Source organism: Phyllostomus hastatus, unplaced genomic scaffold, assembly GCF_019186645.2.
Source record: "Phyllostomus hastatus isolate PE091 unplaced genomic scaffold, TTU_PhHast_1.1 phas_scaffold_78, whole genome shotgun sequence".
NCBI lineage: Eukaryota > Metazoa > Chordata > Mammalia > Chiroptera > Phyllostomidae > Phyllostomus > Phyllostomus hastatus.
This window is the reverse complement of record NW_025334041.1, coordinates 70,645,298-70,702,677: the sequence shown is the minus strand read 5'-3', so window position 1 is coordinate 70,702,677 and position 57,380 is coordinate 70,645,298. Positions and strand designations below refer to the sequence as shown.

At 49.0% G+C, this 57,380-nt stretch overlaps 1 protein-coding gene across 1 annotated transcript; it reads right to left on the bottom strand.

Annotated features, from left to right (window-relative positions):
• Positions 1–11,428: 11,428 nt before the first annotated feature.
• Positions 11,429–43,968, bottom strand: FBLN7 (fibulin 7). The gene is made up of 9 exons (XM_045828291.1): positions 43,688–43,968; positions 27,535–27,585; positions 26,627–26,786; positions 22,863–23,033; positions 18,669–18,794; positions 16,587–16,724; positions 15,531–15,668; positions 13,982–14,120; positions 11,429–12,719 (listed from the first exon to the last, which is right to left on the bottom strand). Exons 1-9 carry the CDS (start codon positions 43,760–43,762, stop codon positions 12,347–12,349), a joined length of 1,371 nt encoding a protein of 456 aa, XP_045684247.1. The 5' UTR covers positions 43,763–43,968; the 3' UTR covers positions 11,429–12,346.
• Positions 43,969–57,380: the final 13,412 nt, after the last annotated feature.

Below are 57,380 nucleotides of genomic sequence, written 5' to 3'. Positions count from 1 at the left end.
CAGAATTCTGGAAAAAAAAATGGCTTTAGACTGTTTTTGCCAGAGTTCCCCCATGACATTTGTGAAGTGGATTTTCAGAACTCCTCAGTTGCTTTTCCAGAGGTGGAAGCCTTGCCCACTCTTCAGTGTTGTTTGACATCACAACACCTTCCTTCTGCAGCTTCTGTCTGCACTTGAGTAACAGTTGTTCGTGACTGGTAGGAAGACTGATGCGTGCCATCTTCAAGTCCTTTTCTTCCAGAGTGCCCCTTGCCTGCCTGGCTGTCCAGGGACTCATCCTCCTGGCAAGAGGCCCCTCGTTCCAGAGTATTCAGGATGTTCACTCAGCTCCAAAATTTTAAACTACTTTTTTAAGGGGTTCTACAGAAGTGGCCTTATTTATCATTCATGTAATTATTAAGTAAATATGAGTTTTGTATTCCAACTGTACTAAAAAATACTTCAAATTTATTTGCCTGGATATGTTGCTTGGCAGGTATATCTGTTACATAATAATATAAACTGGACTTTAATCTTGGACTTCCTGAACAAATTTGTGATTCAGCCCCACATCTGCTGACAAACCAGCTCTTTTCAGCTTTCCGTGTGCCCACAGACTGCAAGCCAACTTAAACTTCCTCCTGTAGCTGAACTCAGTTAGGTAAACCCGGAATCAACAGAAGTGCCCCTTATTTCAGCCAAATGCACATAAAACAGCCATTTCAGTCCATGAAGAAGGAAAACCCGGTCCCAGTGAATTCCTGATTGTCCCAGGGGCTGAATGCCTGTCCTTGTGCTGCCGTGAAGGGCGCTGTGTTCTCAGGAGCTGGGGAGGTGATGTGGGCCGAGTTCCTCCTGCCCGGGCCCTGCTGCTCCCGCTCCTGGCTGCCAGCAGTTCTTCAGGTTGTGTGTTCTTTGGGACGCACCCTACAGCTAGATTTTTACCAGGAAAAGGCAAGAGGGAAAAAACGACCTTGACTTTTTCAATGGGATGTACAGGATCTTCCATCTGGGGGCCAAAAGGCAAGGCAAGGAAGGGAAATGTGAGGAATGGGGAGACCTTGGAGAGAGTCGGCCAGGAAGACACTGCTGGTGCCCTGTGAAATCTCAGTGAGAACACGGTGGCTGTGAGGGGGATGTGGTGTGGGGCTGCGTGCAGGACCACGAACGGGCCTCCTGGGCCCACCCACGGCTTGCTTAGCAGGGGCTGTGGTCCAGAACCCTGCAGGCCGATCACAGGACTGGGAAATGGGCGTTCAGGGTAGCAGGGACCTGCATCCGTCTCATGTTGGCCTTTCTCTTCCTTGAAGGCTTCACCCCCATGTCCTCTGCTGTCGAGGCAGCTGAACACCGGGCAAGGCACCCTCTCCCTCCCCTCTTCTGGGCTTGGCAGCTCTCACACCCTTGTTTTAAATTGCCTTCCCTGATGGTCTGGAGCAGCACGGGGGCATTCTGTCTTGTTCAAGGCCATGTCCCTGCGAGGATCAGGCACATGAAAAGCCCTCACTGAATTGTCATTAAATCATTAAGGTATTAAACATCGAAAGGGAACTGCTGTTGGCCCCCAACCATAAGAAAAACAGCGGACTTCTAGGTGAAAGAACGAAAAGGATTATTTTAATGTTTAAGGTTCGCAGTGGAAGTGGCAAACCAAGAAACAACACTGATGGGAGTGGTGTGTCCAAGTAATTCAAGAATTCCCCAGACAAGGGCAAAAACAAAGGAGAGGAGATAAGAGAATTGAGAGAGGAGAATGTGAGTAATCAGCAGGTGGATTCCTGATGCTTCCTTCTATGTGACATTCAAATGCATGTGTGAGGTGCCTTCCAGGGCTTAGCACAGTTCCTGCTGAGCAAACCTTCCTCCTTTCTCATTTGCAGACATGGGACTCTTAACCAGCTGGTGGTCACCAGCTGCCTAGTGCGCACCTCACGGTCACACCCTCACGGTCACACCCTCACGGTCATACCCATGGGTCCAGGGACTGTGGTAGAGACCACTGGTTGCTTGAGCTGGGAGTTGAGGCCCATCTCTCAAAGACCGCCTGGACCCCACTTACAGCCAACAAAGTCAGGTTTATCAGTTGCTGCAGCAAGAGAAAGGTGGCATTTCAGGGGACCATGACATCTCAGCAGGAGGGTCTTAGGGAAAGATAATTATGGAGATTTTGCGATCAGAGGAAGTCCTCAGATGGTCTTCCCTGGCAGGGTGGGTCTGGTGTGTCAGGTAGAGAGTTACTGGCAGAGTGAGTGGTCTTGTCTTTCTGAGGAGCCGGTGTCAGGTGTTTATGTTCAGCCAGGGTGATGCGGGTGCTCTGGAGCATATAGTTCACAGGTTGTGTGAGTCCTGAGGCAGCCTCTGAAAAGCCGGACCCAAAGGGTGAGGGGAAGGCAGCTGGGGAGGCAGTGCTGGCCCCTGCAGAGTCTGAGGGAGAGCAACTCTCATTCTGTCCCCAATCCTCTATCCCCAGAGTCAATGAACCTCTTTATGAAACATGCTGACTGATGCTTTGTTTCAGCTTTTATTGCTGAAAAAAAAGTAGAGTTATATCATTACTTGCTATAAAATTAGACAACTTCTCTTTCAAGAAAAAGAAAAACGGACACCATGTTTGAAAAGCAGCCTCCGATATGTTCCGGGTGTGACCTGCACTCATGGCAAGGTGACCTTCTCTGTGATCTGGGATTACCGAGGAGAAGGACGGCCGGGCGGGGCAGCGGGCTTTCCAGGAGAAGTGTGTGCTTGGCAGGTGGTGGTTGTCCGTGTTCCCGGGGACAGAGATGACTGACCCTCAACAGATGTTCTGGAAGGGAGACTGGGGTACAAGGTGTCTGAACTTCCTATGGCTGCTGTAACAGGACCTTAGCCTGGGAGCCTGACAACAACAAATGTGTCCTTTCGCCGTCTGGGGGCCAGAAGTCTGAGGTCAAGGCATAGGCAGGGCCAAGTTCCCTCTGAAGGCTCCAGGGGAGGGTCTCTCCTGCCTCTTCCAGCTTCTGGTGGTTCCTGGCAATCCTTGGCATATCTTGGCTCTGACGGTGTTAACTCCAGTCTCTGCCTTCGCCTTCTGCCTGTATATGTGTCTGTGTCTCTGTTTGGTTTTCTTATAAAGTTACCAGTTGTTGGATTAAGGCCCACCCTAATCTAAGATGATGTCATTTTAACCTAACTAATTATATATGCAAAAACCTCTTTCCAAGCAATGTCCCAGTCACAGATACCAGGCATTAGGACTTGAACATACCTTTTTGGAGGACACAGTTCAGCCAACAACTGAAGGCTTATTCTGCTCCCAAGGTAAGAGGTTAGGACAGAGGCTGGGTTTGCCTTCAGGACCTAAAACTCTTCCACGTCACTGGGAAGTCAGCCTCGACCTTGAGACACACCATTCTAGGCTGGCTTGGCAGTTGCAAGCATTAGTTATATGTGCGGTTTTCTTGTGTGTTTTTCGTAAAGCTGGTATAAGGAACTGAGTTCATTCTACTCCTCAGACCATAGTTTGATATCGCCATCAATGGTGAGGGAGTCTCTGTTTTATTCTCTTTTTGTCCTGTGTCACTCAGGAGAGCTGTGCTGAAATAACAGACAATCCTAAAATCTGATGGCCTGACACAACGAAGGATGGGTTTTTGCACATTCTGCAAAAATGTGCAAAATGACCACAGCGTGGTCAGCAGCTCACGATATCACTGGGGAACCTGAGCTGACAGGGCAGCCTCACCTGAGCAGGGCCAGCTGCCACTTGAGGGGGAGAGGATGCTGGGGGCTCCACTGTCACAGCCGGATAGTGGCACAGCAGATCCTCAGTGTCATTTGATTACGGCATTGATGAGGTGCTATAGGGACTTAACCCCGTTTATATCAGTTAGCCTGTTGTAAAACTGGTTTTGTTATATGTTGTTTCACTTAAAATTGTAGGACACACAGTGATTTGGCCCTGGGAGACTTGCACCCCTTCCTAGTCAGGACCCGGCCCACCAGGCCCAGACATTGGACACAGAAGTGCCAGCCTACAGCAGGCCCAAAGTGGGGACAGTGGGAGGCATTTGGCCAAATGCATTAACATCTGCCACGAAACCATCTGTTTTCTTTTGTAGCTTCTCTGTCTGTGGTTTCTGCGAAGATTTTGCATATGTACGAGGCCCTCACTCCTGTTTTCTTCACACTCATCTTTTTTTTTTTTAATTTTTAAAATACCTGTATTGATTTCAGAGAGAGAGGAAGAGAGAGAGAGAGAGAGAGAGAGAGAGAGAGAGAAACATTGATTCGAGAGAGAAACGTTCATTGGTTGCCTCCCATACTCGTCCTGACTGGGGAGTGAACCTGCAACCCCGGCAGGTGCCCTGATGGAGAATCAAACCCCCTACCTTTCAGTGTATGGGACAACACTCCAACCAACTGGGCCACACCACCAAGGGCATACCCGTCTTTCTAATATTCCCTTCCCCAACCCATTGTCTCAGGACCCTGCTCTTGACAAACTAAATTAAAGCCAGCTTATTGGTGGCAGTGATGGGTGGCCCCTCTCAGCACATTCACATTGGTCTCATTAATCGTCAGTCCGCAGACGAGTACTGAGCACCCAGCAGGGTGGGCAGGGGCTGGGGCGGCATCAGCCAAGATGCAGACAAGAGGCCTGTGCTTGTGGAGCTGGGGTTCTAGCCTGGGAGACCAGGATGCTCTGGGCTTCCAACGACAAGATTCCAACTCAGACCCACTTAACACCATTACCATGCCATTGCATGGAACAGGAGTTCAGAGGCGGGAAAGTTCTGGGCAGATATCAGCTGGGACCCCAGCCCCATTTCCCTCAGCTCTGCCTTTCACTGGGAGGCATGTTCTTTCCAAGAACCAGCTTCTCTCATTGTGGAAAAAAAAATGGCCTCCAGCATATTTCTTCTCATTTAGTGGAGAAGAGGCCTTTTTATCCACATAGGAAAAGGGCCCTTCCCTTCACGCTGCCTGGGACAGTCCCTGGACACATGGACACATCACAGCCCCTGGAGAATGCTATGCATGGCTGCCTTGGACACTCACTGGCCCAGGATGATTCACTGTGGTTGCCTTGAAGCCCAGGTGGTGAGGGTGGTGGTCACTTTCTCTGAGACACAGGCTGGAATGAGGAGTGTGTCAGTTTGCCGGGGCTGCCGTGATAAAGCACCAAACCTGTGTTTTTTCACAATTCTGGACACTAGAAATCTGAGGTCAAGGTGTTAGTCGGCAAAGTTGATTTCTTCTGAGGCCTCTCTCCCTGGCTTGCAGGCGGCTGCCCTCTCCCCCCTGGTCTTCCATGTGAAGACATGGTCTTCCTCTGTGTGTGTCTGCATCCTCATCTCTCTTTATAAAGATACCACTCATATGGGATATGTACCCGCCCTGATGGCCTCACTTTAACCTTATGTCTTTAAAGATCCCATCTCCAAGTACAGTCACATTCTGAGGCCCTGGGGGTCAGGACTTCAACATACGAATTTGGGGTGGGACACAGTTCAGCCCATGACAAGGAGGAAAGGGGGTCTGAGCAAAATGGGCTTCTTCATGGAGAAGAAGAAAGGGGGGCTGGATCCTGGGTGGGGAACCAATAGCATCTGTGCTTTGGGGAGAGACAGAAAACACCAGGTAAAGAAACACATTCATTCCAGATAGTGAAAGGTGTTTTTGAAGAAAATGCAACAGGGTAAGGGGATTGGGGAGACTGCAGAGGGAAGAGCAGCACCGGCAAGGGTGGCTGGGACAGCCTGAGAAGGGGAGCTCTGAGCCACCCCAAGTGAAGAGCTGAGCAAGGTGGGAATGAGCTTGGCTGCGTCAAGGGGCAGGAAGGAGGCTGGCGCATGTGGATGCAGGAGTGTCTTCAGTGTGGGCCAGATCACTCAGGGCTCCGGGAGGCGGGGCTGCGCTCTAAGATCCAGCTGCCTTTGGGAAATAGCGTGTACTCCGCAGAAACCCATCTGTCCTATGGGCAGGCTCCAGCACTGGCGTGAGACAGACGTCCAACTTTCAGGGCCCAGCCTCACCTGGCACGCCCTGCTGGCTGAAGGCAGGAATGGAGGTGTGGTGCCTGCAGGGCTCGGTCAGGGTGAGGAACACTTCCAGGGAAGGGACCTGATGGCTGCGTGGGGAGGACAAGCGGGCTGAAGTAGGAGAGGTCTTTACAGACACCCATCTGACCACTGAGCCAGCTGCAAAAGGAAGGCAGGCGGACAGCGGTACAGTGCCCCAGCATAAGTGAGCGAGGTGCTTGCCACGAGCCTGCTTTTCCCTTGAAAGTAGATCTAAAGAGCTTCCTGGAGATAAAGGACTGGATTGCAAAAGTCTAATTTTTCCTTTAAAGGTGGTCAGATTCAGAAAATTCTTCCAAGTCATACTGTCTGGTCTGCAAGTCAGCTGACATTTCTGTGGCTTGCCAATGCTGGTCTGGTTGGAAATCCTCCTTGCCCCTGAGTGTGGCCTGCATCTCCCACCAGAGTTCCTCTAACCAGAACATTTCAAGTGCTAACTTCTTCATGACCTGGTCCTGACCCTGCCAGTGGTCTCTTTCCCCGACCTCTGACCCTGGCATGTTTACAGCGCCATTGGGCTTTGACTACTTGTACCGTAGTCAAAGGTATCCTCTTGAGGGAGAGGTGAGACCTCTCCCAATGTGAGTATAAACCCTGTCTCTGGCAGGGATCGTCTGTCTGAACAGAACACCTATAACAGCTTGAGCATGAAGGAAAGGACACGGAGTTTCTGGTAAACCCACAGGAAGCCAGGTTTCATAAGACCCCACACAGAAGACGAGGAGCAGCAGTTTAAAACATGGCCCTGAACCCTTTGAAACAGCTCAGTTCAACTCACCCCAACGCAGCAAGGACTCACTGGTCCATGTCCACTTCCCTTAACTCAGTGTTGTTTGTGACTCCTTCAACCAACAATGTATGGCACAGGTGACCCTAGGTGACTTCTGAGGGGTCATGAAGGCCATATAGCTTCTACCTTGTTTTCTGGACACTCACACTAGGAACCCTGAATTACCATGTCAGGAGTCCTACCCTTCTGAAGCCACCATGCTCTGAAGAAGCTAATCCACGTGAAGAGCCCAAAGAAAGCTGTCTGCCCACCGGTCCTGCCTGCAAGGTTGCCCCGCTCAGGCCAGCATGACCCTCCAGGTGACCCGGGCCCTGCTGGGAGTGTGCCTGACTGAGGGGGGTGCGGATGTCATTGAGCAAATGTGGACCATCTCCCTGTGCTCCATTGAGTTCCTGCCCCATAGAATCCATGAGCATGATGAAAATAACTGTTTTAAGCTGCTAAATTTGGGAATATTTTATAACAGCACTAATAGCCAAAACAAAAATATATATAGGCTTTGTCCCTGCAGGTCCCCCAGGGCCTCCTGTTCCCTTGCTTTCCAAGTCAGGGTCACTGTTGTCTCCATGATGCTGCCTTTGTGCCCACGAGCCCAGTGGGTCAGCCCAGGCCTCCTTTTATCACTGCTGCATTCACTCACTCAAAATTCTGAGTCACAGTCCAAACCGCAGGGGCCGGATCTAACTGCCACTACACTCGATGACAGTGTTCGCAGCATCTAGGCCACATGGGCAGCTGAGCCGCACGCATTCCCCAGGTGCTGGCCACCCTCACTTGCTGCTTTCACTTTCACGGTACCATACCTCCCTCCCTGGGATCACAGCCTGCCCTCATTACGTGTGCATGATCGTCTCATGTGCTGAAATGTCGGCCCTGCAAAGTCAGCATCCCTGTCCGCCTGGCCATCCACTAGATCCTAAGCAACTAAAACAGTTTCTGGAGTGTGGGAGTCATTCAGGAATTTTTATGCAGCTTAGAAAAACCTACAGATTTTCAAATGTACAAGGTAAAAGTTGCAAAAGCCTACCTTCCACCTGCACACTGTAAGCTTGGTAAGAGCCGAGGTGGAGGCTGGTGGGACAGGACCACCGAGTCTGATGTTACAGCATGGTGATGTTACACCATGCTGTAACATGCCCAGGTTCCCACAGACCATCAAGTTTACTGTGACTTTGCAGTGATATATTGCTTTAAACTTAATATCCTTTTTGTTTGCTAGTATGGGAGGTACTACACTTTATAAATAAGATGATTTTTAAAAAGTTATCCAAAGACCTAGCTACCTTTCCATCACTGAGGAGCCAGTGATCCAGTTGGCTTGTCTCCTCTCTTCCGGTGGCTGCCGACAGCTACCACAGTTCCAGTGTGAGCGGGCGGGTGGCTGCGGAACAGCCCTCCACTCCCGCCTCTCTGTTCTCCGGGGCGGCGGGCAGGTGCAATGTGCGGATGTGAGAACCAGGGGCACCCCCGGCCCTTCTTTGTTTCAGGAATATGACTCTTATATATTGTTGGGGGAGAGAAAGCAGTAGAATCCCTACAGAGGAACAACTGGCCCCATAGAGATGCAAAGGCAAAATACAAAAAGACAAATGCATATTGCTGCAGTATTTTTAATACGAAAGGACTGGAAACAACCCAAATGTCAATCAACAGTTACTGGTTAGATAAACACTAGTATATCCTTATAACAGAACAATTTGTAGGAGAATGTTCTGTCTGAATCTGTGGAGTGATGTCCAATATATTGTTAAGGAAAAAATACAAGATTGAGGAAAGTATAAAATAGCATGCTGTCTTTTTCCATTTGTTTATATCTTTTAAATGAAAGGGCAAAATGGAAAAAAGATCAATTATCCATGGCAGGACAAGGTAATAAGATGGAGGGAATACAGGATACAGACTCTCTGAATACAGTTCATTTTGTGAATTTGGCTTTGGAACCACATAGTTTACCGTTTTAAAAAAGTCGTTTATTTTAAAAAATTAACATGAAAAGCAGTCCCTAAGAATTTAAAGCAACACCAAGTGACTAACCCTAACCATAGTTCAAGTTCAGGGTAAAACCACAGAGGGAGGAACTGTTCCAAGTTCGTTTAAAACAGTCATCTGTGCATCCCTAAAGGTACAGACCCTAAGGGCGGAAAGAACTGCAGGAGAAAACTTTAACTGTTTTCAGTAATTACTTTTGTGATGATTTTGGCATTGTTCTTCTGAGGACTTAAGACAACATGTAATTACTTTGGTGGTTTTGAGAAGGCGGTTTTCCAGATGAGAGAAAGAAGAACAGGTATAAGGTCAATGAGGTTATATTAAAAACCCTGCACTTCTGAGTTGAATTCAAAATACCAACATAAATTCATGTGGTGTTTTTTTCTTAAAAAAAAAAAACAACAAAAGCTAACAGTACATATTTCCTAGTTCTGTCTGCTAAAATCAAGAAACAAAGACCAAACCACTACCACACAGCACTGCTAGCACCTCAATTTTATCTACAATTATCACTCTCTACCGAAAGGAACCAGGGTCCCTGGGGAAGTGGATGACGTCGTGGCTGGGCCACAGAATACACAAGATGACTACGAAACCATCAAAGACCCCCAGGGTCATGTCAAAAGGAATCAGCCAACTTGAAGCAGTTTCCGAGGGCCACAGAGGGCACAATCTGAGCAACAGGAAGAACAGTAACTGCGATGGATGGAAACATGCATCCACTGTGTTCTAACCATGAGTTCCTCATGTACTCAGCAAACAAAACAACTGTGTCCACCCTGTTCACCCTGTCCACCCTGGACCTCACAAAGGAGTGAAAGTCAAGGACTTACGCTGCCTTTCCTATACACATGAAAGCTCAAGATAACCGACTAACTGGTGAAAAGAGGTTTCTCTTTGCAGAGTATGCCAGCTAGTAAACAAAAAAGAAACAGCAGCACTAGAATATTATTTGCAACCCCTAAAGGAGTCTTGGTTCTATCAATACACATCAGAGGCTGCTAACATCAGAAAAGCAGAGTCAACAAGAGATTCTATGGCTCCCACCTGAAGCACCTATTACTACCAAGAAGGTAGTCTTGCAAAACTAAACCTAAGTGGCCCCTGATTAAATCTCTAGACATAAATATTGATATATAAGAAACAGAGGGGATGGAGGAACATGTCAAAAGACTTAACAGAGAAGCACTCAGGAAAACCCAGACTGTGAGAAATTCTACAGGACAAATGACCCAGTACTATCTTCCAACACGCCTCCAGGTTCTACAAACAGAACTAAGATGTGAGATCCATTGTACAGATGGCAGGAGACTTAAGAGGCATATCAACAAATTACAAATCATGGACCCAATTCAAACAAACAGGAAAAATATTTGGAGGTATTAAGGTATCACTAATTTTTTAGGTATGATTGGTATTGAGGTTGTACTTTTTGAAAGTATTTGTGGTTTAGAGAAACATGTTTAAAATATGTACAAATGGAATGATGTGATTGATGTCCAGGGTCTGCTTCAAAACTGTCATGGTGGGGTGAGGGGCGGGGCGAGAAGAGAGACGGAACAAGACCGAGGCTGGTGATTCAGACATGAGCTCGTTACACTAGTCTCTCTGCTTTTGAATGTGTTTGCAACTGTGCATGATAAAAAGCTTTAAAACCCTGCTGCCAAGCATTATGAAACTATGTTTCCTGGACATGGGTGAAAATTACTAGCTGTAACTGTTAGAGACTCTGAGCTGGCACAGGTTGGCGCTATAAAAAGACAAAGGAGAATTATTTTCCACAGGGAAATGAGGTGAGAGAGAAGAGAGAACACAAGATTACCCAAGACTGGCCCAGGCGTGAACCACAGGCGGGGCCCAGGCACCCGCATTCTACGTGGTGCTGTGATGGTGAATCTCAGTGACGCAAACTTCTGCTTTAGACTGGGCCTGTGGGGCATCCAAGTTACCGTACACCAGTGTAGGTGGGACACCTGATCTGGGGGCCCTCTGCACGCCTCACCTGGGAGGTGAGAGGCTCGTGTCTGGGAGCCACCCCTGCCCCCAGCAAGGAGAAAGCACACAACGCTGTGCTTCTTCCTTCCCACAACATGGCCAGGCCCTTGGACTCTCGCAGCTGGTGCTCTGCGTGCGGACTGGGTGGCCTGCAGGCTTCTGAACCGTCACCCAGCATTTGGAAACACAAGGCTGTGGCCTACAGTTTTCATAGTCTTGCAACAACCTGGACAAGCAGATTTTCAAGCTCTGGTTCTGTTGCTGGAGAGATGGCAGCCAGGCCCATGGGAGAAGGAGAAAAACATCAAAGACAACTTTTGAGTGCGTCTCACTCTTTGTCTGACAAAATAAGACAAGGATAGCACCCCACAAACATCCTGATGTGGGCTTGACCACCAACCTGGCAGCACACACCCTCTGGCTCCATGTCATAGCAAGGCAAATACAAAGAGTTTTAAAGTAACACATCTGGGGTGAAATCTCACCTAGATTAACATGTATTTGGACACTGAAACTTCCTCACACCTCAGCCAACTTCTAAGTTTTAACCTGAATGGTGTCTCCCACCCCACCCCACCCGGACCCGCCCCATGCCCAGCCCTAGCTGGTCCTTGGAGGGCATCTCCCCTGGCTCATCCTCCAGAAGTAAAAGGCCTAGGGTCAAGGGCAATTCAAGCATCTTCTTAAACTCCTCAGGGCTAGGAGATGCCTTATCAATCTGTCATTTGGTCAGGCCAGATTTCCACTGGGGGAGCAATCCCACGTTCGCCTGTGTTCTTTCTCCGTTATTTATCTTAGTGGGTGCAGTCTCGATGGGAAGAGAACAAGGCGCCCCCTTCCACAAGGAACGGGCCAGCTCATGTTCAGGGACAGGCAAGGTGGGCAGGGAGAAGCAATAAGCTTTATTAATTCAGTTAGAATACCAGGCTATGTTTTGAGATACGATTTCTTAAAAAGAATTAATTCAGACAGAATCTATTCTTTAATGTTGGTATCTCATTCTAGAAGAATCTGTGTGGGGTGCCAGGCCCTGCATACCTCTCTGGCTGGCAAGCATGTCACAGAGGGGACACAGATCAGAGTAGAATTCTGGGTGGTGGCCAAGGACCCACCCCAGCACCGTGCACACAGGGCGTGCATGGTGTGATGCTCAGCACGACCGTGACAGTGCAGGGCTGACAAGCCCCCCAGATACACACCTCAGGCCCCCACTCTCCCGCTAATTCAAACTCACAGAGGCACTCACACAGCACTTTCAAAAGCTGCCCATTCCCCTGGAAAAGAGACTTTGAAAAGTTAGTACATAATTGAAGGAAACAACTTTAAAGCAGGAAACAGAAGTGACTGCAGCAGCCCAGGTGTTGTGACGGCCCTTCTGTGCGCTGTGGCCAGAGCACAGCACTGCCCTGGACCCCTGGGTGAACGAGCAGCCGGGCAGCCAGGCAGGGAGGGGTGTCTCACAGTCAGTGCCCACGGCTGAGCCTTCGGAGGAGAGACATGAGCCCTGATTGCCACACTCCGTACTCATGCACCCTTAGAAGTCATATGGGGACACAAAGATGGTGACCTTGGACACGTGGTTGGCCTGGAAGGAGCGGTCCAGGTATTCTGACATGTCAACGTCCACCTCCAGTGTCTGTGGCCCCTCCAGGGTCTGGACCAGGATCAGCTCCCCCGTCTGGCGATCTGCACGCTGCATCACGAAGTGGCCGCGGCTGTTTCCACCCACGATGCCGAACCGAAGGCTGTTGGGCCCAGGTCGGCCGGGCACCGAGGCCATGGCCATGCGGAAAAGTGTGATGGGCGTTGTCAGGTTGGAGGGCAGAGACAGGTAGTGGAAGGAGATGGTCTTGGGCAGGTGGCGGCAGGGTCTGCTGTCCATGGGGCAGGGGTTTCGTTCACACTGACTGGGTCAGGGAGGCAAGACATAAGCAGTCAGCCTTGGGGAGGCGCAGAGGGCTGCCCTGACCTGGCTTGTCCCTGCTTGCCCTCTTATGGACACCACCAGAGTGACCTTTCCCAGCCACTGGTCCCTCAGCACAGGTGCCCAGAGCTACAAGCAAGTGAGTGTGGCTGGTGTCCAGGTGGCCAAGGAAGAAGCATTCCCCCAACCCACATGTATGTGTATTTGCACGTTTCTGTGTGAGTGTGCATGTATGCTATCCCTATAGCTTTAACAGAAGAATAACGCCACGGAAGGTTAAATAGCATTGGCAATGCTGGTATTCAAGCAGGCACCCTTCTGCACATGCTGAGACCTCCAGCAGGCAACTGGCAACATCCTGCATTGCAGCACTCCACAGGTGGTGAACGCCCGTCTGCCTTAACTATCTGGGTCGGGGTCATGAGGAAGGGCTTCTGACGTTGCCCACACAAACACTGATGCAGATAAGCTAACTTAGGGAGTCACAACATGGTAATTAATGCAGGTCCAGCATCACATCTGGCTGTTAGTTAAGGATGGCCCCAAGGCTATGACATGTAGGCCCCTCTTCACTCAGTGGCTCCTGAGGTCTTCCCTCTCACTAATAGCTGCCACTCTCAGGGCACTGCTTTTCTCACTGCTTCCACTCTGCTGTGGCCACCCTCACCCCGAAATATCCAGGTGTCTGAGCTTGGGAAGTCGATTCATTCTAAAGACGATGCTAGAGCTCTTGTGATCTTTTTCAGAAGAAACTTTATGTACTTTGTCATAGTTGTAGTTTTTCTCCCTTAAAGGCCTGGCTCTCACCTTTTGAAAAGAAAGAGCTCCATTAAGGAGCTCTTCTGAGGTTCCTAGAAGCCAAACCTTCTAGCACCAGTGGAAAAGCCAGGTGATACAATGTTACAAAGTGTGCAGGGTGTGCTGTGTGAGCACAGGAAGGCAATCCTCCCCCATCGGGGTGATGTGCACCTGCCTCCTGGCCACATCACCCAGCGGTCTTCCCTCCCTGGAGTGTGGCACTGGGGGGCTGAGTGCCACCACCCCCCGTGTCAGCAGGCAGCACTGGAAAGTTACTGCTGTCGGGACAAACTGGGTCCCGATTGCACAGAACACCAATGCAGGTCATGTAACCACTAAAGGGAACCCAGACTCTCAGCTCCTCGCTTTTCCTCTTTTCTCAGATGTAAATGCACCTTCTCCCAAGAACCTTTGGAAAATGCAGCCCCACCGCCCTGGGATACTCACAAGGGAGATGTCTTCACATAGCTCACATTGCCACTGCTCTCGGGGCACTCAGGACTGACGCACTGGAAGCCTCCCCCAGTGTTGATGCACGTGGTTCCCCGGGGACACAGGTGCTGTGGGCTCACACACTCATCAACATCTGAAATATGGGCACCCAGTGAGGGTGAAGTCCCCTCTGTCACTGACAGGGCCACTGGATTGTGGTGTCCCACATGTGGTGAGCTTTCCCAACATTCACACTGTTTCTTAGAGTGGGGAACTCTCCCCTCTGATCCTGTCCTCCCTCCTGGGTATGAGAGCTTACAGAGGGGCTGGGCAGCACAAGAGTGCTCCCGCCAGATGTGCCTCCTCCTCAGCCAAGGGGCCTGAGTCTCCCCTCCATGGCTGGTATCATGCCCTTAATGATCAAGTTGCTAAAAGCTTCTTACTCAGCCTCACCCACACCCAATGCAGATGGTGTCACTCTTTTGTATGAGTTCTCTGCTCCCTTCACAGGTGAGCTTTCCCACTGCAGGAAGGACAGATGGATGGATTAGAGCTGCATGGATGGATGGACGGATGGATGAAAGAGATAGATTGATGAGAGAGATGGATGGATGGGTGCTTGGATGAGAGAGATGGATGACGATGGATGGGTTGGTGTGTGAATAGATGAATGCATGCGTGGATGGGTAGATGGATGGAAAAGATGGGTGGGTGGATGGACAGATGGACAGACAAATGAATGAGAAAGATGGAATGACAGATGTATGGATGGATGATTGCTATCTGATACCTTCTCCTGCTCCAGTCCCAAGCTACCCATTCCTCTGAGTCCTGCAGTGGAACCTCAATAGGGTGTCACTGGGGAGCCGCCTCCTCATTCCCACAGCCTATGGAGGAGCCCTCTGCCCTCTCCCCCTCCCTCTCCCCCAGCAGCTCAAAGCTCTCTTCTGTGTCCTGTCTCCATGGGTGACAGCGGAGGACACAGGTCTGTCTCTCTTCTAATGTGAGGCAGGCTTGGGGTAGCAGACCCAGTCTCCTGGAACCCAGAGACCCTGTATGGCATTGGGGTTCCAGGGCAGAGACCCAGGGGGACCACACTAGGACACAGTGACTGTAAGGTGCGTCCCTTTCAGAGGCTGATGCAGGCCTGCACAGCTGCGGAGAAGACGCATTATGCCAGGAGCCTCACATCTTCTCACACTGCGGGACATGGGGACCAACTGGCTGCTCTTCCTTTGGGTCCAGTCTTGGCTGAAAGCATTGCTGAGTGCGAGGACATGACCTGACCCTGAAAACAGTTACTTGCACAAGGTCGAAAGAGACTATTTGCCAGGATGGTTAAGTAACTCTCTTTCCTATTTATGTCAATGACGGTGTAGCCTGATTTGAGAGGTACCTTAGTGGGTAGTTTTTAAAAGATTGAATATAGTTGAGACTTTGACTCCCTAACACCCACTGCATCCCCATTCTGAAGTCCTAGCAGGTCATGGGAGCAGCAAGTGTCCAGGTGCAGAGAGCCCCTCTTCTGCCCTGCAGCACCTGCCTCTGGTGCACGGTCACTCACCCTCACAGCTCTTCCGGTCAGGCAGGGTCCGGTATCCGCTGGGGCAAGCACAGCGGTAGGAGCCGGGTGTGTTCACGCAGGTGTGCATGCAGAGCCGGGGCCGTCCCTCCTGCCCGTAGAGCTCACATTCATTCACATCTAGGGACAGAAGTGCCTGGTGTGAGTCTGGAAGCCATGCAGTGAGCCCTATCCCCAGCAGAACATGGGAAGGAGGCCAGGCATATCCCCATTCTCCTGAGCCAAGGGCCCAGAAGGCATAGGGAGGAGTGAGGGAGCTGACCAGGCTGGTGAAAGAGGAAAGGGAGACCCCACAGAGGCTGGCCTAGCACCAGGCAGCCCAGAGGGCTAGCCCGCTGCAGCCCCAGACTGCCGGCCTGGTCTGTGGCCCCATGGTTGGGAATGGAGGGAGAGGGTCTGGTTTGTGCTGCTGTACAATGAAGTCGTTGGCACCAACTGACCAAGTCTCATTCAGGCCTGGACCACTGGTTTGAGTGGTTTTTGGAAGGCGCTTTGGTGATCAGGATGGTTACTAGAAGTGGCCCTGCTGGTAAAGCTAAGCCCAGAAGGGGCCAGGATGAGCCCCAGGCACCTGCTCAGTTCAGCAGTCTACCAGGGCAGCCCCCACCCCTGTTGACTCCAGCCAGGGTACAGGGAGGAGGAGCTCAGGGCTGTGTCAGACTAGTAAGCAGGGCTTGGATTGAGGCCCCGCCAGGTTCTAACTGGAGTGAGCCCAGGATCCTCTGGCTACTTTCTCACGACTCTCCCCCTCCCAAATTATCTAGGGATAATCCATCCCTAAGTGGGATGGAGTGTTAGCTCCATCTTAGTGACTGTCTTAGCAGACACTAGGTCAACAATGACCTAAAACCACAGTGGGCAGGCTCTCTGAGACCACGCTTCTCCTTTGTGCCCTGGGTGAGGATTGGGTGCGCCTAGGAGGAGAACTGTAGGAGCCCCCTTCCCTCCTGTGTCCCCCCTGCTGTGCCCTTCCCTGGTGGTGGAAGCCCCTATGTGACCCCTGCTCCGTGTACCCTCCCCTTCGGCGCTCCTACCTACCCTGGCAGACATTGTCGCCGCCGGCTGCGCGGCTCAGTTGGAAACCGGCCTCGCAGCTGCAGTGCCTAGTCCTCTCCACCTGCGCGCAGCGGGGCGCCCGGCTGAAGGCTGGGTCATCCGCCAGTCGCTCCGGGCCCGCTGCAGGGAGAAGTCACATCAGGGTCAACCCCTCCTGCTGGCCGAACCTGGAGAAGGGCCGGGGAGCTAGACCCGCAGCCCCTCTGAACTTACTCTAAAGGCGGGGGAACAAGGGCCGAGATTCTCCAAACCCCCGCGGACCAGCCCACCCAGGGGAGCGCGGCACAACTGGCAGGCACGCGCTGCGCGCTGGGGCTGCAGGGCAGTGAATCCCGAGTCTTTGTTCAAAGAAGCTTGCCACACACCCAATGCTAACAGCCATCGCTGCAGTTCAAACACCACTTTTGGGGGTTCTTTTGTGTTGTATTCTTTTTACTTTTCCAAAGTGTTTAAGCTTTTTGTTTGTTTTTTAACCAAGAACAGAAATCAATTTTCTAACCAAAAGAAAAAATGTGTTAGTTTTTGGAAGTTTTTAAAGAATTTTTAGCTCTCACATGGTTAGGGAAGATGTAGAGGGTAAAGGTGAGGGGGTGCACAAGCAGACACGCTGCAGGACCCACTTGACTGGTCCCTTAGAGGAGTTGGATTCAAAGACACAAGCAGAAGGGTTATGGGAGTGTGGGGCGGGGGAATGGGCACCGAGTTCCAGATTTGCGATGTGACAAAAGTTCTGGGGATGGGTGGTTGTGCAACAATGTGAATGCACTTAAGGCCACTGAACTGCACACTTAAAATGGTTAAATGGTCAATTTTATGTTTTTTATATTTTACCACAATAGAAAAAAAGGTGAATGGATTGAAGAAAGGGCACCAGAACAAAGGCTTTCCTCAAGAAGTTAGGAAGACACAGGTGAGCAAGCAGCCCAGTGTCTGCTGGGAGGTCTATGGATTCTGTGAGGAAGGAGCTGGCTTTGTCCCTCCTTCTCTTCTCGGTGGGGCGCCCTGTCTTGGGATACTTTATACATAAGGTGCCCCTGGGCCTGAGGAACAATTGCCTAAAGGTCTGTCAGTGTCCAGCACCAGCACATCTGGGTTGAAAGGGGGTCCATTTCTTTTTTTGTCCTGCTTGTAAGTTGTGGAGGCAGTGGGGCCTGCCTCCCACCTCAGTTTACCTAGAGAGCAGCCCCCACCCCTGCACCCCCCTCTCCGGACACAGGAACTAGTTAGTGGGGCCTCTGGGCTCCCAGGAGAACAGCCTCATCCTGAGAAAACTCCCAGCAGGCTGAACAGAATCAAGATACATAAAGCAGCAAATCTCTGGGGGCAACACTTAAGTGTGACCTTGGACGGGTCCACAAGGACATCAAGTATTGACAGAGCTCCTACAAGCCACATGTTCCTCCTCCCCACACTGAGATGCCACACAAAAATCAGAGGACATGCCAAGGTTTGGGGGCAAAGGAATAGGACATTTAGGATCTGACTTTTTTATATAGGACATTTTGGTTGCACCACAGTGTGGGAACTGCCATTTACCCTGTAGATTCCATATTGGATTGTCCCATCCTCTGCACAGCAGCTGCTGTGTGTCTTCCAGACCTTCTGGCTGGAGGGACATCGGGCCCCGTGTGGACGACCTCACCACCGGTCAGAGGAAAAGTCACCCAGCTCTAAAGACACCTGACTCCTAACAGTAACTACGGACTTCGAGAATGTGATGGGAGTGCTGGGAAGGAAAAGCCCCTCTGCTGGTCAGTCTGCAGAGGAAAAACTGACCAGGGAAGGTGGCAGCAGGGAAACATCTCAGGTCCAACCCCAATCTGGGGAGTTTTCAGGTTGTGAGTCAGTCCTTCCCTTTGAATTTTCTTCCATGGAAAGGATGAAAATTCTGGGTTCACAAAAGAGCCAAACTCCATCCCCAGTAACCACCTCAGAGAACCAGAGAGATCAGTGGATGTGACGTGGGGAGGAAGAGCCCACTCGCCGACCTGCCTGCATCTGGTGACCCTTGACCACAGCCCCCCCGCAGTGGACATTCTCACCCCGCCCTGAACAGCTACGCACCCATCTGGGCCGGGTGCTGACAGCGGCTCCCGGTCCTTCCCGGAGGACAAAGGCACGTGTACTGGTTGACTCCTTCTAAACACGTCCCACCATTTTGACAAGGCTGGCTGGAGCATTCGCTGATATCTAGGAATAGAAATAATTTTCAAACAAGAGTGACTGAGTTCTGACTCTAAAACAGACAAAACACAAAGATGGGTGAACATTCTTTACAAGGCAGTTGGACTCCAGTGCTCCGCCTCCCCTCTCTGCCCCTAACACTGCCCCAATGCAGAAGCTAAGCTGCAGCCCACCCTCCATTCAGCAAGCCACGTGGCCTGGCCAACCTGAAGCTCTCAACCTGAAGCCCATCGCCTGCCCCTGTCAGCCAGCACGCAGATAGAAGCTTTCAGACAGGAACTAAGAGGAGTTTTAAGGGAGCTGAGGGGGGGATGGCCCGTGGATTGTACAGAGATGGGGAAATGCATTCTTTCCAGTCCCTCCAAGAAGCCCTCCTATGGGACCAGAGTTCTCCTGACCTTTGGCCTCTCCTTAATGTTGGAAAAGGAAACTATTCCTTGCTCATCTATACAACAGTCCTGTGGAAAAGCTATATAGAGAGAGATACATATTTAAAAGTTTAATAGGTTTTTCTCTGTGTGGTACTTTTTCTTATTTATGCTTTTTTGTCCTCTCGCATTTTTCCACAATGGACATTTATAAATTTTCTAAATAAGAAAACAATGATCTTTTGAAACCCTCAGGCCCCATCCACATTTTGTGAACTCCTTAAGCCCAGCTTTGGTGGCAGCATTCCGGCACCAGAGGCAGGTCTGTGGGCCCACCGAGCAGACCATGAACTCTGGGGAAGACGAGTCAGAAACTTGTCCTGAGTTGTACCAGAGCATCCCTTCCCACTGTGTCCATCGAGAGGAAGGAAAGGTCTTTGCTCCTGATGAGAACAGGAGCCTCATGTGGACGGTTGGCGTCCTCATGACTGGGGTGTCTTGTAATCTAGAATATGGTTTGCACTCCTCATAGAAGGACCCAGACCATGAGATCCTGCTTGTACTGGGAGGAGCCATCTCAACTTCTCAGAAACCTCAGCCTGGCTGTGCTGCCCCCACAGGCTCTGGGTTCAGACGACCCGACTCCAGGGACGTGACTGGAACTGCACTGCACACAAAGCCACAGGGCTCAGAGCTCCTGTTTCCACCCTGTTGTCCAGCTCCCATCCTTTCTCACCAGCAAAGCCTGCAAGCTGCAGACCACGAGGCCATGATGTTGTGGGCACGAAGCCAGGGCGTGAACACTAGTGTCTTTCAGTCTGGCCCCAGCGGGACCAGCACCACAGTCTGTCTCTGGCCTGGCCTCCAGCAGAAGCATGGAGCCTGGCTGCACCTGGACAATGGGGTGCAGGTGGGGTGGGGGCTGTGCCCAGGTGTCCCAGGCCCTCCTCCTCGGGGTCTCATGGCCCAAGGTTTTCATTTATAGATGGGGCCACACAGACTCTTATCTTCATCCACGCTTGGAGGCGGGCCATGGCCAGGGGCCCAGTCCCGGTGCCCACTGATGTCCTGACTGAAGTCCAGCTGTCACCACATCGCATCTGTCTCAGGCAGTGGCACTCAGTTACATGCATGGTGACTTCAGAGCTATGAAGAGGGGCTGGAGGAGCTGTGGAGAGGCCGGGAGGCGAAAGCCCAGTGTTGGCTCTGTGGACGTGCTTGCTGCTCAGTGAGCACGTACGGGCTCAGTGGTTCGCATGCGTGATCTGATTTCTTGTCCCCTTACTTCCAATTCTTTCCCGCATTTCTGTCATCTGGTTCCAAACTTTCCAGTTCTCCCATCACCTCACTTCTGAGGTTTAGTAATTTTTCATTATGCCATCCTATCATAGTTTTTATCTTTTTAAAATTTCTGGCTGCTTGTTTGGAAATATTAGTTATAGCTCCCTGGCATTTCTTCACCATCTGTAGACCTTATTGTCTATTTTCCTATTACAGTGTGCACAGGATTTGACGAGTCCTTTCCCATTACTCAGGTGCTGCAGAAGTAAGTTTCCTGTGGACCTTTTCTGACTCCCGAACCACAGATGTCATGGTTATGTTGTTTTCGGCGTGGGTCACCCTGCTCAGCTCTGCCCTTTTCAACTCCCCCCCCATCTTCTCTGGACCACCTCTTTCATTTGCCTGATTTTCCTTGTAGGGCTCAATTTGGATTCTCCTCCCATAGAGTCTCCACAATATTGAGGCTTGTCCTGAGCGCCCTGAGAGTTCCGAGGGGCTGAACTGCTCAAGAAACAGAGATGGCCTATCGGAAAGATGAGCCCACACCTGAGGAAATTGGCCCGGGAAGACCAGCACTGAGATGGAGCCTAATAAAACTATTGAATTTTTTTTTAAGAAAAGAAAAAGAAAAAATTAGGCCCTGGCCAGGTAGCTCAGTTGGTTGGAGCATTTCCTAATACACCAAGGTTGCAGGTTCAATCCCAGGTTGGGGCACATACAAGAATCAACCAATGAATGCACAAATAAGTGAAACAACAAATCAAATTGATGTTTCTCTCTCTTTTTGCCTTTCTCTGTCTCTCAAATCAATAAACACAAAAGAAAGAAAAAGAAAATATCCTTTGGCATCCAGGCAGAAAGTCTCCTTAGTCATGATGGCAAGAACAATACCAATTAAAACAGAAGATACAGAGGAATGTATTGAAGATACTCAAGGAAAAAAATGAGACAGGTGTTTTATACCCAATCAAGATGACACCCAGTGGTAAAGTTACACTTTTTTGAAAGTTGTTGGATTGCCCTTAGGATCTTCTTGAGGAGCTGACTGAGGAAATGTCCCCATGAAGGTGGTGGATATCACCAAGGTGTATCGGGGACTACCCAGCAGAAGTCTATAGTGCTGTCTTGCCTGAATGAAACAAACTCTCACCTGAGTCTGGTCAAGCCTCTGGAGTTCGCTCCCAGTTTATAAGGATACAGAGCAAAGGCACAAACTCCCAGTTACAAGATAAGCAAGTCCCAGGAGTAATTCACAAATGACTGTAGGATGTATAGGAAAGGGGTTAAGAGAGTAACTCCTAAGAGCTCTCATCAGCAGGAAAAAAACCTCCTTTTCTTTGTATCTCCATCCGGTGATGGGAATCTCTCAGGATCAAGGGGAAGTCCAGGTACTGGCACCGCCCCCGGTGGTCTGCCTGTCACGCAGCTTGTATCTCCCGACTGGTCTGCAAGCTGGTGGTACCTGTAACCACCCTTCAAACCCTTTTTTGCCAGGAGAGGGGAAACAAAGTCCAGACCCATGAATGTAGTGCTGCTTGTCCTGCACCTCCCAGCCAACCCACGCCCCTCTGGAGAGACGGCACATTTTCTGATGCTCCTGTATATTTGCAAGTTACTTGTACATTCCAATGCTGCTCTTCCAAACCTACTTGTTCATGTAATACCCGAATTCTCTCTTCAATTCCTGGGCTAAAATCATGGATGTTCTGCCCCAGCAGATGTCCTATGAAGCCTGCCCTGAGAATGACTGGTATGCGTGAAGTTTTGACCATAAATTTTTGAAAAGCCAAAATGTAATGTGTGCCAGGTCTGATTTACCTCAACATCAAGAAAGCACTGTTTTCAAGTCCAACAGAGAGAAGAGAAGCCTTTCATGCCTCGCTCTCACCCAGCGGTCTCCCCTGGAGCCAGTCTACACCAAGTCCCAAAACAGTCACAAAGGACACCTGAGGAATTTCTTCAAGCCCTCTGGTCACCAACAGCCTCGCAAACAAACTGCAGCCCCAGAACGAATTAGCCACGAGGAGCATTTCTGTGCAGTGTCTCCTCATGTCCGCCCCACAACCACAGAAGGCATCTTGCCCCAGCATCTGTAAGAGCAGAGTGAGATGTTGAGGAACAGACTGCAGGGTCAGACTGTCTGGGTGTGAATCAGCTCAGCCTGCCCCTCAGCGCTGTGGCCTTGGACATGATCCTTCTGTGCCTCAATTTCCCCATACACAAAACAAGACTAAATTGTTGGGGGGATTTAGGGTGCTCCTGCAGATGGAGCTGAGTCATCAGACATGGTGGCTGCTGCCCTGCGGTTCAGGAGTGGTGGGGGGAATCAGGCAGAAATTGTTCCAAAGGATGACCCGTTCTCCCTAGTGAGGCCTTGCAGGGCTGCAATGGGCCCAGCCCCCGGGGCGGGTTAGGAGGGACCAACCTCTGCAGCGGGGCTGCTCCCCTGTCCAGGTGCCGTTGGGAAGGCACACCACGCTGCTAGGCCCAACCAGCTGGAACCCAGGGTCGCAGGTAAAATGGACTTCGTGATCCACTAAGTACTTGCTTCCAAACTTTCTGCCATCTGGAGGGGCATTCAGAGCAGGGCAGGAAACTATAAGGAGAAAAGGAAGGACCACAGAAATTTAGGCAGCACTCTCAGCGACCAGGCTTCTCGTCCTCTGGTGCCTCTCTGTGGAGGGCCTACTCCAGATTACACGCCAGGCTGGACATTTTAAGTCATGTCATGTCTCAGTAAATCCGCAGAGCATGCTTGTCATGGATAACTGCCCACTCCGTGAAAGATGAGGAGACCATGGCTTAGGGACACTGGGTGCTGTTTGTAGGCCTCACCACGCAGAGAGGTCAGAGTGGGACTCCCCACAGCTGTGCTAACTCCACACAGCTGTGCTCCCCACTCTCGGAGCTTCAGGCTGGGTTCAGCCCCACACATAGGCCTTGGCTTCTACTCTTCTCTCTGCCTGGAATGTTCTTTCCCCAGAAAGTCCCATCTCTGGCTCTTTCCCACTCACATGGGTCTCCACCTGAATGTAAGCCCCTCCCAGACTGTTCTCTGCCCACCACAATTTGCGAAACCTCCCAGGGCACCTGTTATTCTGTGAGCTCCCTTTGTTTCTTTCCTGGATTTGTGACCACTGGAAGCATCTTATCACCATGTTTGTTTCCACATCTGTTGCCAGTTTCCACATCTGTCTCCAGGATGCAACTCAAGGGGGGACTATGCCTGGCCTATGTCCCTGCTGCTTGCCCAGTCCAGTTCAGCGCCTACCCCATAGTGAGCACCCCATAAATGGTCCTTGAACCCCTGAGTAAGTGAAAAAGTATCTATTGTGTTCTAACTATGTGCCAGGCACTTGGGCTAATCAGTGAACAAAACAGACAAATCCCTGCTCTCAGAAGCTCTTTCTAGCAATGGAGAGGCCATAGATAACCGAGATCCAAGTGCAAAGGGCAGAGTGAGGTAAGAGGTGATAAGTGTCACATGGAAAACAGAGCAGGGAACAGTGTTGGGCTGCACAGTGAGGGTGAGGTCCTGAGTGAGGGGCCAGGGGAGGCCTCACTGGAGCCAAGAGGGGAAGATGGTGGAGACATAACCACGCAGAACCCAGGAGGACAGAGGGGACAAGCCAGTGCCTGGCAGGTCTGAGGAATGTAAGGGGGACCAATGTCAAGGGGGAAAGGACTGCAGTCTCTTTGGGGTGGAAAATCTTTAAAACGGTCAGAAAAGGGAAACCACCCGCTGGAGTAATCCACAGGTAAACCATACCTGCACAGATAGAACAGTCCCTGGCACACAGCTGGTGCTCAACAAATGTTAGTTCAAGTAAAGAATGGATAAACATAATTTCAAATCAATTTGCAGCCCTGGCCAGTGTGGCTCACTTGGTTGGAGCATCATCCCATAAACTGAAAGGTCACAGGTTCGATTCCTGGTCAGAGTGCATGACCAGGTTGAGAGTTCCGTCCCCACTTGGGGCAAGGACCAGAGGCAACACTAGTTTGTCTCTCATATCGATGTTTCTCTCCCTCCTTTTCCTTCTCTCTAAAATGAATAAGCATGTCCTTGAGTAAAATTAATTAACTAATTAATTCTTTAAAAATGTAAAAATCAATTTGCAGTCACTTCCCAAGTGGGAACCAAAACCACCTGTCCAGTAGACAGTGCGCCCCGTGGACAGTGCGCCCCACGGCTGGTTCATGTCACTGCAAACACATCCCAGTGAGTCTGCGGGCCACAGAGAAGCCCCCTGCACCTTATTGCAGTGAGGTCGACGTACACAGAATGAGATCAGCGAGAGCTACTCTGGCGATGGGAAGTGAATGAAACGTTCCCAGGAAAGAAAAGCTGGGAAAGCAGCAGGAGATAATTAGCAGAGAAGCCAGAAACGGAAGGCCTGGGATTCTGCTGAACTAGAAATTATTCTTCCCGACTCTCAGAAAATGCCCTTTAAAAAAAAAGCAAAAGCTAATTTCCCACTACCTGCAGTTTGATCTGGGGTGAGCTTCTGGCTCCCGTGACCCAGGTGCGGTCACCCCACCCTGTGGTGGGGGTCCCAACAGCTGCCGGCCCCCATGTCCAACACACGGGACAGACAGAATGAATGGTGGCATTTTTTTTAAAAAAGAGAATTGACCGCCTAAAAATTTCTTCAAGGAAGAAAGACCCTGAATCTGAGGACAAGAAGGTTAGTGATTTAACAATATACCTTTCTCTCTGTATTACTCAACGGAGGCCTCTAATACAGGCCAGTGGGATTTTTTAAAAACACTTTATTCATTTATTTTTGGGGAGAGGGGACGGGAGGGAGAAAGAGAAGGAGAGAAACATTGATGTGGGAGAGAAACATCGATCAGTTGCCTCTCACATGCACACCTACCAGGGACCTGGCCCGCCACCCGGGCATGTGCCCTGACCAGGAACCCAACGGGCAACCTTTTGGTTTGCAGGACAACACACCAGTCAGGGCCAGGTGGTGGTTTCACAAACTATCTGCTGCAGGTTCTTCTTTGAAACCCCCAGCTACGGCAGGCAGCTCTGGTCCCATGAAAACAGATAGGATCTGTGGAGTTGGGCCTGCAGCAGGAGAAGAAGTCACTAGATCTGGGACCTGCTACTGCTAACTCACTTCTTTTGGCCTTGGTTTCCCATCTGTAGGAGAAAGGGTAGGCGCCCTAGCTTGCTTCCTGGTGTCTGGCCGTGCTGAGCCCCCCAAGGAGCCCACGTTGCCTGGAAGAGTTAAGGGGCCTGGCCAACAGTCTGGCTGTGCGCCTGGGATGCTGAGGAAACCAGGAGTTGACTTGGGGCTGTTGAGACTCTGGATTGGACACCATCATCTCTGAAAATGTGTGAAATCCAGCACCTTCCCTGGGAAACATCATCTCATACAACCAAGAAGGTCCTTGATAATTCATATCAAGTGAGTGAATGATGTCAGATACAACATAGGCTCCTGCCTCCCCACCCCCAACCTGAGACCCCATCAACCCGAGAAGAGACCAGAGGAAATCCCGCCACCCACTTCTCGGTCTTGGCAATGCGAAAGCTGTTACTGGGACAAGCAAGAGATCACCCCAGCGTCGATCAGAGCCACTCACTGTAACCTCGCCAGGCAGTCAGACGTGTGCTCAGCCCCGCCCCACTGGTGCGAGTGGGAGACCCCTGTTGGAGGACTAGTCTTCATGCCTGCAAAAACTGCAGCCAGCATTGGTTCATGGATGGTACCAGGTGTGCCACCCTGGTGTAGCCGGTAGTGATGGGGACATTGCATGTGTTCAGGGAGGGCATGTGTGGGAACTCTCTGTGCTTGCCACTCTGTTTTCCTGTGCACTTAACAGTCTTCTAAAAGTTACTGTTCAATTTTAAAACTTCACACTGGAGGCAACTGGAATCTCCCTGGGTGGGGACAGGGAAGGGAAAAGTTCTTGCTGTAAAGGTGGTGACTTTTGAGGGTCCTGTGAACATAATATGTAAGCGTGAGTACTGTGAATCCTAGAATGAAAAGCTCTAAGAGGAAACCAGTGACATTCAGACAGGGAGGAGTTCTGCAGGAAGCAGCAAATGAGGCAGGGAGAGGCCTGGGAACCCACTGTAAGACACGGTGAAGAGTGACAGGTGGGGATGGGAGAGAACCCACAGGCGAAGGGCCTAAATATCCTGTGCCCAGTGGTGCCAACTAGGGGACCCACCTGGGGGGCCGTCCAGACCCACTCTGTTCGCAGAGCTCTGCAGCGCGGCCAGCCGGCTCCTCACACTGCGGAGGCCCTCGCTGAAGCGGGTCTCCTGAACCTTCAGCAGCTGCTGCAACTGGCGGATGGCCGTGAGGACCTGCTGCTTGTTGAGGCAGTTCTGGGGACAGAAAGATCACCACCACCACCACCCACTACAGCTGGTTCACTTGCTCTGGGCTTCCAGAAGCCACCCAGAGCCCTGGCCCAAAGGATGATATGAAGGTGGCCTTGTGGGCATTTTTCCGTGCCTAGAGTTCCCACTGGACCAAATGACACCCCAACCACATGTATCACAGCCCCCATTCACCCTTCGATAGAAGAAAAACTCCTATCTTCAGAGCAAAGAGCAAAACTGATGATGCTATGTGATTGGGTGGGTAGACAATGATTTGTACCCAAAGTGCCTTATAATCAGTAGTCTTTACTCCAAGACTTCCCCAGCTCTTCCCTCTAAATTAATGCTCTGAACATGAGCCTCTGTGAACTTTTTCTTTCTTTCTCCCTTGTACTTGTTAAAACCAGGTGGGCAATACAGCCTATAAAACAGGGAAACCAGGAATGCTCCATGGTTCACATACCTTAAAAATGTAACAGGGTAAATAAGAAACTCAATAGAGTTAAAGAAACATTTAACAAAAGTCAACACCCAGCTCTGATAATATTTCAAAAGCTTAAAAAAAAAAGAACAGAATAAGGAGGCTTGCGCTGTTCATGATACAGACTAACTTAAAGCAACATCCAGCATCATTCTTAGTGATAGGAGCTTTAAGGTTCCTAGTCTCAGTTGTCTGCAAGACCTGAGAGGGTGGGGGGAGTGCCGCATAAATACAGTGGGGGGTGATAGGGTTCTCGGCCTTGGGGCTCACCTTGGGGCTGTGCGTTACCTCAGCATGGCCCGGTCTGACCTGACTCATTACCTGCACAGAAAAAGGAAAACATTAAGAAGATGATGATGGTTTTCTGCAGTGAAAGGCTTATGGATCATTTTTCATTTAAATTTTTATATTTAATTTTTTTCTACAATGAGTATTAGTTTTATAATTTGATTTTTTTCTAAAAGGGCATCAGGGTAGCGGGGTGTCACGGGGCCTCTGGCCTGGCCACCAGGGTGGAAACAGAGTCACCACCGCTCTCCCAGGGAGGCTGCCAGGCCGCTGCACCTTGGAGAGTTTGCCAAACAGATGACTCACCAGGCTGATTCAATGGGCACTTTTGACAAAGCTGAATCCCCAGCTGCCCCTGGAACCCGTGAACCCATGGGGAATCCTTGGCTCCATCCACCCTGACCAGGACCTGACGGGGCCTGGCCCTAAGCAGCTGCTGGGAAGAGGAGCTTTGTTTGTCTCCTTCTTCCTCCCCCACGTGTCCTTCCCACTCTGGCCCGGGGCACCCGGCCAGTGGCCTCCTGCGGCCCTACCTAGCCAGCACTGCGCAGCCATCCTATCCTGCCCTGGTTTCCCACACCCACGTCCTCTTCCTCAAAAAAGAGCTGCTTTATAGATGGCTTCATGGCTCTGTGTGATTTACATTTGTGAAGTTCACAATTTACAAAGCTGTTGGCCACCTCGAAGAGTATTACTGGCTGGAGCAACCCCATGAGAAAAGCTTGGGATTGTGTCTGTCACAGGTGAAGACAGAGAGGCTGGACGTCCAACAGCTTTCCCCAGATCATGGGGCTTAGGAGCAGTGGAGCCAGGCTGGGGACCCCGCTGGCTCCCGCCCCTGGCCACCCTAGCTGTCAGAGACTCTCTGTACTGCCTTGTGCCCTATCTCATTTGTTCTCCGCAGGCTCCTGTGTGGTGAGGGGTCTTCTTGATTCATTTGCATTAGGAGTTGGTAACTCGATGGCCCAAGCAAAATACCCCACAGGAGTGAATTTCTAACTCTCGTGCAAATTTCAGGTTGGGTAGTGTGGATGGTGGGGCCAGAAGTGGAGAGGCAGTGAAGGGAAGGAAACATCCCTCCCCAGGCTGAGCTAAGCAAGCACCTGCCTCTCTAGCTGGGAGGGGGCTTCCTGGGCCGGAGCTGCACCGCAGACACAGAAGGACTGTTTTGAAATTGTAGAGAAAAGGTTGGTCCAAGATCTCTGTCGAGAGCACGGGGGTGACATGGGGCCCCAGGAAGTAGAGAAAGAAGGGGAGCATGTGCGAAGGGGAATGGTCCCAGCAGCCAAGCGTGTCTAACCCAGTGCTGCTAGGTCTGGGCACAGCTCTCCTCCGAGTCCAGAGACACTTCACAGAGCCCTTCTTAACACCCGCACTGTGGAAACTGGGCACCAGCTGCTTTCCCCTAAGTGCTCATTAGGGGTGAGACTGGCTTATTCAGTTGTAATGGAAAACCTTCAGACCAAGAACACAAAGGCAGAGGGGGAGAGGGGGAAGCTGTGGGAGGACTTGCTGAGGGCGGGTTGGGAAGCCCTGGCCCTCTCAGGGATGACGCTAACGGAACATGGTGTGATTGAAGAAGATCCTTGTGAGCCTAGAAGTAAATCTACGCACAGATGGTCAACTATTTAGGACAAAGGAGCCAAGAACATACAATGGGGGAAGGAGAGTCTCTTCAACCAGTGGTATTGGGAAAACAGAACAGCCACAGGCAAAAGAACAGAACAAGACCCCTATCCGCACCATACACAGATACCATCTCAAGCTGTATTCAAACTTTGACTGTAAAATGTGAAACCATAAATCTCCTAGAAGGAAACATAGGTAGTAAGCTCCTTAACACCAGTCTTGGTGATGATTTTTTGGATTTCACAGCAAAAGCAAAATAAACAAGTGGGAGCACATCAAGCTAAAAAGCTTTTGCACAACAAAAGAAACCATCAACCAAATGAGAAGGTAGCCTACTGCATGGGAGAAAATAATGATAATATATCAAATAATATATCAGATAATGGATTATTATTCAAAATATATAAATAACTCATACAAGTCAACAGCAAACAATCCTATTTAAAAATGGGCAGAGGATATAAATAGACATTCTCCCAAAGAGGACATACGGATAACCAACAGGTACATGAAAAGGTGTGCAGCATCACTAATGAGGGAGATGCAAATCAAAACCACAGTGAGACATCACCTCACACCTGTCAGAGTGGCTACTGCCAACAAATCAACGAACGAGTGCTGGCGAGGTTGTGCTCCTCTGGTGGGAGTGCAGGCTGGCACGGCCACTAGGGAAAGCAATTCCACTTCCGGGTATTAATCTGAAGAAAATGAAAACACTAATTCAAAAAGATATATGCACTCCTATGTTCACTACAAGCATTGTTTTCAATAGCCAAGACATGGAAACAACCTAAGTGGATGACTGGAAAAAGATGTGATATAGGCAATTCAGCCATAAAAAAGGAAGAAAATCCTGCCCTTTGCAAAAACATGGATAGACCTTGAGGGCGTTATGCTACATGAAGTAAGTCAGATGGAGAAAGATAATACCGTATGATCTCATTTATACATGGAATGTAGAAAAAGAAACTCATGGACACAGGGAATAGACTGGTGGCTGCCGGAGGCTGGAGCTGAGAGGAGGTGAAAGCAGTGGAAGGCGATCAAAAGATAAAAAGCTCTAGTTCTAAAGGTAAGCCCAGGGGACCTAGTGTACACACAGCAGGGTGACTCTAACCTGCAGTGCTGGGCTGTGTATTGGGAAGCTGCTGAGAGAGTGGATCATAAAAGTTCTCATCACAAGACAGACAAATGTGTCACTCTGTGAGTTGGTGGGTATAAACTAGATTTACCGTGGTGATCGTTTCATGATATGTGCACATGTATCGAGTCACTGTTGTACCCCTGAAACTAATCCATGTTATATGGCAAGCAGAACTCAAGCAAAACTGGAAGAAACAAAAAGAAAGTCCCCAAGAGGGGAAAAAGAAAAAAGAAGGAGGATTCTTGTAGTCTTGGAGAGCCAGCCCAGGTGCCAGGGAAATGGAGAGATTTAGTGCCTGGGGACGTGACTTTCGATGAGTCTCCTTGATCCCCAAGTGCTGAGTGGAGCCCTTGGGAGCCATGCTCAGAGTCTGTCACCTGTCCTCAGAGTCGGGTGCAGGTGTGACTGAATGCAACTGCAGAGCCAGGTGACAAGGCTGGAATCCTCAAGACCAAGGCAGGTGCTCAAGAGGTCTGCACCATGGACATAAACAGGGGGCCATGGGGGAGACTGAAGACTTGAGTGCGTCCCCTTCTCACACTAAGCGGCTTTATCATGTCACTTGATCGTAAAACTCCCTGTAAAACATCAAAACAAAAACCAGAGACACCACTGCTAACTTCTGTTCAGTTTTCACTTCTGGATGGCAGACACAGAGAGTCATTGTCACACGCTGGTTAGTCAGCTTTCTCATCGACACTGGGTTGTGGCATCATCTGACACTGAGAAGCAGAGCAGCCTGTGGGACCTCGGCCTCGATTTCGCTTGTTCCCTGTGCTCTTTTCAGCCTGGGGAGCGGGCTCCCTGCCCCCTCCATCTGTCTGCCCACTCACCTTCCCACACTCACCCCACCTCCTGCTCTGAGCCAGGAGAAGCCCTGGCCTAGAACAAACCATTTCTTTCTTTGCAAATGGAACCTTGATGAGGTCAGCCAAGGGACTGCAGGGGCCTCCAAGGCTTGGGGACAGGAAGCAGGATGGCCCCTCAAATGCAGATGTCACCACCTGCATTTCAGCCTGGCCCTGCCATGGCAAAGTGCTGGCTTTGGGTAGTCCCTTCCCACCTCAGGGGCTCAGGCCCCAGCTCTAATCAGCCACAAGCTCCACTCTGGTGGAGCTTCAGGAGCTGACCTCCCCCTCGAACAAAGGCTCCTGACTGCTGTGACTGGGTGAAGGTCAAGTCCACACCCAGGAAGGAAGGCCTGTCCCAGAGGCCGAGGAGGCCCATGTCGGAGCCCCACCTCCACACACCTCTCGCAGGGTCCTCGAGGGGCCCTCATTTTTAACTTGTTTTTCGCTTCAGATGGTGGAAGTTTCCATCTCTTCAAAACCTGGTTGCATACCTGGCTTACATCACAGATGATAAGTAATGTAAAGTAGTCTCTATTTCTTTGAATTAAAACCTTATTTGAAATGGAACCAAGGAAGGACATTCAACGAAATCTTTCCATCTTTGAGGGGAAAAAATCTAGATTTACCATTTCTGTCATCAGACTCTTCAAAGGGATGGCACTTGGTCTAACTGGACGCCAACAGCAGTGTTTGCAGAGAACACCTGAACCACTGAGAGAGGCAGCAATGAGTCACCCCATCCAGCCCTTCCTGCGCCGGGGTGGGGGTGGCAGAGATTGTTGTGGAACACAGGCCAGTGCTGACACCTGGGAGGGAGGGGACTGGTCGTAAGGCTCTTGGGAGCAATGAGGCCACAGAACCCCTCTCCATCTGCCTCGCACCATACCCAGGGAAAGTCGTGTCCACCGCCCCCCAGTGCTTTCTCTCACAGCACCTACTGTGATGGATCTAATGGAGAGGCCACCAGCTCACGAGACTCCCCTTTCTCTGGGCCTGGCCAGCACTCAGTGCAGGTGGACCTGCAGAGCCACTTCACACCCAAGACCCTACCTGTGGGCCCAGGGGTGGTTGAGACAGTCACCCCTGGATGTGTGTTGCCACACCCCAACTTGCCCTGTCACCATGCTGGAACTTGGTGGGCCTGACCCCCTCCCCCCATCCCATCCAGGCCTCCTGGACTTCTGGGCTCAATTTATACATAAGTTTAAGACATAGACAGAGTCTGCTCTCAAGGCACAGAAGGGAGTGGGTGAAGCTCCAGGGATGCGTGGGCTGCACGGGGTGAAAGTCCTGAGGCTTTTGTTCTCACATGACCTGGCTCCATGGTCTCCTCACAGTGAGTGTTGGAACAGTGACTCTTTCCAAGAACCACCCTGGTGACAGTAGAGCTCCATGACCCCTGAAGCGGCCACAGGCGACCCCTCAAACCTGGAGGGGCCATCTCCAGGGCTGGTTTCCCGAGCCACAACTATGCGTCATGTCAGCATTTCGCTAACGGGAACACAGCTGTTTTGCTACCTTTGGGCTGTGAGAGGGCCGAGCGCACTTGCCAAGTGTGTGCCTGCTAGCCAAGGCTCTCGGCCCTCGGCATCTGAGTCATGCCGAATCTGCACGTGGTTTTCTCCAGAAGTTATTTTCATTTTAGACCAAGTCGGAGGTGGGTCATAACTCCCTCGACTTCTCCCATCCCAGCGACCTCTGCCCGGCACCTACGTGGAGGAGGAGAGAAAGTGGGTGCTCCTGGGGGAAGGCCCTGTGGGCCTCAGGGTTCTCCAGAGAAACAGAACCGATAGGATATGTGTGGCGCACCCTTACATCTGAGACAGGCAGGATGAGAGGCAGAGAGATTTGTTCTGAGGACCTGGCACTCGAGACTGTGGGGGCTGCGAGTCCAATCTGCAGGGTGGGCGGCAGGCTGGAGACCTGGGGAGAGTGGAGGCTGCAGCTCGAGTGCAAGGCGTGTGGAGGAGAGTTCCTGCCTTCTTGGGATGTCGGTCTTTTGGACGAGACCCACGCGCATCATGGAGGGCAACCTGCTACACGATTTAATGCTAATCATGTCTAAAAATATCTTCACAGCGACTCCTAGATTGGTGTTTGACTCGCTGTCTGGGTGTACGGCCCAGCTGAGTGGACACATGAAGTAACTGTCTCCTTCAGCCAGAGCCTCCCTCTAGGGCCCGGGCCCCGGGTGTTCAGGCATCTTGTTTTTTTACCATCCTGGATGCTCATAATTGCACGCTTACACCCCGAGCCCCCTTCTTGTCTATTTCTTTTAAATGGTCGTGGGAGCTGTGACAGCAATGGGTGCCTAGAGCCAGCACTGTGGCCACGCTTCACACGAGTCACTTGTGAGACACTCACACCAACTGTGGGAGGCGGCACCTTTACTGCACCCGCTGCACAGACGAGGAAGCCAAGGGGCCGCGGCGCCACACTGAAGACTTAAACCCAGTGCACCTTCTCCAGGCCCCGACGAGGCAGGGTGGCAGGGCCCACTTTAGAAGTGTCCTCAGGGACCCCATGAGTCACCTCTACCTGCCTCCTGACTCACTCATTTCACAGCACCCCTTGCTGCTCTCAACGTCCAGCTCTGGTCACCTGTCCCTGGGCCGCTTTGCAGGTCTGAGGGCAGAAAACAAGCTGCAGACAACTCTGAACCCTCACCACCAAGGACAGGCCCAGGGTGCATGCTAGAAGCCCGCACGAACAAGCCAACAAACAGACGATGACGGAGGAGAGCGGGCAGGCAGTAGTGTGTGCCCGGGGCAACCCTACTCAAACTGCCACCCAGTCCCACCCGGTTCTTTCACCTGCCTGCTTCTCAGCTCAGTTCTGTCCAGTTGCCACATTCATCAGAGACTTGGCCTTTTATAGTATCGACGTTATCTGCAGTCAATATCTCCCCTAACGCCCTTCCATTCAGAGACCATGCTCACCAGTGGGAACCAGGATGAGAGGTTCAGAGAAAGCTCCCAGGCTGTTCATGGCCCTCTGAGCCCCCACTGTCCTCCCCATCACTGCCCGATACACACAGACCCTGCCAAGAATGTTCTACTGGTGCTGGTTGTTTTAGGATGTGGCACATGTGTGTGTGTGTCCACATGTGATCCAAGATTTATGTGTGTACTGAAAACTGACATCTGGATTTTGCTGGAAGGCCGGATCTTCTGCGGTCAGCTCTGAGGAGGTGGGGGCGAGAGGGTGGGCAGGGGGAGGGCCTGGTCCTGGCAGGAAGTGTGGGCAAACCCGCAGGAGGGACAGTGAGTGCTGCGCGCTGGGCCTGGTTCCTTATTCTTAGATGAACTAACCTGGGGCTGTGAAGGCGAAATAAAATACGTGGTGCTTTCAGATCTTTCTACTTTCTCTAGAAAAACATCCTCAGTGTTTCTGGGCACAACTGAAACTGTCTTGTCTTGGACTGTGGCATTTCTGTCCCACCTGCTCTCCATGTCCTCACTTTTCCCTTCATAATCTATGAGTTCAGAGGCCAGACAGCATCCGTTCCATGTTAAAAATCCGCCAGTGGCTCCCGCCAGGAGAAATTAGGCACCCTCCTCACCATGGAGCTGACTGTGTACTTGCTGCTACAACAGATCAGCATGAACTTGGCAGCTTATAGCAACACAAAATCATTGTCTCACAGTTCTGTAGGTCAGAAGTCCGACGTGGGTCTCACTGGGCTAAAATCAGAGTAACATTCCCAGGTTTCGTGGGATAAGAACGCAGTTATCTTTGGAGGGGGACACTATTCTGCCTACAGAGCCTTATGTGGTTGAGCCCTGCCATCTACACCTGAGCCCGGGTCCAGCGCCTTCCTCTGTGCGCTGAGCTTTTTATTTGGAACCTTTCTGTTTCTCTACACACCTCAGCAAGCTCATTTCCCCCACCCAGGGCCTTTGCACTGGCGATTTCCCAGAAAATCTGCACCTGGCCCTCGAAAGTCAGGCTCCCATCATTCCACTTCCACTAGAAGTCTGGTTCTCAGAGTCCTGACTTGCCTGTTGAGTACACAGTAGCCTCCCAGCCTCCCTTCAACACAGCACTGTTCCAGTTGTCTGCTTTTGATACTTCTCAGGTTTATGCTTTTCTCTCTCTGCTCGGCAGCTACGGGACAGCAGGACCTGAGTGGGCCTCATCTTCTCTCCCCTGACTTGTACCATGAGCTCATTGTAGACCCGGTTCTCTGAATGACATTCATTTCCTCCTTCATAGGACCCCATGAGAAGGATATGTCTATTATCCCCACGGGTCAGGGCAGGACACTGAGTCACAAGAGGCAGGAACTTGTCCCAGGTCGCTCAGCAGGAGGAGAGGTGCCAGGACAGGGCCAGGCACTGGGCACCATCCCCCCTTGCTGCTCTGCCTTCCAGCCCCAAAACGGTAGGACAGTCTCAGGATGCAGGGGTTGAATGTGTGCATCACCTTCTTAGCTAGACTCCTTCTGGGAGGGTAAAACCTCTAATTATACAATCAGAGAAAAGGCTGAAGTGGGAGGCGTGCAGGTGGTATGCACATGTGTGCAGGTGTTCTCACCTCAGTGTAAATGACTGCCTGGTGTCGTGCCTCTCTACAAGCAGCTGTTCTGTCCTCCCTCTGACACTCTGCCTTGGAGCTCTGGGGCTCTGTCCTTTTCTTCCTATCAGCCAGGAACCATCTGGTCCTCTCAGCTCCCTGGGCAGTGCACTCAGGTGTTGGTCATGCTATCGGACCCAAGTCCCTCCAGCACAGGTCACAGAGCAGAGGGGAGGGGTCCTCCTGGGTGCAGTGCACCCTCTTCTTTGGGAAGGGTCCAGAGGTAACATCATCTCCAGTGAAAAGTGAAACACCAGAGTCAGTGGCCAATCAAACGGCCACAGTGGACCAAGGGTCAACTTGGGGATTCTGGAGTCTCTGGAGTTCCACTGACGTCTGCCCACCCCTCTAGTCCTCTATGTGAACAACTGTGCCACCTTAGCCTTACTGGGACACCCAGCCCCAGGACACGCTCCTTGGGCCTTGTTTCCCCTGGAAGGATTCTGGCAGCCTGACGTTCCCACACATGGTGGACGTAAATCATCACTTCCTTAAGGCGCACATGTTACTTACCGAAATGGGTAAGGTTAGGTAGTGTCCAGTTACCGGTGCTTATTTTCCTTAAGGAAAATGTATATAATGGCCTCATTTTAGGTCCCAGGAAGTTCTGGGAAGTGTGGAAGATGCTGGTGGAGGGTTTGAAAGGATCTAGAAAGTTCTACCACCCAGACAATCTGCCCTGATGTCCCCAGAGCTGCACAACCCATGGAAAGATCAGCAGGAGTCCAGCAGCCCCACCACTGTCCCTATGGGTCAAGGCAGTGACCAGGACAGTCAGGCCTGTCAACAGTAGAGAGATGAACACTCCTCCTACGGCAGCTGGCAGGGCCGCAGCCCTGGGCGGGTGTGTGGAGGGAGGTGCGGTGTCCAAGTGGCGCAGGGGGCAGCCTCACATCACAGACTCAGATGGCTTGGTGGGCCTGGGATCAAGCCTGGTGTCCACAGGATCCTCCAGGGCAAATGGAGGCAGGAGTGCATGGGATCCTGGCTCAAAGACACCAGGCAGACCGGACCAGAGAAACCACAGCTGGCTGCTCTCAGTCCACACCCTTGGCGCTCACTGCCCAAGGCCCAGGGACCAGAAGCTGCCCCGAGTGGCCAAAGAAGCCTTGACTTCACTCTGCGGTCAGGGCCGCCTGTGGCAGGACTTGAGTCCTCTTCCTAAAGGTGCCAGGGAAAGGTGGAGATGGCTGGAGAAAGCCCACCACACGAGCAAGGCCTCCCTCCGCCCATTCTCACTGTGATTTCAGCCTTTCGTCCACACACAGGGGCCTGCAGGGAGTGAATCTCTGGGTCCGTGTGATGGCAGGTTTGCAGAAATAGCCACAGGCCTCCTGCCCCATGCCCACACTACTTGCAAAGAAACTGACCAATTTCCCATTGAGAGGGAAATCTGTTTTCCCACCTCTCAGATCTGGGTTGGCCTTGTGACCTGCTTTGGCCAACAGGATGCAGTGGAAGCAATGCACCAGTCCCAGGATTGGGCCTGTATTAACTGCATTGTCTGGTTTCTGTGTTTGATGTTTTGGCATCTGGGGCCTTGTGGACTCAAACCTGCCAACCGCTAAAGCTATCGGACAACCGAACACCCTCCCTGCCCAGCAGCACACCTTTATTTGCAAAGCAGCTCATCCAGAGCCCATTCCCCCTGCCTCTTCTGCTCTTACACTTGGGAGCCACCAATACCCCATGCCCACCCACTGCAGTCCATTTACCCCAACAGCCCCAGGTCAGGAACCAGAAAACTAGGGCAGCCCCACACTGCAATCCTGCTAAAATTACTCCAACCAGCCAATCATAACCTCATTAGCTCCCTCACCCTGTCTCACCCATTTCTTCCCTCAAAATCCAGTAAAAACTTTCCCAAGTTTCTGTGTGCCCCCTCCTCCTAGGAACTGTGTGCAACAAACTGCCTTTTCAGTGGCAGGCATCTCCTGATCTGCTGACCTCACTGCACCTGGATAAAACTTAAATCTCAGGTCCATTTTAGGAGAGGGTCTCAAAAGCTCTTGTGCATTCTGCTCAGTCTTGGTGTCTGCACCACTGCCAAGTGAAAGCCCAGGCTGGCCTGCTGGAGGGTGAGAGGTCGGTTAGAGCAGAGCCCACATGAACCAGCCCAGACCCACCAGCCCCAGCCAACCTGGTGGCTATGCACAGACCACGAGGAGCCCAGTCCAGACCAGCTGAGGCTGAAGCAGATCAGCAGAACCGCCTGGCGAGCCCAGCTCAAACCAGCCCCATATGCTAACTCCAGACCCAGAGCAGCTCTTCCAAAATCAAAGACAGGCTCCTTGTCTGTTTTGTTTCTAGCACCCAGGCCATTGCAGGCACCAAACAGTGTACTTGTTTTATGAATCACCCCCATTTTTGATCTGGACGGTTCACATGTCCTTGTTGCTTCAGCTCACTGCCACGCGTCGGTGGAACATAGGGCCTTGTGTGCAGGAACGCCCACTGCAGGGGCTGGCAGATCCTCCTGGTGCTGCACCCACAGCAGATACCCTACTCAGTCCTGGTGGCCTCTTGCTGAGCTCTAACATCAACACCCACCTCAACCTAGACGCCAGGCCCCCCCACCCAAATCAGCAGCTAAACCGATGTAGGTAAGCTGACCACACCCTGGTGGGAAGGAACACGCTCAGGCTTTCATTTGTCCAGCTTTCCTGAGCCAGAGCCTGTGTTTTCTAGACATGGCTTCCTCCTTCTTGACTTACATTCTTGTAGTATTAAACATATTCTCAAGAAAATGATGTTTTAATTTGCCATCCGTTCAGCCTTCCCAAATCACTTCCCTGCTGTAAATATCACACTTTTCCTTCCCTGAACCTTTAAAGCAGTCTGCAGAGGCACCACTATCCCCACACTGGAGATGGGGAGGCTGATGTGCCCAAGAGAGTGGCAGCTGAAGCCTCATGTTGGGAGCCAGGCACAGGAAGGAGACAGGGGAGGAAGGCTGCTCCACCCACTGCCCCTTCCGATTTGGTGAAGGGAGAGGGGGTGCTGTGGGGCAGTCAATCCCCATCCCTTAAATTGAGAACAAATGAACTGAAGAAAATCCCATATGCTTCCATGTGCTACAAATATATGAGTGGAAATAAAAATTAAAATACCATTTTTAAAAGATCCAAAAATAAAAGATCCAAAAATAAATTACTTAGGCATAAGTCTAATAAAGTATATTTATGTTGAAACTAAAAAATGCAAATGAAAGAAATCAAAGTTCTAAATAAATGAAAAGACATATTTTGTTCACACTTTGAAAGACTCAATATTGTTTAGATGCCAATTTTCCCCTAATTGTTTGGGAGATTTAATGCAGTCCCCCCCAAAATTCTAATAGGATATTTTTTGTAGATGCAGACAAGCTGATTCTAAACTTTTTTTTTAAAGATTTTATTTATTTATTTTTTAGAGAGGGAGGGGAGGGAGAAAGAGAGAGAGAGAGAAAGAGCAATGTGCGGTTGCTGGGGGCCATGGCCTGCAACCCAGGCATGTGCCCTGACTGGGAATCGAACCTACGACACTTTGGTTTGTAGCCCGAGCTCAATTCACTGAGCTACGCCAGTCAGGGCCTTGATTCTAAACTTTTAATGGAAAGGCAAAGAAACTAGAATAGCCAAAACAATTTTGAAAAATAACAAAATCTACCCAATTTTAAGTCTTCCTATAAAGTTACAGCAATCAAAGTGGAGTGTTACTGGCAGAAATAGATCCATACATGTGTAAGGAGTTGATTTTTGACAAAGTTGCTGAGACTATTCAATGGCAATTCAGCAATCTTTTCAACAAATAGTGTTGAAAACAATTGGAAATTTATATGCAAAAATTAATCTTCAATGTACACCTCAGACTTGCCATCAAAAGCATGATCCATAAAAATAAAAAATGGACCAACTGGACTTCATCAAAACTTAACAGCTTTGTTCTGAGAAAGAAACTTAGACACACTACCAACTGAGAGAAAATACTTGCAATTCACATAGCTGAAAAAGGACTTGTATTTAGAATCCACAAAGAACACTAAAACTTAATAAGAAAGCATTCCATTTTTTAATGGGGCAGAAGGCGTGAGAAGACACTTCACCCAGTGGACTACTCATATGACAGACAAATAAGCACATGAAAAGCTTCCCAAAGCAACTGGTCCTTAGGGGAATGGAAATCAAAGCCACCATGAGATACCTCTACACACCTATGAGAGTGACCTGGGAGCAAACAAAGCAGGCTGTGGTCGGTGCTACTGAGGATGCAGAGTAATCGGGTCTTTACACACAGCTGGTGGGAACATAAAATGACCCAACTAATAGGAAAGACAGTTTGGGAGTTTCTTCCAAAGTTAACACACACTTACCATATGACTCAACAATCCCACTCCTGGATGTTTACTCAAGAGAAATGAATATTTACATTCACACAAAGAGCTGCGTGGGAACGTCCATAGCAGCTCTATTCATAATCACCCAAAACTGGAAATGACACCAGGGGTGTCACTCAGTTCAGCGGGGCACCGATCAACACACTGCGGTGCTCCCACACGGTGGGACACTGCTCAGCAACAGTAGGAAGAGAAAACCCCACATGTACTAGGAACAACTCCGAAGAACTGTAAATGCGCCAGGCTCCATTTGTAAAGCCAGATCAAAGGCTGTGCACTCTTTGATTTGGTTCCTGTGACACTGCAGATGAGACAGACCACAGAGAGGGAAAACAGGTTGGTCTGGGGCTGGTGGGACTGTCCCGTACCGTGACGATGGTGGTGGTGGTGGTTAACACGTAGAGTTCCGTGGTTACAATCACAGAATGTACACCAAACACATTTTTCCCCATTAAACTATAGAAAGCAACATTTCAATTGGGAGGAGCAATCAGGATAATTAACTTCTCACTGATGGTGGAATCTGGAGCCCTGTGACATCTAATCGCAAAGAGAGGCTTTGGGGAGAGGGAAGCCATCTGTAATACCATAGACAACCCCCCTAGTCAAGGAGCATGCTGAGACCCTGAACTCCCTGCTCACCTAGGACAGGGGTTTGTTAAATGTTTTCCTCTTCAGAGTGGGCAGCAGTTTTAAGAAAGGGCTGCCACTCATGGGATCCCCACACTGCTCAACCTCCCCTCTTCCTCCACGACTACCTGCTCTCCATCAGCAGGTCACTTGCAAAGTGACTTAGGACAGATGCACTAATACGAGGAACACAATTGGAAAGCCACAGAGGGCTGCAGGAGCAGACGAGACTGCCCATCCCCATGAGAGCACTGCTGCAGACCCTCACAGAAGCAACCTCCCTGTAACACACATGTGCTCATACGCACGCACAGACACAGCAATGTACACACACACAACCAAGCATCCATACAGACACAAAGACGTGTGCACACAGTCACAGACACCTACAGACACACACGCCATATCTCCCGTGCGCTGTCACCTAATACCATACAGTGAGCACACAGTGGAAACGGAGGCATCCCAGACAGGGCTGTAGGCTGCAGTCGGGCTGTCCCTGGGGCCCTCAGGGTGTGTGTGCCCCACCAGTCTCCTCTGTGGCACGTCATTCTCCAAATACTTGCTGAGTTGAGTTCCCATCCAGTCAACAGGTCTGGCCCGTGGCTCATCCTGCATTCAGGTCGGGTGAACTCCTAGTACACAAGTCACCTCAGGTGCTCATGAATTAAATCCTTTCTCCACTCAAGTTCTTCTGCTCTTGGCCCCTTCCTAGGTCCATAGCTTTTAACTCTTAAAGCTGGAGTTCCCCTGGGTTTCAAGCACCTGCTTGGTTAAAATCACCACAGCCAAGTTTAAAAATAGTGATGCCTAAGCCCCAACCCAGACCAACTGAGTCAGAATCTCTCAGTTAGGCAGGCATCAGGATTTCTAGAATATCCCAGGTGACCAGAGGCTGTCCAGCTGGTCCACTCGGGCCAGCACCAGCAGGACCAAGCTCCATTCATTCCACTGAGCTCCTACTGGGTGCTGGCCCCTGGCCCTGTACTGGGGAAGACAGATAATAACTTGAAATCTATCACAATGAATCACTATAAAACATCACCTGTCATGTGCTGAAGCCCTGCAGAGTCCGATAAGGAAAATACAAGGGTGGGGAGGGGCCTGTTCAGAGTGGGCTTGAGGAAGCAGCTGTGAAGAAGTGCTAATTCTGACAGACACCTGGAAGATGAGGAGGAGCCAAGTGGAGTGTTCCTGAGGCCTTGCTTATGGTTTGCCCCTCAGGCTTCCCCAGACAGCGGCTGGGAGAGACCTCCAACCACACAGGACTTTGGGTGAAGGACAGTCTCACTAGAATTTTTAAACCAGTTTCCGTGGACAATCTCTTCGCCCACTTTCTCCCTCACAAAGCCTAGTGAGGGGGACAGAAGTTCTTGTAGGTAAAGAAGGAAACCTTTAAAGGATAAGGACTTTGAGAAAACCTGGTGGGGATCGGCTAGATCTCCCAGGAACAGTGCCACACCTCTGAGGACGGCTAAGGTCTCACCTGTTTTCCAGGAAACCTGGAGAGACAGAGCCCCCATAAAATCAGACGATGGCAGACAGGACTCTCAGCGTCTCCTTGCACATCCAGTCCACCTACCCCTCCACTGGTTTGGAGACACACTTGTTTGTGCCTCTGGCTCTCGGCTCTGGGCTTGATGTTGTGTTTTGTTTTGCAATCTGCAGAGTGGGTGAGAGGCCCCTGGATGGATCCACTATGGTCCTACGCGAGGCCCCTGCTACCTGGTGGCTGATAGCTTCCCGAGTGCCTGCTGACCACTTCTGCAGTAATGCCACCCAGGTCTGGTCTGAACTGAGTTCTCCCTGCCTGGCCCCTGCACCCGTGGGGCTTCTGGGAAGCCATAGGGGCGCCCACCTGGTTCAGAAATTGAGTGCAGGCAAGAGTGTCTGTGGGAAAGGGGAAAGGCCTGGAGCCCAAGGAGAAAGACTACTTTTACTCCACTCCTTCTGGCTGTGCGACTTGGAGTAAGTCACAGTCTCCCTGGGCCTCAGCTCCCTCGTCTGCAAAATGGGGCGACAGCAGTCACCTGGCCTCACAGCACTGCTCTGGTTGGTGTTTAGCAGAGACTACTCCTCAGTCATTGGGGCACAGTGAGCAGGCTTCACTTCCCTTGGTTACCGGTACTGTCGTGGGCAGTATTTGGGTGTGCTGGCTGCACACCTGCCACACAGATCATGGGGGCGGAGGGGGCGCCTCTGGCCACCAGAGCTCACCGAGGGGTGCTGGCTCTGAGTTCGGCACTTCTACTTCCACCTTTGGAAGACACATTTTTATCTGCAGTCTTTTTTCAAAAATAAATAAATTGAGGTGACATTGGTTAATAACATTATATACGTTTCAGTGTACAGTTCTATAATACATCTTCTGTATATTGCACTGTGTGCATTCTTAATTTTAATCATTGGTTCTCACTGGTTAATATAAAAGTGAATCTGGTCAAATAAACCCTGTGAGACTCCAATGCATACAAATGCAAGGAGGGAAAGTGAACAGCGAGCCCGCGCGGGTGGAAAAGGACACGCAGCCCGAACCCAGCCCCCGAGGGGAAGTACCGAGAACCACGGCGGTGGGATAGATGGAGTTAAAGCAGGGGATGGGAAGTGGAAGGGCGGGGACACTCCGACCCAGCTGGTAACCAACACCTCTCCCGAGGACTCAGGAGAGACCACCGTCTCAAAACCCAGGGAGACCTTCCCCCAACCCGACCCCCGCGGAGCTCCCGCGACCGGGGCGCACGGACTGTGCAGCGAGCAGGGTCCCCAGCGCTACCGGCGGTGCGTCTGGAGGACGGGTGGGGCTGGCACTTCTCTCCGAAAACCCGACCCAGTCCCAAATCGCCCCAAGCCCCCCGCCCACACTTCCAATGGAGAGTAGCCCAGGTCCTGCGCGTCGGCCAGAAGGCGGCGGTGACTGAGCTGGGCACTGACCTGGGCACTGAGCTGCCCCGGGCCGGCGACGAGCAGTAGCAGCAGAAGGAGAGCTCGGGGACCGTGGGGCCGCATCTCGCGGGTCCGGACCTCTCTGCCTGGGACGGAACGACGCTGTCCGACTGATGCCGAGAGGGTCCAGCGGATGCCGAGTGGGTCCACCCGATGCTGAGTGTGTCCAGCCCACAGGGTCAGGGAGGTGGAAGGGCAACTGGCTGCCCGGGAGGGGAGGAGAGGGGAACGCAGTCCGGCCGGTGCGCGTGGCCTGGGGTGCCTGCGGCCACCAGCGTCCATGGTCCAACAGTGGGGGGTGAGGGGGGAGGGAGGCGCCGGCCCCCAGGCCAGGAAGGAGGAGGGGCCACCCGGCCAGGAATGCGCCTGGAGCGAGCCCAGCCCCGGCCCGGGAGGCGGCGCGACGCCAGGACGTGGACGGCCGGCGTCCCCAGGGCCGCCCCCGACCCCGGGGGAAGGCGGCGGGGTCCGCGCATCAGCACTAGGCCGGGGCGCCCACCCATGCAAGGCCTCCTGGCAGGCCCCTTTTCAGCTGGATGCTGACACCCCTCCAGCAGCAAGTGTGACTCCCACCCAGGCCTGCCCACTCCACAGCGTGCACGGACACCGTCCCCCACTGCAGTGTGGCTAGGAGATGGGTTTCACAAACTCTACAGGAGGCAGACTAAGTTCTCCATCCGAGTAGACTAGTGTCCTTTTAAATAATTCTGTTGGGGTCTAGGGACTCCACGCACGGGGACTAGGAATCGACAGCCCGCCACCCTCCAGACGAAGGGGAAGCCGCTTAAAATGGAGGCGAGTTATGGGGACACTGGACGCTTTGCTGCAGCGGGAGGGAAGTAGGGCCGGGCAGGGCAGACGGGAGCAGTCTGAAGTGCCCTGTGCCTGGGGGCTGTGGGAGGAACCAGATGGTCTCCTCCAGCTCCTGGAAAACATTATCTAAGTTCTCACTGGAAAATGTTTTCAGAGGCAACACTGCAGATGGCATGGTGCACACCACATGTGCCAAGCCTCCAATCTAGTCCTTTTCTGCATGTCACTTAGCAGAGCCCTCTTGGGGCTCAGCAGGCTGCAGCCTCCGAGCAGGAGCTGTTTTCCTTGGAAAGCAGAAGGGGTTTGGGAATCCCCTGGGAAGCGTGAGGCAGTGTGCAGGTGGGCACCTGAGTGTTCACTACCCAGAAAATCCCATGGTGCCTCTCTGCCCACCTTCCTGTCAGAGGAAGTGGAGGGGCCCATGTGAGTGCACTTTGCATTCCTGGTGCGACATCCTGAAGAGAGACCTGCTCAGACATTCCTGCTCCCTTGTCCAGGTGGAGGGGGCCAGGCAGCCTGTGGAGGCTGTGGTTTACTGCCTCAGTCTCTTGTGTGTCTGCTGTCTCTGCCCAAGCCACCATCCCCCTTTCTCTCTGCACCCACCTCAGCCCACTACTGCAAGGGTTCGTTCTGGCTATCGTGGTCGAGTTTGCTTTGTGTTTTATCCCACCTGTTTACCTGGCAGCCTCCCCTGGGAGGCCAGGCTGCTGGGACCTAGACGCTGGCCTTCTTTCCTCTTCTTTTGCCCCCTCTATGGGTTCATAAAGCTGGAAGAGACCTTGATTTCACGATTTCCCGGATGAAGAAAGTGAATTGGGTGTGGTTGAGTGACTTGCCCAGGAGATGCAAACTGGGAGCTCAGGGCTCCCCCCAGAGCCATGTGGGCAGGACAGGCCGCCTTCAGTCAGTCTCATCCCACCTTCCATGTAAATACACGGTCACAGGACTGCAGGAGTTTTATTTGCAAGAACTGAGGTTTGGGGGAATTTGGGGGCTGTTTTTTGTTTGTAGTTTTTTCTCTTCTTACTAATTTCCATTTGCTACCCTTGTCCTATGGCCGCCTTCTGTTTAGTACTGTGGCATCTGGTCTGAACCAGCCGTCTGAGGCCTTGCTGCCTCTTCTCCGTCCTCACTGCCCTTGAGTGGCAGTGGTGGGGGCAGGCCCTACAAAGCCAGGCCCTGCCACGTTGGTCTACAAGCAGACAGACTGTGACCTTAAGCCAAGCACCCTGTATTTGGGGCTCCTCAAATGAACCTTTCACTTAACATAATGGGCCTGTCAGCTCTATTGTTGCTTCTGTCTACACTAGAACATCCAGCCTAAGAAAAATTCTTTTAAGAATGTATTTGAGCCAAACTAATGACAATTGCCGGGAAGCAAAATCTCAATGGATTGGGAAAATGCTCCAGTAAATGGCAATTTTACAGCTTATTTTATACATGTGAATCAAAGGAGGAGACATAAGGAAGGCTGCATGAAATCCATTAGTGGTAGAAAAAGGGGGTGAGAGAAAGCAAAGTGGGGAAATCTCTGGTATTGGATAAAAAATAAAATGGAGAGACACATACTTCTTTTTAAATGTGTTTTATAAAGACTTTATTTATTTTTTAGAGAGGAGGAGGGAGGGAGAGAGAGAGAAACATCAGTATGTGTGGTTGCCTCTCGCATGCCTCCTACTGGGGACCTGGCCCACAACCCAGGCATGTGCCCTGACTGGGAATCGAACCTGAGACACATACTTCTTTTACACAGGTGAGTACAGGACAGTTAACATTTACATCACAGAGAGATGGTATTTGGGGAGTAAGATAACAATGAAGGGTTCTGTGGTCTGTGCTCTGCTCTGACATTTCAGAGGTGTATTATTTTAGATGCAAAGAGACAACAGACAAAATCACTTAAGGTAAAGATTGACCTCTGTCAAGGAGGCTCTATAGAACTTGACTACCTGCTATGACTTGTGTTTAGTTAGGGATTTTTGTGTTCGAACCATCCTATGTGGTTCCTTTGGTCTCTGAGTGTGTAAGGTCCACCATGCAGGCCTCCCTGAGCTTGTCAGGTTTAGTGTGTGTGGCCCCCTTTTTTTTGTCCATACTTCTGTCTCTATATTTAGTTTTCAAGGAATATTCTTGAGTGTTGGGGGATTAGTGAGGTAGGGGATATGCACATCTAAAGAAAATATTTCTAAAGTGTTTGCAAAATGAATTGCTTTCTCTGAGCTCGGTACGCTCTTTGACATGTTTGTATTCCTTGTCTTACATGGGAATGCAAAGCCAGGTAGGAGGATTTACTGTGGAAATGAAAGACCTGACCAGGAGTGCCACCCAGGTGAAGTCGGGCTACCTGGCAGGGCCCTTTGGTCCCGCATGGGGCACCCACACCACCAGGCTCCCCTTTGGGTTCCATGGGCTTCTTACCAAGTTATCTGTGGCTGAATCGTGCCTGATGGCTCATCTGGGGCTGCTTCTCTGTCTAGCTTTTTCACTCCATGTCCGTCTGTGTTTCTCAATGTCATCAGCCCCCACTGACCCCCTACAAGGGTCACAGAAACACAGCCCCATGTGCTGGCCTTGCCCAAAATGATAGGGCAGCATGGGGGTGAGTGGTGGGGCAGCAGCACAGCCCATTCATTGCACAAACACTACAAAATGTACGTTGGGCACAGCCCTGGGCACAACGCTGTCACATCTAGAGCCCCAGCCAACAAAACTGTGCAGTCCCACCCTGGCTGGTGTGGCTCAGTTGTTGAATTGTCATCTCATGCACACAAAGGTCATGGGTTCGAGCCCAGGTCAGGGCACACATGGGAAGCCACCAGTCAATGTCTCTCTCTTACATTGATGTTCCTCTCTCTCTCTCAGTCTCTCTCCTTTCCTCTCTCTCTAATATTAATAAATGTACCTTGGGTGAGTATTTTTAGAAAGTGCAGTCCTGTGTTGAACTTTGAAGAGACTGTGTGCCCAAGTATGATGTCATGACAGCCAGAAGAGACATTTCCCCCTGGAAAATCGTTTCTAATTTTATAAAATGAAAATCTGTAGAAAAAACAGATTTACTGTGCCATGATTAAAGACCAAACTCCATCACCATCTGCTAAAAGGAGGAAAATGTTGCAAATCCATGAATGCCATTCCAAGTGCCTCTGGAAGTGGCCGAGTGGTGGGTGCAGTCAAGGACACACAGTCCGTGACATGAGACCGGACCTTACCCCTGCATGCTGCTGGTGTGGCCTCACAGCTCTCCTAATCTTCGAGGCTTGTTTCTTCATTCATATAATGGGAACAGTGTTTATCTGAAGAGTTGTTATGAAGTTTCAAAATAAAGAATATGAAGTGTCTAACACAGTGCCTGGCGTGTAGTGGGTGCTCAGTTAAGGAGACCCTTGTCTAAATTGACTCCGAGGGCCCTTCATATGGGGACAACATAAAGGAACCAAATCTCAAGCACCCACCATAGGCTAGGCCCCCTGTTAAGCATTTCACAACAAACTAGCAGAATGAGCCCCATTATGATCCCCATTTTGCAGATTGGGAAACTGAGGCTTAGGCTGCTTCAATAAGTTGTCCAAGCTCCAAACATCCGAGTGGTAACTGGGAGAGGCACTTGGATGTGTGCGTGGGGGAGCATGCTGCCCGCTGTGCGGCGCCGCTGGAGGCCCAAGCAGAAGGACTTACTCCCGTGCTCCGTGGCCCATGTTTGATGGTTTCTAAGGTAGATATATCAAAATTAGCTTCAGGAGAAAATTTCCAGGGTGCATTTTTACTGTAAATTGTGATTACAACTATATAGGTTAAGCCTAATTTCAATACCTCCAAGGAACTGTCGAAATTAATTCTTAAGTCTGGCATTTCACACTCAGTATTTTCAAACCAAGGTGGCTCTGCCAGGTGACTCTCTCTGCCTTCCAGATGCACCCTGCACCTTTCCCACCCGCTGTCCATCCCGGGGTCCAGCCTGTAGGGACCACAGTGACAGGCGATCGTGCCCTCTGTCCTCTGGCTGGGTAGTGGCCAGTGAGATGCCCAGTGGGAAAGCAGCTGGACAAGGGTGATGTCATGAGGTTGAGTCAAGCTGTGTTCCTTGATAGATCGCCCCTCTTTTCAAGGGGACCTGTTCTCCACGACCTTTCTCCTTGGGGGCTCCAGTGGCCACTCTCCCTCTCATCCTCCTTGGTCTCAGCGTAGTAACAGCGCCTGCATTAGTAGCCCTGGAACAGGGCGCTCCCTGGTTGGTATTTCAACCAAAGATACGGTCCTGTCCAAATCTTTGTAAAAAAGTCCCCTTCAAATTATCCTCACTTGAGCAAGCTGTCTCTTGGCTTTTGACTATGAGAGTGATCACTAGCAATAAGTTGAAAATGTTTTGCCTCTAGAATTGTGGCTCTAACAGGAAATGGGGTAAAATAGACGTTTGATTTAAGCTTGTATCCCACATATGGGGAAGGCCCTGAGCGATATTGACTAACCAGTGCCCCCTCCTCCCTTACCGACACAATCCGATTTTTGTTCAGGGCTGTAATATACCCAGTTAAACACGTGCCCCCCAACCTCTTCAGACTTCCCTGAGATTTAGACTCTCATAATGCAGACCCTACTGGCTCTGTGACCTCCTTCCAGCTAAAGAGAGGGAAGTGAAATCGATTGAGTGGGGCTGCTTTGAGATTTCCTGTTTATTCATTTATTATAGACATTTTTTCTGTTAGGGCCTTGAGCATAGATACAATCGCTGTTTTAAAATCCTTGACTGATAATTCACTGTCTGTTACCCTCTCAGCATCAGTGCCACTGACTGTCTCCTGAGTAGGGATCATTTTTTTCTGGTTTGCTGGTATGCCCAATTATTTGGATTGTATCTAGGGACTGTGAATGATATCTTATAGACACTCCTTATTCTGTTATGTTACTCTGAACATCATTTTAAAATTGAGATATAATTCACGTACTGTGAAATTCACCATATTAAAGGATACAATACATGGTGGTTGTAAGTATATTGTTCAAATCATGCAACCATCACCACTGTCCAATTCCTGGGTATTTTATCACCACAAAAAGAAACCTGTGCACATTAGCAGTCACCCTCATCCCACCACCCCCTCAGTACCTGGTGACAGCTAACTTACTTCCTTTCTTCATGGATTTGTCTATTCTGGACATTTTGTAAAAATAGAATCACATAATATGTGGCTTTTGGTGGCTGCCTTCTTTCACTAAGCATGATATTTTTAAGGCTATTTTCATATTGTAGCATCTCTCAGCACTTCATTCCTTTGTATGGTTGAATAATATTCCATTGTGTGAATATACCTTATTTTGTTTATTTGTCAGTCGATGGGCAATTGAGCTGTTTCTAATCTGTGGCTATTAGGAATAATGCTGCTAGGAACATGTGTGTAAACACACATTTTCATTTCTCTCAGGTACATACCTAGCAGTGGGCTTCCTGAGTCACTGGGTAATTCTTTAATCATCTGATGAACTGATGGACTGGCTGTGCCATTTCACATTCCTGCCAGCATTTGTAAGGGTTCCACATCCTCACCAATGCCAGTTATTTTCTCTTTGCATAAAAATAAAAGTGAGCATTATTGTTAGAGCCATTTTAGTGACTATGAAGTTATATTGAGGTTATGATTTGCATTTCCCTGATGACTAATAATGTAGATCAACAATTTTTAATCTTTTCATCTAATGGCCCACATAAACTAAGTACTAAAATTCTGTGGCACACCCCAAAATACATTTTTTGCCAATCTGACAAAAAATAAATATAATTTTGATTGATTTACAAAAAATAAATAATAGTAATTACCTACCCTTTTTGCTCCCAAGTGATTTTTTAAAAAATCAAATGCCTAATACTTGTGTCTAAAGATTTCTGGCACCAGGAATTAACCAATCAGATACAGCCTTATTATGTGACATGACCAATAAGATACAACTCTATTATATGACCTATATATTTATGGTTCAAGACAGGGCATTCACACCAGACAGCTATTGTTGTGCTGTCTATTGTTATTTTTTCATTTGATAATCTGAGGGAAAAGAGGTCAGTGCCCTGACTAAACAGTCAGGTATTGCATGCTTTAAAAATTTTTGTGGCGCATGGGTTGAAAATCGTTGCTGCAGAGCATGTTTCCATGTGCTCATTGGTTAGATGTAGGTCTTCCCCTAGGAAAATGTCTGCTTCAGTCTTTTGCCATTGTCTTTGCTGAGTTATTGTCTTTATATTACTGAGTGAATGGAGTTCTTTATTTATAAATTTTTACTGTTATTATTTTTTTACAAAAGTCTATGTGATATTTATTAAACTTAGTTTCTCCAATGGCGGTTTAGCACAGTCCATTATATAGTCTAGATATATGATTTGAAAATATTTTCTCCCATCCATTCATTGACTTTCCTTTATTTATTGAATTTATTGAAGTGACATCAGTTAACAAAATTATTTTGGTTTCAGGCGCACAATTCTGAAATACATCATCTGTATAATACATGATCTGTGTGCTCACCATCCCAAGCCAAGTCTCCCTCCATCACTCTTCACCCCCCATACCCTCATCTACCTCCCCCACCCTCTTTCCTTCTGGTCATCACCACACTGCTGTCTGTGTCTGTGAGGGTTTTCCTTAATCTTGCCACCTTTTCCCCACCCTCCGGCCCCTCTCCCTTCTGGCAGTTGTCAGTCTGTTCTCTATCTATGACTCAGTTTGTATTTGTTTGTTAGTTTATTTTGTTAATTAGATTCTGCATATGAATGAAATCATATGGTACTTGTCTTTCTCAGACTGGCTTAATTTACTTAGCACAATGCTCTCCAGGTCCATCCACACTGTCGCAAAGGTAAGATTTCCTTCTTTTTTTGTGGCCAAGTTGAATTCTGTTGAATACATATACCACAGATTTTTTTTATCCCCTCATCTACTGATGGGCACTTGGGCTGCTTCCAAATCTTGGCTATTATAAAGAATGCTGCAATGAACACAGGGATGCATATATTCTTTCCAATTAGTGTTTCAGATTCCTTCAGATATATTTCCAGAAGTGGAATTGCTGGATCATAAGGCAGTTCCATTTTTAATTTTTTGAGGAAACTCTATACTGCTTTCCACATTGGCTGCACCAGTCTGCATTCCAACCAACAGTGCACTAGGGTTCCCTTTTCTCAACATCCTCACCAACACTTGTTTGTTAACTTATTGATGATAGGCATTTTGACTGTTGTGATATCTTATTGTGGTTTTAATTAGCATTTCTCTAATGATTAGTGTCATTGGACATCTTTTCATATGTCTATTGGCCATCTGTGTGTCCTCTTTGCAGAGGTGTCTGTTTAGGCCCTTTGCCCATTTCGTAATTGGATTGTTTGTTTTTCTGGTGTTGGGTTGTATAACGTCTTTACAAATTTTGGATATTCACCTCTTATCAGATGTATAATTGATGAATATGTTTTCCCATTAAATGGGTAGTCTTTTCATTTTTGTTGATGGTTTCCTTTGATGTGCAAAACTTTTAAATTTGATGTTGTCCCATTTGTTTATTTTGTTTTCCTTGCCCAAGGCAATATATCAGCAAAAATATTGCTATGAGGAATTTCTGAGGTTTTACTGCCTATTTCTTCTTCTAGGATTTTTTTAAAAAGATTTTATTTATTTATTTTTAGAGAGGGAAGGGAGGGAGAAAGAGAGAGAGAGAGAGAAACATCAATGTGCGGTTGCTGGGGGTCATGGCCTGCAACCCAGGCATGTACCCTGACTGGGAATCGAACCTGCGACACTTTGGTTCACAGCCCGCACTCAATCCACTGAGCTACACCAGCCAGGGCTTCTTCTAGGATTTTTATGACCTAATCTTGAAGTCTTTAATCTATTTTGAGTTTATACTTGTGTATGGTGTAAGAAGGTGGTCTAGTTTATTGTTTTTGCATGTATTGGTCCAATTTTCCCAACACTATTGAATAAACTATCTTTGCCTCATTGTCTGTTTTTGCCTATTTTGTGAAACATTCATTGACAAGCAAAGTATGGGTTTATTTCTGCTCTGTTCCAGTCATCTATATATCTGCTTTTATGCCAGTATCAGACTGGTTTGATGACTATGGCCTTGTAGTATAGTTTGATATCAGGTAGTGTGTTACCTGATAGGAAATGGCCTTGAGCAGGTCTGCCTCAAGCCAGCCTGTAGTATGTAGGTTCTTGACTTCGTGTAGGTGACAACACAGGTCCAGGTGATTTTGAGAGTAAGTTTATTAAGGTTGGGGGCAGTGAAACAAGGAAGGGCTTAGGGTAGAAGAAGTAACTGGAGAGAGCCTAGGCAGTGCTCTGCTTTGGCTCCCTAGAAAAGTTATAGCAAAGGAGTGAGCCAAGGTGGGGCTGCTTGTAGCTCACTAGGAGGTCAGAGAGAAAGAGGGTCCTAGAGACAGGATCGGAGATAAGCCCAGGAAGAGCTGCTGCTACCCACTGCCCACCTGGCTGCAAGTCTCCTGGGGATCCTCAGAGTTTAGGAGGAAATAAAATGTTCATGCCAGGGAAGGAGCATGGCATTGGGTGTGCTACAGAGCGAGCCAGCACTGAGTCTTTGTCCTGAGGGCTTTTTATCATTTCTCTGCGGGTGAGAATCTTAGGGGAGGGTTTTTAGCAGAATATCCATCAGCTTTCCAGGTGCATTTTTAATATGCTGATGTGTCAAAATGAGCACATAGGGGAATTTGGGAATATTTTTTGGTCTGCTATACTGTTTTATTTTGGGTCTGTCTGGCTTTTAATGGGGTTTTTATTATTTGTTCCCCTGACTTCATCTGTCCTTGGGTTTAGCTGGCACAAATTACATTAATTGGATCTCTGTTCTTTATTTCCCAGACCAGGGAAATTGAAGCTATGTATTCTTCGGTTAGGGAGGAGATATAAGCCATTTGCTCTCAAGTGTCCTTGGTAAGGGGAAATAAGGTCTTGCAATTTCCCAGCTGGCTATAAGTTGCTCAAACTGTTTGGCCTTGTTTAATTTTCTTGTCTCAGTTTCCCCATTCCACTTGCCCAGGAATCTTCCTAGCTTCTTCTTATCCTGTCACAGTGTGATTCCTCCAACTTTGTTCTTCTTTCTCAAGATTGCTGTGGCTATTCAGGGTCTTATGTGGTTCCATATAAATTCTTGGAATATTTGTTCTAGTTCTGTGAAATACACCATTGGAATCTTCATAGGAATTGTGTTGCATCTATAGGTTGCTTTGGGTGGTATGGACATTTTAATGATGTTAATTCTTCCCATCCATAAGCATGGTCTGTGCTTCCACTTATTTGCATCTTCTTCTATTTCTTTCTTCAGTGTCTTATAATTTCCCAAGTATGGGTCTTTTACATCTTTGGTTAAATCGATTCCTAGGTTTTCTATTTTTTTGAAGCAATTGTGAATGGGATTTTTTTTTTTTTTAGTTTTCCTTTCTAATAGCTCATTATTGGTGTATAAAAATGCAACTGATTTCTGGATATTTACTTTGTATCCTGCTATTTTAGTGAATCCATTTATCAGTTCTAGTAGTTTTTGGTGAAATTTATAGGGTTCTCTATATACGATATGATGTCATCTTCTTCCTTTCCAATTTGGATGCCTTTTGCTTCCTTTTGTCTGACTGCAGTGGCTAGGACTTCCAGTACTATGTTGAATGGGAGTGGTGAAAGCAGACATCTCTGGGTTGATTTTTCACTTTTTTGATAGTGTCCTTTGAAGCACAAACATTTTTAATTTTAAAGTCCAGTTTTTCTGTTTTTTTTTATTGCTTGTGTTTTTTTTGTGAAACATCTAAGAATTCTTTGCCAAATCCAAATTCATGAAGATTTATATATATTTTCTTCTGAGAATTTTACAGCTTTAGCACTTAAATTTAGGTCTTTGGTCCATTTTAAGTTCATTATTACAGATGTTATGAGAAGCCCCACTTCATTCTTTTGTATATGGCTGTCCAGTTGCCCAGCACAGTTTGGTGAGGAGACAGTGTTTCCTTATTGAATGCTATTGCTGCCCTTGTTGGAATGAATTAACCTTAGCTGTATGTATGGGTTTAGTTCTGGGCTGTCAATTTTATTCTGTTGATCTATATGCCGTCTCTCTTTATTTCAGTACCGCAGTCTTGACTGTAGTTGCTTTGTACTGTATTCTTTTTTTATTCTCACCCAAGGACATGATCTTAGAGAGAGGGGAAGGGAAGGAGAGAAGAGAAACATCGATGTGAGAGAGAAACATCAATCGGTTGCCTCTCGTGCGCACCCTGACCAGGAACCAAACCTGCAACCTAGACACGTGCCCTCACTAGGAATTGACCCTGACCTCTTGATTTACAGGACAACGCTCCAACCAAGTGAGCCAGACCAGCCAGGGCACTTTATACTGCTTTGAAGTCAAGAAATTAAGAGACCTACTTCTTTTCCAAGATTATTTCAGCTGTTCTGTGTCCTCTGAAATTCCACATGAATGTTACTATCAATTTATACAATGAAATTGTCTGGAGCAATGAATGGGATCACATGGAATCTGTAGTCCGATTTTGGAAACACTGCCGTTGTAAGTCTTCTGGTCCATGGACATGGGATTTTGTTCAGATTATTATCTTATTTAATTTCTTTCAGTGATGTTTTGTAATTTTCAGTGTTCAAGTTTTGTACTTCTTTTGTCAGATTTATTTTTATAAGGAAATGTTTTTAAGATTTTATTTATTTTTAGAGAGGGGGGAAGGGAGGGGGAAAGAGAGGGAGAGAAACATCGATCAATTGCTTCTCACATGTCCCCAACGGGACAGGCCTGCAACCCAGGCAAGTGCCCTGAATGGGAATTGAACCAGTGACCTTTCACTTTGCAGGAGGATGCTCAACCAACTGAGCTATGCCAGTCAGGGCCAGATTTATTTCAAAGTATTTTAGTCTCTGTGATGCTATTGTAAATGAAAAACTTCATATTCAAGTGTGAAGTGTGCTATTGTTCATTGCACATTTACAGAAACACGATTGGTTTTTGTACATTGACCCTGTATCCCACAACCTTTCTGAACTGATGATTAGTTCTAGTATTTATAGTAGATTCATTAGAACTTTCTATACACAAGACCATGTAATATGGGAACATATTTTTGCTTCTTCCTTTTCAATTTCAAAAACTTATTTCTTTTTCTTGTCTGGTTTCCACACTGGAAGTTCCAGTACTATGTTGAATGGAAGTGGTAAGAATGGGCATCTTTGTCTTGTACCTTCTTAGAAGGAGAGCAGCCAGGTTTTTTGCCATTGAATATGTTAGCTGTGGGTTTTTGTAGATGCCCTTCATCATACTGAGACAGTTCCTAGTTTGTTGAGTGTTTTTATCACATTCCAGGTGTGCAGTTTTGGCTATATTTTCTGCATCTATTAAAATGACCATGGTATGTTTGTTAGTTTGTCCTATTGATATAATGTATTGTATTAATTTTCAGATGTTAAAACATTCTTGCTTTCCTGGGATAAACCTTGGTTGGATTTTAATTTCCTTGTCACTTCTGCACTACATGTTTTTGAATTATTTTCTTAGTGGTTGCCTTGGGGTTTACCGTTAACATCTTAATTGACATCAATTTAGTTCTGATTAATACCAACTTAATTTTAGTAACATGCAAGACATTGCTTCTACGTAGCTCTTTCCCCCTGGTTTTATGCTGTTATTATAGCATAATTACATCTGTGTACATTTTGTGCCCATCAACCTAGATTTATAATTATTTCACTAATGAAATAATTTAAATCTGAAAGAAGAGAAAAAGGACTTACAAAGTAAAAACATTTATACTGTCTTTTATATTTACCTACATATTTTTTTGTTCATGTGGATTCAACTTACTGTTTAGTGTTCTTTTGTTTCAGCCTGAAGTGTACCCTTTAATATTTCTTATAAGGCAGGGCTACTAGCAACAAAATTCTCTGGGCTGTTTTTGTTTGGGAGTGTCTTTATTTTTTATTCATTTTTAATGGATAGTTTGCCTAGATTAAACAAAAAAAAATAGGTGACAAGACCCCCACCACTTCTTTCAGTACTTTGGATACATCATCCCATTGCCTCTTCCACCAAGGTTTCCGATGAGAAATTGGCTTTACTCTAACTGAGTATCCCTTCTATGTGGTGTCACTTCTCCCTTGTTCTTTAAAAATTCTCTTTGCCTTTGGCGTTTGATGGTGTGATTATGATGTGTTTTAATGGATCTCTATGAGTTTACCCAACTTGGAGTTTGTTAACCTTTGTGGATATGTGAAGGTTTTTTTAAAAAAGTCAAATTTGGGGTTTTTAGCCATTACATCTTCAACTATTCTTTCTGCCTCTTTCTTCCCTCTTTTTCCCTACAAGTGCAGTGTTGTAGGTTTAATGGTGTAGGTTCGAAGAATCTCTGAGGCTCTGTTCATTTTTCCTCACTCCATTTACTTTTTACTCCCCAGCCTAAGTAATCTAAATTGACCTTTATTCAAGTTCACTTGTTCTTTATCCTACCTGTTAAAATTGTTGTTGGGCCTCTCTAGTGATTTTTTTCATTTGTTATTGTACTTTTCAACAGAAAAGTATGTCCATATACTTTCCATTTGGTTCATTTTTGTAATTGCTCTCTCTTTACTAATACCCTCTGTTTGGTAAGACTTCACTCTAGTTCTTCATACTTCACACTTCACTCTATGAAGACTTCATACTTCACTCTAGTTCTTTAGTCATGGTTTTCTTTAGTTCATTGAATACATTTAAAATAAGTGATTTAAAAGTTCTTGTTTAACACACCCAACATCTGGGCTTTCTCAAGAACATTGTATACTGATTTTCTCCTGTGTTTAAACCATACTTGTTTCTTTGCTTGTATCTTTTTTTTGGG

Excerpts from the sequence above, each read along its gene's own strand:
- FBLN7 (XM_045828291.1), bottom strand. The coding sequence starts at position 43,762 with ATGCGGCCCCACGGTCCCCGAGCTCTCCTTCTGCTGCTACTGCTCGTC. Across the intron at positions 26,787-27,534 it reads AGGTAACGCACAGCCCCAAG|AACTGCCTCAACAAGCAGCA; the intron begins GTGAGCCCCAAG and ends TTCTGTCCCCAG. Across the intron at positions 15,669-16,586 it reads CGGCGACAATGTCTGCCAGG|ATGTGAATGAATGTGAGCTC; the intron begins GTAGGTAGGAGC and ends TTCTGTCCCTAG.